Source organism: Pyrus communis, chromosome 2, assembly GCF_963583255.1.
Source record: "Pyrus communis chromosome 2, drPyrComm1.1, whole genome shotgun sequence".
NCBI classification, from domain to species: domain Eukaryota; kingdom Viridiplantae; phylum Streptophyta; class Magnoliopsida; order Rosales; family Rosaceae; genus Pyrus; species Pyrus communis.
Genome location: NC_084804.1, coordinates 9,330,738 through 9,389,397, shown reverse-complemented (window position 1 = coordinate 9,389,397; position 58,660 = coordinate 9,330,738). Strand labels below are relative to the sequence as shown.

General features: G+C 37.0%; 4 protein-coding genes and 3 pseudogenes across 4 annotated transcripts; all 7 read right to left on the bottom strand.

Moving 5' to 3' along the window:
- Positions 1-1,498: 1,498 nt before the first annotated feature.
- On the bottom strand, positions 1,499-16,421 carry LOC137725879 (G-type lectin S-receptor-like serine/threonine-protein kinase At4g27290). Its single transcript, XM_068464707.1, has 21 exons — positions 16,280-16,421; positions 15,810-16,135; positions 15,489-15,544; positions 14,971-15,052; positions 11,860-12,001; positions 11,414-11,525; positions 10,853-11,109; positions 10,106-10,265; positions 9,605-9,704; positions 9,197-9,264; positions 8,295-8,376; positions 8,090-8,134; positions 6,937-6,995; positions 6,205-6,266; positions 3,553-5,952; positions 3,134-3,289; positions 2,909-3,039; positions 2,559-2,769; positions 2,225-2,462; positions 1,957-2,107; positions 1,499-1,872 (listed from the first exon to the last, which is right to left on the bottom strand). The coding sequence occupies exons 15-21, from the start codon at positions 4,850-4,852 to the stop codon at positions 1,570-1,572; spliced, it is 2,490 nt and encodes an 829-aa protein (XP_068320808.1). The 5' UTR covers positions 4,853-5,952; positions 6,205-6,266; positions 6,937-6,995; positions 8,090-8,134; positions 8,295-8,376; positions 9,197-9,264; positions 9,605-9,704; positions 10,106-10,265; positions 10,853-11,109; positions 11,414-11,525; positions 11,860-12,001; positions 14,971-15,052; positions 15,489-15,544; positions 15,810-16,135; positions 16,280-16,421; the 3' UTR covers positions 1,499-1,569.
- Positions 16,422-17,168: 747 nt separating this feature from the next.
- Positions 17,169-20,819, bottom strand: LOC137725878 (G-type lectin S-receptor-like serine/threonine-protein kinase At4g27290; annotated as a pseudogene).
- Positions 20,820-21,832: 1,013 nt separating this feature from the next.
- LOC137725842 (G-type lectin S-receptor-like serine/threonine-protein kinase At4g27290) lies at positions 21,833-25,625 on the bottom strand. The gene is made up of 7 exons (XM_068464648.1): positions 24,147-25,625; positions 23,746-23,883; positions 23,517-23,647; positions 23,026-23,236; positions 22,685-22,922; positions 22,421-22,571; positions 21,833-22,332 (listed from the first exon to the last, which is right to left on the bottom strand). Exons 1-7 carry the CDS (start codon positions 25,438-25,440, stop codon positions 22,030-22,032), a joined length of 2,466 nt encoding a protein of 821 aa, XP_068320749.1. The 5' UTR covers positions 25,441-25,625; the 3' UTR covers positions 21,833-22,029.
- A 1,061-nt stretch (positions 25,626-26,686) lies between these two features.
- On the bottom strand, positions 26,687-29,033 carry LOC137724694 (G-type lectin S-receptor-like serine/threonine-protein kinase At4g27290; annotated as a pseudogene).
- A 5,043-nt stretch (positions 29,034-34,076) lies between these two features.
- On the bottom strand, positions 34,077-37,518 carry LOC137726237 (G-type lectin S-receptor-like serine/threonine-protein kinase At4g27290). Its single transcript, XM_068465128.1, has 7 exons — positions 36,178-37,518; positions 35,777-35,929; positions 35,549-35,679; positions 35,199-35,409; positions 34,857-35,094; positions 34,584-34,734; positions 34,077-34,499 (listed from the first exon to the last, which is right to left on the bottom strand). The coding sequence occupies exons 1-7, from the start codon at positions 37,475-37,477 to the stop codon at positions 34,197-34,199; spliced, it is 2,487 nt and encodes an 828-aa protein (XP_068321229.1). The 5' UTR covers positions 37,478-37,518; the 3' UTR covers positions 34,077-34,196.
- Positions 37,519-39,190: 1,672 nt separating this feature from the next.
- LOC137726490 (G-type lectin S-receptor-like serine/threonine-protein kinase At4g27290) lies at positions 39,191-48,257 on the bottom strand (annotated as a pseudogene).
- Positions 48,258-49,214: 957 nt separating this feature from the next.
- Positions 49,215-52,720, bottom strand: LOC137726227 (G-type lectin S-receptor-like serine/threonine-protein kinase At4g27290). Its single transcript, XM_068465118.1, has 7 exons — positions 51,344-52,720; positions 50,962-51,117; positions 50,734-50,864; positions 50,384-50,594; positions 50,054-50,291; positions 49,782-49,932; positions 49,215-49,693 (listed from the first exon to the last, which is right to left on the bottom strand). The coding sequence occupies exons 1-7, from the start codon at positions 52,638-52,640 to the stop codon at positions 49,391-49,393; spliced, it is 2,487 nt and encodes an 828-aa protein (XP_068321219.1). The 5' UTR covers positions 52,641-52,720; the 3' UTR covers positions 49,215-49,390.
- Between the last annotated feature and the right edge of the window lie 5,940 nt (positions 52,721-58,660).

Sequence of the window (58,660 nt, the reverse complement as noted above, 5' to 3'; positions counted from 1 at the left end):
AAAAAAAAAAAAAAAATTGGCCCAATAAAAAAAAAATAAAATAAAAAAATTGAACCCAACTGTAACTAACGTCAACTATCAGTTGTATTTAAAATTTTGACTTACCATTTTTGTCTGAAATAACTGACAAGAATAAATACAATGCTGTCGGATATAACCACCAAGAATAATGAAAATTCTGGCCTGACCCAAGGCTGGCTAAATTGGGCCACTCAATTGACCTTTTAGCCCTTTTTTGTTCAATGGGATCCACGAGCCATATAATTTTCAAATTATTTTCGATCATTTGAACCATTCGGTTGAAGATAAGATGCTCAAGCGACAGTTGTGGTTCCAGTGGATGGATACTCTTTTTTTACTTAGCATTTCAACGTATATTTTCTTTTTCGGTGCTTTTGGTGCGAATCTTATGTGGGAGCAGGATCTTGTCAGAGAAGGACCTCAGCCATTTAAGTTTGCTGGAATTGGTGGGGTCTCAGAATTCCTTGGGTAACTATCTGGTCTTGCTCACTTTCCACTCAATTTCTGAGCAACAGAAAGATCAAGCCAAATCAAAACCAACAACTTTCAACTAAATTGCAAAAAGAGTCAAAATTTAATTGCTATACAGAACTATCAGTTCAATCGAAAGCAATCAGAATTCGAGACCCTACCTCCTCCATTCTCTGAGAGCGAAGCCCTCCTCAGGCAACATCTCCGACAGAGCCGGCAAAATCGGATCGTCGGACCCCCCAAACCCTCCATCAAAGCCCTGGCCGTTCGATTCGGCGTAGATCGACGGAGGAGAGAAGGCCTCCGACGCCGGCTGAGTGGCGAAAGCGTCGTCTACGGCGGAGCCATGGAAGATTGGGGAATCGGTGGCGGAGTCCTTGAGCGACTCGGAGTCGACGAAGGAGTCGAATCGCTGGAAGGATAGTCGGGGGTCGAGCTTTTGTAGAAGGGGAGGTGTGTTTTGTCGAGGTTTTGAGTTGTACGTAGAGCTAACGAAGGGAGATGAGAGAGAGAGGGGTGGAGCGCCTCGGTGTTTACAGAGAAGAGAAAGAGGGAGGCCCAGGAGCTAGTAGTTGTTTCATGGAATTGAGGCTGCCGGAGTGGCGAGTTACGATGTGGACTCAGGCCTCTTGACCTCTGGGTTTTACGGAGAAGGTGAAGACGGTGAGGGTTGAGAGATATGCACAGTCTGAAAGAAAGTGAAAGAGAGGGTTATAGAGAGGCTGAGAATGGCAAGCCCGTAAATACCCCAAGACAGATTTGTAAATAAAGTGAAATTCAACACTGTTCATTTAAACAGTGCAATTTCAATCCTTACTTTAGACTACAGTAATATTGAATCGAATCCATTTTTCACATAAATTATATAAAGTTATGAACTACAACTCAAATCCAAAGAAAACATAAATAAGAACATTAGAGGCTTGGAATCTCTCATATTTGTGTTCAAATTCTAAGAAGATATATGCACCAAAACAAAATTACGACATATAATTTATTTCTTGCTTTGAAGAAGTTGTACGAAAATCAGGAGATAAAATAATGAGGGATAGGTTTGCATAAATCATTTCCAATATATTATCGAGCCTCGAGTAGTGAAATAGTGACTTCATTAGCTGAGCATGCTTTAGGAGAATGAGCAGCTTCGAGTTCAGTCAGATCCCTTTCACTGTAAAAACCAGGTTTTAGAGGTGAAGGCAATGCACCTTCACCACCCAACATTAGAACTACAGTTGACATGATCGGCCTGTCTTCTGGATTCCGTTGCACGCACAAAAGACCCACATGAATCGTTCTTACAACTTCATGCAAAGTGATGGAGCCCTCTATCGATGTATCAAGAAGTTCGAGAGGCCTGCTTTCCGTGTGTAGCGTCCATGCCTAAAACACAAAAACTAGTCTAAGTAGAAGTAGCAGAATCAAGCGATAAGAAGTTTTAACTCGGCATTTGATGCTTTCACTCACATGTCCAAGAAGGTTGAGGTTGTGGTCAGGATGAGAGAATCCTCTATTTTTGCTCCCACTCACCATCTCTAGCACCAAAACACCAAAGCTATAGACGTCGGACTTTATAGAGTAGAAACCATCAATTGCATATTCTGGGGACATGTAACCACTATAAACCAATGTGTCAAAAAACATTTTTATACGTAAAGAATCTAGACTTTCTGTTAGTGTTTTCGGAAATTCTTAAATAAAAAAAAGTCATACAATTGTGTTTTAGGATACTTACTATGTTCCGACCACTTTCTTCGTTTTTGCTTTTGTTTTATTTCCTCCAAAGCTTCTAGCCAGGCCAAAGTCTGAGATTTTTGGGTTAAAATCACTGCCTAATAAAACGTTACTTGCTTTGAGATCTCTATGGATAACTCTCAGTCTAGAATCTTGATGAAGATAGAGGAGCCCTCGAGCTATCCCATTAATAATTTCAAAGCGCTTCCGCCAGTCTAATAACATCCTTTTTCTTTGATCTGCAAAATATTGTAGTTCATAATTGTAAAAAAAATGCATCATGCTAGCATAAGCGGATTAATTGAACTAAATGTAAGGTTTTTGAGTGGTCAAACCAAAAATAAAGAAGTCTAAGCTCTTGTTAGGCATGAACTCGTAGATCAGTATCATCTCGTCTTCTTGAATGCAGCATCCAAGAAGCTTCACTAGATTCCTGTGCTGAAGTTTGGCAATATGTGTAACTTCATTCTTGAACTCGTCGAGTCCTTGTCTAGAACTTTTTGAAAGCCTTTTCACTGCTATTTCTTGTCCGTCTTTCATCGTACCCTGAAATCCATCAGCGTATGTTATGACCAAGATTCATGTTTTGTAGTTTGCACACTACTTATATCCATCATTCCATATTATGACCAGAACTACATGTATTTATGCAACTTGGAAACAGTTAAGGACTATCTAGTTTTACCTTAAATACAGATCCGAAACCACCTTCACCAAGTTTGTTTTTAAGTGAAAAGTTACTGGTTGCAGAAACTACAGTCATCAAGTCAAATAATGGTAATTCCAGATCCTCCTTTTGGCTGCATACCAGTTTTCCTGCAAAGACATAGTGACGGGTGAAAAAAATTCCATATACAACTGAACTATGTAGTTTGGAAACAAGAGGGGCAGAATAGTACGACCAACTTACCACCTCTTTGGTGCTGCTTCTTCCAAACATAAAACAGCACGGCAAGGCCGAGGATCAGCAGTCCGGTAGACAACACAGTAGTGCTTATTATGATTCTCATTTTCTTTGCATTGGATTCAGAGTATTTAGCGTTGATCTTTGTATCGTCTTCATAATCTACGAATGATATTTTTGAAGACATAAAATCTATGAGTCGGAGAGTAATAAATAAATCAATAAAAACTGTATACTGTCTATCATCCGGCTAATAGTTTCTAGTTTGTGAGACAATTCTAAAAGAAGATATTGCTAATTGTGTCAAAATTCAAAGTTAAAACTGTTAGAATTAGTACAATGTTTCACTTCGTTATGTCTTGACTTTGTTTCGAGCATATGATTATGACTAAATGCATAGTCACCAACAAGTGTTTTTTACATACCTTGTTCTGCTGCGGCCATTCGTATATAAATATCTTGCTGGGTTTCAGCAAAGGATCTTATATCAATTAGATCACCGTACCACAGCAAGCACCCAGTTCCTCCATCCCGGATATCCAAATTTGTATAAGCCGTGCAGGAGCAGTTCTTCATGCACACCTTCTCACATTCCTTGAGGTTCATACTTCTGTTAAACCAGGATTGTTCTGTGCTAGGCAATTTCAACCCCGAGTACTTTTGGAACACGTCTCCAGTGCAATTTAGAGAAGTTTTTCTCACACAACCATTAGACCAATCTACCAAATCCCATTCTTTCGGAAACTTTGGTGTAAATCCTTTCAAACAGCTACAAGCCGGGGACTTTTCAATGCTACATGCACCATATACACCACAGAATGCATAGTTCTCACAGTTATCAATTTGGGCTGTTTGGTAAAGAACCCAACCTTCGGTTCTATCAATCCATATGTAGCGCTGCACAAATCCATCTGAAGTTAACACCAACCTCGAAAAGATTGAGCTGTTGTGAAGCTTGTAACTGTAGTACATTTCATCAGGCTCAGAAACAAGACCGAATGTGAATATAGGGTTTGGATTTAACTGAGGGTTTCCACTGAACCGGACTCCAGTCCATGGTCCAGAACGAAATTTAATGACCGAACCTTCCCTCACAAATAATTCTGCATATCCTTTGGGACCAAGTTGAGATGTATAATCGCCTTGAGAAGGATCCTGAGGACTTTTCCACGATCTAAGATGGCTATTTAAGCCTGTAACTGTGTTCCTACCAATCTTCATACCTGGTAAGCATGTATCGCCAGGGTAATCAAAACTTTGCCACAGAAAGTTCTCAGAGTCATCATCACTCCCATCTATCATGACAAGATTACCCGAATCCAAAAGACGTGCCACTGGATTCTGTGCAGTTCTTGATGTGTTGGAGGACCAAACTGTGCTCATGTTGTGGTTGAGGACAAGAATTCCGGGGTTGGTGACCTTCAGAACGCCGGACAAATCAGCGAGGGGCTTGTCTCTGTTGGCAACCCATACAATGGTTGTAACAGATATGTGCTTGTACCATATCCCCACGTACCGTCTATTAGAAGCATCAGGACTGCAAAATCCTAGCTCAAACGTACCGCCGGTTGAAACTACAGTCTCACCGTCTCTAATGGACTGAAATGTGCTCGTGGCGTCATCAGCTATGGAGAATACTGCTGCGAAGATGAGCAGCAAAGAAGAGTAGAAGAAGAGCAAGCACATCTTAGTTGAAGCTTTCAATGGATTTTTCATTAAATTCATGGGAATACAAATTGTCCCTCTACGCCCTTCTTACATGTATGATTTCGCATTTTTTCTGTCATTTTTTACTTCAATATTGTTGAATAATTGGGCACATGGGAAGACAAATTACCAAGCTGCAACGGAAGACTAACTGTTCTCCAGCATGAAAATGAGGAAATTATCGGAAGTAGCCATCGGACTCGGTCCAAGAATGACATTGTCTTAGCAAAATATATAAACTAACATATAGTAGCATTATTGTTGGAAAAATTAGACGAAGAGAGGAGCCCCCACATTTGACTTGAATACACAAATGCCAAAAACAGAGTATCAAATAAAAGCATCTTAGATGGGAGAGAATATGCCTTGTAACCGGTTGTGTGTCCCTTTGTATATATCTTTCTCTCTCTTTGCGTGAAGTTTTTTTATAGCAAAGTCAATATTTTTCAGAATGATTCCAGGGATGTTACTGCCTTTTTTATATGCCATTGTGTCTGCTGTTCCCTGCCGAATTTCTTTGTAGAAATTTTGCTTTCTCGAAGTCTCTCTGTTTCTCTTATTTGTTTTTGCTTTTGCTTTGGGTTGTTCTTGGTTGTTGATTGTGGTTGTTTTTTGCAACCTTGTTTCCATTGCTGTCAGTTGCCTCAGTTGCTTTCATGTTGTTGGTTGTTTTTTGGCTAAGTTGTACCAAAACAAAATGTTCAATCCTGTATTGTAGTAAACATTAGAACGTACAGTAAAGCTGTCGAATCTGAATCACAATAGCTCAAATGTATAATCTAATCCAATTGAAATCTATAAACGATAACTATTTAATCTCTCTAATTCAAACTTCAAACTCGAGTACTGTAAAAGTGACTTCATTAGCTGAAAATGCTCTAGCCTTGTTTGCACAAGGATCGACTTTGAGGTCCTCTAGATCCCTTTCGCTAAAAAGAACAGGTTTTTGAGGTTGAGACAATGCACTTTCACCACTCAACATCAGAATTGCAGCCGGATTTCGCTGCACGCATAAGAGGCACATGGATCAACCGCAAAAAGTCATGTGGATTACTGAAGTTTCCTACTGATGTATCGAGCAGTTCAATGGACTTGCCTTTTGTGTGTAAACTTCATGCCTAAAAACAACCACCAATCGTATTGAATAAATAGAAGTATAAAAAATCGAGTAAATATAAACAATAATGCTAGACGAACCACATTTTAGATTTTTAAGCGGAATTGAATCCATTTTTTACATGAGTTATCATCACCAGATGTTAATAGAGAAGTCACTGTCACACCTTGTATATCATTAGCTAATGTAGTCAGAATATAGTCCCTCTAGCATAATTCAACGAAAAATTATCAACTTGACAGCTAGCACTTACATGTCCTAGCAGGTTGAGGTTGTGGCTTGGATGAGAAAATCCTTTGTTTCTCTTCTCATTCACTATCTCGAGCACCATAACACCAAAGCTATAGATGTCAGATTTTATCTAGTTGAACCCATTGACAACATATTATGGGGACATGTAATGTAACCAGTGCAAAGCAATGTATCAAGAACTATATTTTGCAAGCAAAGCAAGTAAATGTGTTCCTACCTGTTAGGATGCCAGATGGCATCATCTTGTGCTGACAGTTAGAGTTGAGTATTAGTATAAATAGTACATTGTAAGAGAGGAAAGGCAGTTAATGAAATATTGATTGTTTGTATTGTTGTTCTATTATCCCATCTCTGTGCAATTGTGGAAGACGTAAAGTAGGGTTCTAACATTGGTATCAGAACCCTACTCAAGCCCAAGGGAAGAGCTCAAATCCTACCACAGTAGTACACCATTTGATAATCAATAAATTTAACAAAAATGAATTCAACTCACTCCAAGGTAAGCAAACTTATTAATCATTTTGTCATAGTAATTGAACTTGAAATTCCCCTCTAACGTGATCAACCCTTTTTTATCCACAGTTAAAGACCCTAAAAATGTAAACCCCTAATCCATACCTTAAATTTACACCCTTACACCCCCATTTTCCTAGACTTTCTCAGGAACAAAACAAAACATATAACACTCAAAATCCAAATCAAACAAACTAAAATAACCAAAGGGGAGACTGACCTCATGCTCTCTAATGACACTGCAATAATTTGAGACAACCAGAGTGATCCAAGTCCTTACTGTGTTCATGAAAAATTATAATTAATAAAATCACTCAAATCATATACAGCATATAATAAACTATGTCATCTGATAATCAATGAATTTAACAAAATTTAAAATGAATTCGAGTCACTCCAAACAGTGATATTTTATATATATACATTTACAACAACAAAAAATTCAGTTTTTGGCAACTGCGATCAAAATAAAAACACAAAACAGGAATTTAAGTACCCACACACAAAAACATCGCATAAAGATCATTAAAAAAACCCACCCAAAACAACAGAAGAGAAAACAAATATGAAAAAAAACACTCTACAAATTTAACAGTTTTAATTCAGAAGAAACGATATTAGTTAAATAACCTAGAATGTAAAATTAATACAGAATAACAGAAAAAAACACATTCTTAGTTCTCTTTTGCAGGCAAGAAGACAGAAACTGTTTAAAACAAATAAAGTTTAAGAGTTTAAAAATTTAACTCAGAAGAAACCATATTAGTTGAGTCAACCTAGAATGTAAAACTAATACAGAATAACAGAGAAAAACACATTCCCAATTCTTTTACGGGCAAGAAGACAGACACCGTTGAAAAAAAAAAAGTCAAACTTCACTCTGTATCAATTAATCAATAGTCTTAAAGTATGAAAAAAAATTGATTTCAAAGCCTTCCTTAGGAACTTAACAACGTATCAACACAGACATTATGATAGCGGTGATGGTATCCATGAAACCCCAAGCTGCAAGCAAATACTGCCTTTGGAAATCTTCAATATAAATGGTTTTGCAAATCAGCCACTAATGAAACATCTAATTTCAAACAAATAATAAAAACTTTCTTTAACTGACACATTATCCTTGTTCTTTCCTCCCATTTACTTCCCAACCTCCCTATTAACCCCTCCATTTTGAAACTCCTCCTAAATTCTTCCTATTCTGTACAAAACCTGCCAAATCATTCCCTCACTTCTCAAAACCCATATAATCACTTAAAATGCACAAAATTACAAGTAAATCAATATTACATTACACAAAATGACATTCAAACCCACAATGCACTAAAACCAAAGGTGAATTCAACACCCTCAATAAGTGGAAGCATTCGTACCTCAAATCAATTTGCAGCTTAATTTTCTTGCTGAAAACCCTTGACCTACAAAACCAAATTACATTTATCCACAAAAAGGAATTAATGTAAGAAAGCAAACACAACACAGAAAAAATGGCCATTCAAGTCAGCTCTATTTAGATTATAATAACTCTCAATTTAAGAAAGCAAATGCAATACAGAAAGCAAATATAATCCAAATTACCTTGAACACCGTCATCATATTTTTACTCCGTTAGGTATACACGTCCTTTTCTTTCTAGATAAACTTTATTTCTTTGAAGTTTCTGCAAGGTACATTCCAATTTAACCCCTTAAATGTTTGTATAAAACTTAGGGTTATCAGGGTAGTTCTACTCTAATTTAATACATTATATTCTCGCCTGCTCGCAAGTCAACTAAGTCAACTATTCAACCTTCACATATTGTTTAATAGCTGCCAAATGGACCAAGTCTTTGTAGAAAAATCACTGTATGGAAAGGGCTTAAATCCTTCAATTATGGATATACTAATGTAAAATCCTTAGTTCTAGACCAATTTTGTTCTTAGTTTTTGTCTTCTAAAAGTTGAAAAATGTTAAAAAAAATCTCCTCTTTTTTCTTTTGATACAAACGACATTTTTTTTTTTTTTTTTTGTATTAATATAAATTTGTTTGCACCAAGAGATGGGGTGGGAACATATCTTGAAAGATGGCCACACCCACATTTGCAGCTGAAGAACACTTTAATATAAGTTTAAATTGGTTCTATTATAGGTTTAATTTGGGTCTGTTCCACCACTTAAAATTTGCAATACTAATTTTGAACAACGAGTAAGAAAATTCTACCCAGAGACAGTAAAATAGTAAATCAACTTAATTTCTGTAAAAAAAAAACCTTGTGCAAAAATTTCATGAAATTTTGGTAAAAAAGGAAAAGAAAAGGGTTAAGACAATCAAGACTAATGGAAATTTTGATATTGTTTTAACATTAACTCAGGTTGATTTTGTTCACCAGTATTAATAAAACAAATGACTTTAACTTGGGCAAGCAAACAATTAAATTAGACGTAAGCCAAGTAACTTAGAAGTTAACCATATGAAAAAAGCAATGACAATCAAACTAACCTCTTCTTTTCATATAACGTATAATCTGTTCTCTATTTTGCCTTTGTGAAGAATGCACTTTTCATTCCCTACACACAAAATAGCATACATTGAAAATGCTCAGTAACGTTATAAAAACTACAAATACACAGTACTGTATATGTATCATATACCATATTGTATACGTATTTGGACATAAGGTATAAAGATTTACTAACATAATTAAGCTTAAATTTAACAAAAGTAATTACAAATTGAAATCAAACGATATTATAGTTGTTCAAAAAAATTCTGACTAAATTTTACGAATAGTATTATAAACTGTTAAAAAAATAACACCATTGAAAAACTCACTACTCAAATCTGTAATTCTATTAAAAACACATCACTAAAAATTAACTCCAAGGAAAGGGGATTAACAAATTATACCTTTTTAAGAGTTGGAATTGTTTTATCTATATCTTGAGCTGGACCCGTTGGATTTGAATCCTCAGTTGACTTAGAAGGAGGACAGGCATGAAAAGAAGTCCTAAGGTTCAACATATGGTAAAAATTACACTGGATCATATTTTTTAGAGATAGAGAGAGTTCTACTTTTCAACAGCGGAGAGAAAAAATTCAATCTTGGGCATAAAAAGAAAAAATAGAAGCTTCATAGCACAATAATTAACCACAATCCTCTGTTTTTCTAAGTGCAAATAGAAAAAAGGAATCAAAATATTCAACACAAAATCTTCACATTAGCCCAAGAACTATATTATTTCCAGAGCTTTCCAATTTCCCAGCACAGAACAACAAACATAAAAGCATTACAAATATATAATTGCAAAAAAAAAAAAAATAACAATTCCAAGAAACTAAATGCAAAGTTAGCCAGATCTGCACAGTAACACAAACCCATTACTTGAAATTAAGAGCATTGCGGCTCACCCTGAAAACACCCATTTTGCGATGAGGAAGAGAGACACTGCTGCTCTGGCTGCTGAGTGCTGCTGGCTCCAAAGCAGTTTGTCTTCCAGAACTTTATAAGAGCAAGTCCAACCCTTCAAAGCCACTGCAAATCGCCATGGATTTACATCATTCTGCTTGCCTAAAAAAAGCAAACAAAAAAAGAAAAAAATGGGAATTATAAAATTCAAATGACCCTTGATGAACATAACCCAGAAATTTTCCTTGTATTCCATAAATGCAATAAAACAAAAGTCAGTGTCTCCATTTTCCAAACAACGAACCAAGCAAGCAACAAACTTCAAAAACCCTAATTCGAACCAATTTAGAACTATAACCAAGTAAACCACTTAATCAACAATACACACTAATTTTCTCAAAAACCCAACAAATTTAAAGGATACCCAGATGATAAATCCCAGTAAAATCCCAAATTTGAAAACCAGAAGAAGAAGAAAAAAAAAAAAAAAAGGCAAAGAGGCTTATCTTTCTTCACTAATAGGACACTAACAGAAAAACCCTAATTCATATTATTCAGATTACAAATACACAGGGACCAAATAGCTAATAATGCTGGATAATTTGTCCCCAATCCAACACAAAAATTGTTCTGGTTATACATACGATACCAGCCTAAAATATCAACCAATTCCAAATTAAAATGGAAAATGAAAGGGAGCAACATAAATTGAATACAATTTGGGAAAAATTTGGGGGAAATTATCTCACCTGGAGCTCCAAATCTCCAAGAGGTCCCAATCCGAGCAGGCTCCAAATTGGGTTGCTGAAGATGGTGATCAAGGAAGGGTTTTGGAGGTGGGTTTGATCAGATCAAAGCCGAAGCCATTTGGTTTGGGGGGAGAGGAACACAGAGCCACTGAGAGAGAGAGAGAGAGCGAGAGAGAGAGAGAGAGAGCGAGAGAGAGAGAGAGAGAGAGAGAGCATGCGTTGTCCTTTTCTTCTATCCAGCCACTGGATCGCAGTTCCTTCACAAAAATTATATGCATGTGTTAGTTTTTCAAGTTCTAGTTTTGCAATCACCTAATCGATCATAAAACTATTCGCAAATATGACAAACATAAACAATTAAGTCAGCGACATGATATGCCATCCCTTTCATATTGCACTTATATAAAGAAAAAAGAAATGAAGCAAAATAAAATTATACTATAATCCAATTATATGAAGGCCAAACTCTTGAGTTGGGGCTGGTGGCCGTTGACCACATCATCGCCTCCATTTGAGAGAAAAGGGTTTGTTTGGCTCTTTTGTCCAATTATTTGCACTAACCATATATAAATGAAGGACAACACCTATGTTGCTCCCTTCTTGTGATCCAAATTTGAAGACGGCCGATGGGGAGGGGCAGTTTTAAGTGTCATCCTCCTTGTTTCTCGTATCCCTGCATTGTCAACCAAAAAAACATCAAACCAAGTGCAAACAATCCAATTTAATGCTCACAAAATTTGATCCAAACAAAGTCACAGGTCAGCAATCACCTAATTGATCATAACACCATTCGCAAATAAGAAAAACATAAACAATTAAGTCAGCAACATGATATGCCATCCCTTTCATACAAACACAGATTGCAATTCATATATGCCACATTATTTACAAACAAGTACAAATCAAGAAACAATTAAATCATCATCATGAATTACAGTGTAATATCAACACCATCAGTTAGAAGAGACAGAGCCACATGGCAATAAACATATAGCGAGTAAACATACAGAGAGGAACTGCTTCAGATCCTTCCCAAAAGCAATCTTCCGCAGGATAACAAAAGAGCAGTTGATCTCTGATCTAATTGCAGACGCAATCTGCAGAACCGACTTCTATGGAATTTGAACTTGTGAAATGTGGGGTGGAGACCTGAAAGTAACAAATTGGTGTTAAGTGAATAATTCCAAACATATGAAATTTAGATCATCACACCCAAACGCAAACAGAAGAATTAAATAAAGAATTGAAGGCATATGCAATCTAATTAGACAAATAAGTGAACTTTCCCATGCCAAAATCCGAAAGGCCAACAGAAATCTCTCATTACAGGACGTAATACATAACTTAAAAGACAAAACTTAAAGGACAAAACTTAAAACTAATAAAAATTAGGTGAACCAATTGAAGAGAACATAACCCTTGTAACCAAGCCAGAAAAGATGCTTTTAAGTCCCAGAAAAAAAATTATTAGGAGTTTTTAAAAAACCATCATTTCAATTATTTTCTAGTCTTACATTTGGGAATAAACAGAAAATATAACTAAAAATGCCAACTTTCTCAAAAAAACTACAACTACTTTAACAAATTTCCATCACTCAACACTGAAAAATGAGAATCACGAAGCAATGAAGAACGGAACACACTAGAATTGAAACATTAAAAACAACATGTACCCATTTCAAAGACCAAAAATCCTGCAAGGACAAAAAAAATCCGAGAAAATCAGTACATCAGTACTCCCTGCAAAACCCCAAAATCAGAAAATTAGAAAAAGAACCCAAATCAGTGGCATGGTCCTCGTTTCTCCATTAATCAGTAGGTAAAGACCTAATGAAAAAGAACCCAAAACAGACGACTTAAATTATGGAAAGTGCTTATAAAGCTCATGAATAACTTTCAGAGCCTGCATAGAAATGGCATAGTGATAGCGCAGATAATAACAGACAATAAAACTAGGCACAGTATAACCTAAATCCGATATGTTGCATTCCACATATACACACATCGATATGTCTACATATACACAGATGACCCACAGATATTAATACCATGCGGAGGTGTGCACACGCACAAACATAAAATATACATGCATAGTTAATTTTAGACAATAATACCTCAGAACATAAGTTGCAATTTGGGACTATTTGGTTGACTCAAAAAAATTGATGGGTTAGAAAAACCACAAAAAAAATAGGGAAAATTAGAATGCCCTACATCTTTTCTATAGTTGTTAGATTAAACATTCATCCCTTTTAAAGATTTGATTAAGGTGTTTTGATCAATTGCCAGCTCAATAATTTTCTTTTTATTTAATTTCCATGTCATTAATTTAAATGCATTTATATAGAGGCATAAGGTAGCTTAGCAACTAATTGCCTATAATATAGGAATTTAATTTCGAATCCCCTTCTACGCATTAAATGATATTTTTTTAATAAAATAAAATAAAAAAATTAATTAACTAATTCCTCATTTCCTTATTATCAGTATTTAAAAAAAAAAACTCTTTCTATTAAAAATGTCTCAATAAAAAGTCTTCAATACATTTTTTTTTTCACGTATAGATATATAAAAAATATACTTAAAACTTATGATACATTTAAGAACAAAAGTATCGACTTTTGGCACATTTATATTTCAAATGTACCGAGAAACCAAATGTACCAAAATTCAAATGTACCATAAAACCAAATGTACCTATTGTTATGTAACCCTTTTGGTACGTTTAGATTTCAAATGTACAGAGAAACCAAATGTACCATAAAACCAAATGTGCCCATTGTCAGGTAACCCTTTTCGTACGTTTAGATTCCAAATGTACCAAAAGACCAAATGAACAACAAATCCCAAATGTACCACAAAACCAAATGTCTCTATTAGATAACCCTTTTTGGTACATTTACATTCCAAATGTACCAAGAAATACAAAAAATCAAATCCACTATAAAACCAAATGAGTCCATATTATAGGTAACTAGACGTAGCTATATAATCAAACAAATCTTTATTATGTGTTGGGTCTTCTAAATAATAAAATATGACAATTTTTTTTTATAAATATTCAACTATATTCACAAAAAAAGTAAAAATGATAACAAACAATAAAAAAAATGCATAGAGATGGATAATAAATGCATAAATATAGGGATAATAGGAAAAGAAAAAAAAAGAAAACGAAATGTCCAGGAGAAGTCATGAAAAACTAAAATTCTAAACAAAATTGAACTTATGTGAAAAACTGAAATTAACAACCAAAATTTTAGGAAAATGTTTGATCAAATTTTCAAAAGAAGTGTATATTTAATCTAAAAAGCTAAAAAACAAAGCGCCTATATCAAAATGCCCCAAAAAAATACAAAGACGGATGTTTTTATGTCGTTCATTTCTTAGGTCGACAAAACACACACACCTGTGTTTTAATGCTCCTCCAATACTCAATGAGAAGGCACCAGGCAAAAAGAAGCTTCCAAAGAGAACAATCTATAAAGCAGACCACAAAAATTAGACAAAACCCACAAACTAAACAGTAGAAAAACCTCTAAAATAAAATAAAATAAAAAAACTAAACTGAAAATACTCTATTGCTTCCTCAATTCTAGTGTAAACCCCCAAAATAAACAGCAAATACTCTAGAAATCGTAAAATGAACTGCAAACCCATCAATCATTTCCCAAAACCACAGAACCAAGAGTAAAAAAGGGAGTGCGGGAGAGAGAAGCAGCCAAAATACAGAGAAGATGGCAAGAGAGAGAGAGAGAAGTGAATTCTTTTGGTGCCTCTGGTTCTTGCCTTTGTTCTTTGTTTTTCATTTCTTTATAGGTAACTTGCACAAGTCCAAAGGCAATTAAACATGATTAGTAAAGCACCATAATAAAGCATGAGAGATATCTATTTTAATTAAATCCGTTGTGGGCTCGCTGTGATTGTACATCATCATCATAAATAATGCACGCTTGAACCCCATTTTAGTTTCGTGCCTATCGTAATTAAATCATGGATGGTCAAGAAGCATAGGACTGAGAAATCAGAGCCTAATTTCCAATATCAAAAGACTACGAATTATTCAACTTAAACGCTAATTTCGTTAACGAAGATTAAAATAGGCGCGAAATCCATACAATTTATACATTGCCATTGATTCAAGTTCTGGTAGGTATCCATGGAAACTATCCGTTGCCGCTCTCTCAGTTCCCATATTTTCTGTATACTCCATTAAACAATATAAACTTTTGATGCTCTTTCATCTGAAGCTAAAACAGATTACCAATAATAACAAAGAGGTATAAATAATAGAAATCAAATTTTTGCCGACTTTAGAGAATCTCTGCAAACTTTAGCCTAACATTATGTGATTGCCTCACTTCTTCAGTAACTCAGAGGAGGTGAATTACTCAAAGTATGGAGGACTTCTGCTAACATATTTCAAGCACTTGTAACATTAAATGTAATCACAGGTTGACATTTTTTTTTTTTTTTTTTTTTTTGGTAAAGAATTGTTGCAAGGAGTTCGACCCTTTGTCTTCTTATTTCTGTAAGGATTTATAGGTACATATAAAATCCATATTATATACAGCTCATAGATGAGAGTACTTCAAACACCAAATATTTATTCATGATTGGAGATAAGAAAGCTTACCGAGAGGCGATCGCCTTTGTGATGTTTACTTTTGTGCTTATCCTTTGTCTTCTTTTCTGAGGCAAAATATGTCAATGTGATAAGTAATTTCCCATAAAGAATCTCATCCTCAATAGACTATAAAAAAACTACAATGGTTAGTCAAATAATGTACTTTCATGTAGTTAATCTCCTAGGTTTGTGTTTACTTTTTCAATATCAAAACAACTCGATGAAAGTTTTCCCATACTCTACAAACACCAAATATGCCCGATAAACCACTAACAATGCCATTACTCTAATTCGACTGCAGAGTGAGAGTTAAGATAAGAAGATACTCACAGGCCAAAACGGATGACATCACCAACACGTAAATCCAAAAGCCACAACCAAATTTAATTTTGTTTTTACTTTGAATTTTTTTCTTGAATCTGTTTGGATGCTGAGAACGTGTGGGATGGGATTATTAATTACCGGTAGGGAAAGATGACAATTTCTCCCATTTGGATTTGCAGGTGAAGGAATCATAGCCGAGGGATTGCAGTCCGTCGGTGACCATCTTCCTCAAATCGTCTTTTTGTTTGAGATTCTTGTTTGCTTCGACGATCCTTGCCGTATCGGCCAGGAGGTTTCTCTCCGAGACGCTCACGCATGGAATCAGACTCTGACTAAACAATAATTAAGTAAACAATCAATCATCCATATTCATATTCATATTTTGTGTTTGGTTGCCAAGAAACCGTGAGAAAATGCAAAAACAATTTACTAATCAAAAAGTGCAATCAAAGCAACGTTTATTTATAATTTTGTACCTTAAGAATATCGGAGGCGTAGCCACCGAACGAACCGGAGGAGATTGAATCACCGAAAACTCCACCGAATATATCGAGCTCGTCGTCGGAGCTGTCATTGCTGTTGCTGTGAAAGCAATTGCAGCGGTTCCGTTCACATTTCGGCGGAGGCTGCTTCTCGTTGCTTTCTTCGATGAAATTATGAACCATCTTCGCCAAGCAGACCGAACTCCGCTCGAACTCAGGCCGCGGCGCCGACGATCACTTCATCCTTGCTGATATTGAGGCCGCCGGAGTGGCGAGTTGTGATGGGGAATCAAGCCTCTCGGCCGCTGGGTTTTACGGAGAAGGTGAAGACGGTGAGGGTTGAGAGAGATGCAGAGTCTGAAAGAGACTGAAAGACAGAGACGATCGAAGCAAAACGCACGATGATAGACGCGTGTGCTTGGTTCAGAATGGCAAGCCCGTAAATACCCAATGACAGATTTGTCTCCCTCTCCCTCTCTCTATCTCTAACCCGATTACCAATCCGTCCCAAACCCTGCGGACAAAATTGTGGGCATATTTATCAACAAAATAGTGGCAGAGTTGTAAATAGAATGAAATTCAGTGCAAAACACTGTTTATTTGAACAGTGCCAATTTCGAACCTTACTTTAGTCTAAAGTAAAGTAATGTGGAATCGAATCCATTTTTTACATGATTTATATAGAGTTCTGAACTACACCTCAAATCCAAAGAAAACATAAATAAGAACATTAGAGGCTTGGAATCTCTCATATTTGTGTTCAATTCTAAGAAGATATATGCATCAACACGAAATTCAAGTTACAACATACAATTTATTTTTTGCCTTGAAGAAGTTGTATGAAATAACGAGGGATAAGTGTGTGGAAATCATTTCCAATATTTTATCGAGCCTTCAGTAGGGAAATAGTTATTTCATTAGCCGAGCATGCTTTAAACAGCTTCAAGTTCAATCAAATCCCTTTCACTGTAAAAACCAGGCTTTAGAGGTGGAGGCAATGCACCTTCACCTCCCAACATTAGAACTGCAGCTGACATGCTTGCCCAGTCTTCTGGATTCCACTGCACACACAAAAGACCCGCATGAATCGTTTGTACAACTTTATGCAAAGGGATGTGAGTCGTCTACCAATGTATCAAAAAGTTCGAGAGGCCTACCTTCCGTGTGTAGAATCCATGCCTAAAACACGAAAACTAGTCTACTTAGTAGAAGTAGCAGAATCAAGCGATAAAAAGTTTTAACTTGGCATTTGACGTTGTCACACTCGCATGTCCACGAAGGTTGAGTTTGTGGTTTGGATGAGAGAATCCTCTATTTTTGCTCCCACTCACTATCTCTAGCACCAAAACACCAAAGCTATAGATGTCAGACTTTATAGAGTAGAAACCATCAATTGCATATTGTGGGGACATGTAGCCACTGCAAACCAATGTGTCAAAAAATGTTTTTATATGCAAAGAATCTAGACTTTCTGTTAGTGTTTTCAAAAATTCTTCAAAAAAAAAAAGTCATACAACTGTGTTTTAGGATACTTGCTATGTTCCGACCACTTTCTTCATTTCTGCTTTCATTTCATTTCATCCAAAGCTTCTAGCCATGCCAAAGTCTCAGATTTTCAGGTTAAATTCACTGCCTAATAAAATGTTACTTGCTTTGAGATCTCTATGGATAACTATGAGTCTAGAATCTTGATGAAGATAGAGGATCCCTTGAGCTATTCCATTAATAATTTCAAAGCACTTCGGCCAATCTAATAACATGCTTTTTCTTCGATCTGCAGCATATCATAGTTTAGTTCACAATTGTCAAAAAATACATCACGCAAGCATGAGTGGACTAATCGAACTAAATGTATGGTTTTTGGGTGGTCAAACCAAAAATAAAGAAGTCTAAGCTCTTGTTAGGCATGAACTGGTAGATCAGTATCATCTCGTCTTCTTGAATGCAGTATCCAAGAAGCTTCACTAGATTCCTATGCTGAAGTTTGGCAATATGTGTAACTTCATTCTTGAACTCGTTGAGTCCTTGTCTAGAACTTTTTGAAAGCCTTTTCACTGCGATTTCTTGTCCATCTTTCATTATACCCTGAAATCCATCAGCATATATTACGACCAAAATTCGTACTTTGTAGTTTGCACGCTACTTGTATCCATCATTCCACATTCTGACCAGAACTACATGTATCTATGCAGCTTGGAAATTGTGAAGGACTGTCAGGTTTTACCTTAAAGACAGTTCCGAAACCGCCTTCTGCCCGCATTCACTCACTATAAGAGCAGGGGCTCATCAAGCGCCTTCTTCAACTATATATAACTTGACTTACTATCTATAATACTATTTTTCAGAGTCGAGCACACTTCGTGACCTCCTAAAAGCAGTTACTTCATACCGATCATGCTACTATTGGCGTTGTCACAACCATCGATCAACTACTTGATGCTCCAATAGTATCGTATGATGTCCGCATTACCGACAAAGACCTGCTTCTTGCGAAGTTTGGTATCATGTGGAAGATCTATGATATGGTTGGTGATCATCGAAGGTAAGCTCCGCCGCATTCTCATTCTAAAGTAAGGCCAAGGACTCTTTATTCCCCCATTCCGAAGCCACCTTCCCCAACTTTATTGTGGTTTGAAAAATCATTGGTAGCACAAGTTACAGTACCCAAGTCAAATAATGGTAACTCCAGATCTTCCTTTGGTCCGACCTCAGTTTTCCTGCTAAGCACATAGTGAAGTAAATCGTGTACCATGGAACTGAACTTCGAAAACGGAGGGCTAGATGAGTAGAAAATGTAAGATGGGGGCTAGGCCCAGGATTAGTAGTCCAGCAGACAACACGGTACTGGTTACCACGATTCTCATTTTCTTCACTTTAGATTTTGCATTGTCTGCTTGAAGTGGTAACGAAGTATTTGAAAGCAGAAAATTAATAAGGAATTACAAAGAAGAATAAACACCAACGATGATTCCATACTTGGTTTGGATGCAGCCAATTTTATGTATATATCTTGCCCATTTCCATTGAAAGTTCTTGAATCAAACAGATCACCATACCACATCAAGCACCCACTTCCTCCTGCCCTGATATCCAAATTTGCAAAAGCTGTGCAGGATCAGTTTTCGCTGCACATCATCTCACATTCATTGAGGTTCATACTTGTGTTATGCCAGGATTTTTCTGTGCTCGGCAGTTTCGTCCCAGAGTACTTCAGAAAGTTGTCTCCACTGCAATTCAGTGGAGTCATTCTCATACAGGCATATGTTGCACGCCGGGGGGCCCCTTTTTGTTGAAAATTTGGTCTAAATCCTGCCAAGCAACCACATAGCGGGGGGTTGTCAATATTACATGCACCATTTGGCCCACATATTCCATAGCTGTCACACGTATCAGCCGGTGTTCCTAGTAAAACTTCCCAAACTTGGGATCTATTAATCCAGTTGTAGCTCTTCACACTCCCATCTTGTGTCAACACCAGCCTTGGAAGAATTGAGCTGTTGTGAAGCTTATAACCATAATAGATTTCATCCCGATCAAACACGTAAGTGTCATATATGTTCGTACTGTTTGGATTCAAATCAGGCATCCCACTGAATCGGATTCCATTCCATGGTCCAGTACGAAGTTTCATAACCGAACCCTGCATCAGAACTAATTCATGATATCCATCAGTAACAAGTTGGTAAGAGTAACTTCCTTGAGAAGGATCCTGGGGACTTTTCCATGATGTAAGTTGCCAATAAAAGCCTGTTACCTTGTTCCTACCAAGCTGCATACCAGGAAGGAGCGTATCACCCGGGTAATCAAAACTCTGCCACAGAAAATTCTCCGGGACAACGTTGTGATCATTACCATCTATCACAACAAGATTTCCCGAATCCAAAAGCCGTGCCACTGGATTCTGTGTAGGTATTGATGTGTTGGAGGACCAAACTGTGTTGTTCTGGTCGACAAGGACAAGAATCCCAGGGTTGGTGACTTTCAGAACACTGGATGAAGCAGAGAGAGGAAAGTCCCGGTTTGCTACCCAAACAACTGTCATATCCGGTATCTTCTTGTACCATATCCCCACGTAGCGTTTATTTGAAGCACCGGGACTGAAAAAACCAAGCTCAAAGGTCTCACCATCTGCAATTGACTGAAATGTGGTTGCATTGTTGACTTGTGCTGCGGAAAATGTTGCAGCGGTAGTGACGAGGAGGAAGAGCAGCAAAAGATGCAAGCACATCTCAATTGGGATTTTTCTTTGCCTTGGTGGGATCTGAAATGTGGTATAAACGTATGATATGTCAACAGAGAAGTAATCTACTGAAACGAGAGAGAAGTCAAAGAAACCAGAGGAATCGAAGAGAGAAGAAGAAGCTGCATAACTGCTTCTTTCATTCAATAATTGGGTCATGATTACGTATCCTTTAGACTATTTATATGAATACAACAGCATAACTAACTCAAGAAACTCCCAATGATACAACGACACCTGGCCACTCTTTGCACTTGACACATGCACAGCCTAAGCATTCTTTACACTCTGTCATTCTCCCTCAAGCTTATGCTGGGAACAACTGAGCATAAGATTGGAACAATGAACACTAAACTGAAGAGAACACAATTCTTTTGTGAAAATGTCTGCATACAGATCTGCAGAAGCTACAAAATGTAACAAAACAGTGCCTTGTTGAACTCTTTTATGCACAAAATAACAATCAGTTTCAATATGCTTGGCCTTGGAGTACAATACAGGATCGATTGCTAATGCCATGGCAGAAATGTTATCACAGTGAAGTAAAGAAGTATCAGAACTTACAATGTGTAAGTCCTTGAGTAGCTGCTGAATCCAAACAATTTTTGGAGTAGTAGTAGCGATAGCTATGTATTCTGCTTATCTGGAAGACTGACTAAAAATGTGTTGTTTCTTATAACTCCAAAAAATACGCTTGGAGCCAAAAAATACTATAAAACCAGTAATTGAACATCTATCATTAGGATCACTAGCCCAATCGACGATACACGTCCCTTAGAATGTTTCGAAAATGTTCCGAATTTCCAATCGACAAAAATTTGTTCTAGCCACATACTGATGAACAATGCTCGGCTACCGTTTCTCCATTGATTTTTCATTTTTTGGGCATAAATATGAACAATGCTCAACCACTCAAGAATGAGGAGGAATTCCTCCCATAGTTCGTAATGCTTTTATCAATTCCTACCATTTCGTTTTTATATAGTTCAATGATTAAACAATATCGTATTTTATTCGGTTTTTTTTTTTTTGTGCAAAAATTATCTTTATAAAGTGATTTATAATATAAACGGTTTTGATCATAATTACAAAGTTTTGTGAATCGGCACAAAGAGTGTAGCTATGTGACAATGACTTATATAACAGGCATTTCGTTTTTACTCATGATTTATTTTTGCATTCCTTTTATGAATTCTCCCGTTTGCTGAAAAAATGAAGGAAAATTTGATCCATATACTTGTTTACTTTTTTTCAAAGTTTAAAACCTTTTTGTTGCTGTAGTACTGTATGAAGTTATCAACCATACCTCAAATCCAAAGAAAACATAAATAAAAACAGTAAAGGCTTGGAATCTCTCATATTTGTGTTCAATTCTAAGAATTTATATGCACCAACACGAAATATAAATTATGACATATAATTTATTTCTTGCCTTGAAGAAGTTGTAGTAAAATCAAGGGACAAAACCACGAGGGATAGGTGTGCAGAAATCATTTCCCGTATTTTATCGAGCCTCAAGTACTGAAATAGTGACTTCATTAGCCGAGCATGCTTTAGAAGAATGACCGGCTTCGAGTTCAGTCAGATCCCTTTCACTGTAAAAACCAGGTTTTAGAGGTTGAGGCAATGCACCTTCACCACTCAACATTAGAACTGTAGCTGACATGCTTGGCCTGTCCTCAGGATTCCGCTGCACGCACAAAAGACCCACATGAATTGTTCTTACAACTTCAAGCAGAGTGATGGAGCCCTCTACTGATGTATCAAGCAGTTCGAGAGGCTTGCCTTCTGTGTGTAGCATCCATGCCTAAAACACGAAAACTAGTTACTTAGTAGAAGTAGCAGAGTCGAGTGATAAGAATTTTTAACTTGACATTTAATGCTATCACGCTCACATGTCCAAGAAGGTTCAATTTGTGGTCTGGATGAGAGAATCCTCTATTTCTGCTCCCACTCACTATCTCTAGCACCAGAACACCAAAGCTATAGATGTCGGACTTTATAGAGTAGAAACCATCAATTGCATATTCTGGGGACATGTAACCGCTGCAAACCAATGTGTCAAATAAACGTTTTTATACGCAAAGAATCTTGACTTTCTATTAATGTTTTCGACAATTCTTAAAAAACAGTCATACAATTGTTTTTAGGATACTTACTATGTTCCAACCACTTTCTTCGTCTCTGCTTTCGTTTCATTTCCTCCAAAGCTTCTAGCCAGGCCAAAGTCTGAGATTTTCGGGTTAAATTCACTGCCTAATAAAATGTTACTTGCTTTGAGATCTCTATGAATAACTCTCAATCTAGAATCTTGATGAAGATAGAGGAGCCCTCGAGCTATCCCATTAATAATTTCAAAGCGCTTCGGCCAGTCTAATAACATCCTTCTTCTTTGCTCTGCAAAATATCATAATTCACAATTGTCAAAAAATACATCGTGCTAGGCTGCTAGCATAAGCGAACTAGTCGAACTAAATGCAAGGTTTTTGAGTGGTCAAACTGAATATAAAAAAGTCTAAGCTCTTGTTAGGCATGAACTCGTAGATTAGTATCATCTCGTCTTCTTGAATGCAGCATCCAAGAAGCTTCACTAGATTCCTGTGCTGAAGTTTGGCAATATGTGTAACTTCATTCTTGAACTCGTCGAGTCCTTGTCTAGAACTTTTTGAAAGCCTTTTCACTGCGATTTCTTGTCCATCTTCCATCGTACCCTGAAATCCATCAGCGTATGTTATGACCAAAATTCATGCTTTGTAGTTTGCATACTACTTGTATCCATCATTTCATATTCTGACCAGAAGTACATATATCTATACAACAACAAAACTATGAAGGACTATCTGGTTTTACCTTAAAGACAGATTCGAAACCGCCTTCACAAAGTTTGTTTTCAATTGAAAAGTTACTGGTGGCAGAAACTATAGTCATATTCTGACTAGAAGTACATATATCTATACAACTTCAAAACTATGAAGGACTATCTGGTTTTACCTTAAAGACAGATCCGAAACCGCCTTCACCAAGTTTGTTTTCAATTGAAAAGTTATTGGTTGCAGAAACTATAGTCATCAAGTCAAATAACGGTAATTCCAGATCCTCCGTTTGGCTGTGTCCCAGTTTTCCTGCAAAGACGCAGTGACGGGTGAAAAAAAAAAACTCCCTATACTACTGAACTATGTAGTTTGGAAAGCAAAGGGGCAGAATAGTATGGCCAACTTACCAACTTTTTGGTGCTGCTTCTTCCAAACAAAAAACAGCAGGGCAAGGCCCAGGATCAGCAGTCCGGTAGACAACACAGTAGTGCTTATTATGATTCTCATTTTCTTCGCAGCGTTGATCTTTGCATCGTCTTCATAATCTACGAATGATATTTTTGAAGACAAAAAATCTATGAGTCGGAAAGCAATAAACGAAAAAATAAAAACTTTATAATTTCTATCATCCAACTAATAGTTGCTAGTTTGTGAGACAATTCTAAAAGAAGATATTGCTTATTGTGTCAAAATTCAAAGTTAGAACTGTTATAATTAGTACAATGTTTCACTTCGTTATGTCTTGACTTTGTTTCGAGCATATGATTATGACTGAATGCAAAGTCACCAACAGGTGTTTCTTACATACCTAGTTCTGCTGCGGCCATTCTTATATAAATATCTTGCCCGTTTTCAGAATAGTATCTTATATCAATCAGATTGTCGTACCACAGCAAGCACCCAGTTCCTCCATCCCGGATATCCAAATTTGTATAAGCCGTGCAGGAGCATTTCTTCATGCACACCATCTTACATTCCTTGAGGTTCATACTTCTGTTAAACCAGGATTGTTCTGTGCTGGGCAATTTCAACCCCGAGTACTTTTGGAACACGTCTCCGGTGCAATTTAGAGAAGTCTTTCTCACACAACCATTAGACCAAACTGCCAAATCCCATTCTTTCGGAAACTTTGGTGTAAATCCTTTCAAACAGCTACAAACCGGGGACTTTTCAATGTTACATTCACCATGTACACCACAGAATGCATAGTTGTCACAGTTATCAAGTTGGGCTGTTTGAACCCAACCTTTGGTTCTATCAATCCATGTGTAGCGCTTAACAATTCCAGCTGAAGTTAACACCAACCTCGAAAAGATTGAGCTGTCGTGAATCTTGTAACTGTAGTACATTTCATCAGGCTCAGAAACAAGACCGTATGTGAATATAGGGTTTGGATTTGACTGAGGGTTTCCACTGAACCGGATTCCATTCCATGGTCCAGACCGAAGTTTAATGACCGAACCTTCCCTCACAAATAATTCTGCATATCCTTTGGGACCAAGTTGAGATGTACAATCGCCTTGAGAAGGATCCTGAGGACTTTTCCACGATCTAAGATGCCAATTGAAGCCTGTAACTGTGTTCCTACCAATCTTCATACCTGGTAAGAATGTATCGCCAGGGTAATCAAAACTTTGCCACAGAAAGTTCTCAGAGTGATCATCACTCCTATCTATCACGACAAGATTACCCGAATCCAAAAGACGTGCCACTGGATTCTGTGCAGTTCTCGATGTGTTGGAGGCCCAAACTGTGCTCATGTTGTGGTTGAGGACAAGAATTCCGGGGTTGGTGACCTTCAGGACGCCGGACAAATCAGTGAGGGGTTTGTCTCTGTTGGCAACCCATACAATGGTTGTAACAGATATCTTCTTGTACCATATCCCCACGTACCGTCTATTAGAAGCATCAGGACTGTAAAATCCTAGCTCAAACGTTCCGCCAGTTGAAACTACAGTCTCACCGTCTCTAATGGATTGAAATGTACTTGTGGCGTCATCAGCTATGGAGAATACTGCTGCGAAGATGAGCAGCAAAGAAGAGTAGAAGAGAAGCAAGCACATCTTAGTTGAAGCCTTCAATGGACTTTTCATTAAATTCATGGGAAGACAAATTGTCCATATGCGCCCTTCTTACATGTATGATTTCGCATTGTTCTGTCATTTTGGACTGCAAAATTGTTGAATAATTGGCACAAGGGAAGACAACGGACTCGGTCCAAGAATGATATTGTCTTAGCTTCACATTTTCCTATGACAATTAAGTTGTTTCATACAGTAGCAAAATATCAAAATTAATATGTGGTCATCCAATTCCCTCAGCTCAAAGGAAACATACAATTAAGGCTTTACCTGCTCTGGTTGCCATTACTCTTTGCCATTACTGGTGGAAAAATTAGACGAAGAGAGGAACCCCACGTTTGACTTGAATACACTGTTTGAGCAATATTAGAAAATATGAAAATAACATAATAAATCCAATGATAATAATCATAAAGAAAATCATAACATCAATAGTATACAAGATTATATAAGCAACTAGAGAGAAAGTTAGAAAAATTGACAAACTTGGAGATTGAGGTTTGCATAAATGCAATGTCCTAAAAACAGAATTTCGCTCCTACTCTTGTGCTTATAATTCGGTAAGCGTCCGTCTCCCAGGATTTAATAATCTATAATCCAAAGTCAAAGCACTTCAATCTTTGAACTCTAACGAACTCAATATATTTCGTACTCTCAAAACACAACTCAGAATTAAACAAGAAAGAAAGAACATAGAATACAGGGGAATACACTTTGTTCAATACGTTATAATGAACTCTCTATCTCATACTAATTTTACACGGCTGTGATTATGGATTATAAAGAACCCATGTGACTTCTAGGAATGGATGAAGTGGCTGTTCATAAAGTGATGCCATCTTTTCATCTATTTCATACATCATTACAAAAGTCATGCCTTCTGCATAATGGTGCCGCTGCACTATTTGGTTGTATTAAGAGGATTTAGATCCTCTTCGATTTCGAGGATCAATGCATTGTAATCATTTACAAAAAATTGTAAGGCCATAACGTTTTTTATATTTTTATTGCATGAAAAATATATAAAAAATAAAAAATAAAAAATTGTGACCGCACAATCTTTAATAAACGATTATCATACATTGATTCTCGGGATCCTCAGTGAGAGGATCCGGAGAGGATCTAAATCCTTATTAAGAACCTAACTAAATGCACTTTTGTGTTCATAATGTGTCAAATAAACATTTTTATATGCAAAGAATCTAGACTTTATATTAATGTTTTCGAAAATTCTTAAAAAAGAGTCATACAATTGTTTTTAGGATACTTACAATGTTCCAACCACTTTCTTCGTCTCTGCTTTTGTTTCATTTCCTCCAAAGCTTCTAGCCAGGCCAAAGTCTGAGATTTTCGGGTTAAATTCACTTCCTAATAAAATGTTACTTGCTTTGAGATCTCTATGAATAACTCTCAATCTAGAATCTTGATGAATCTAGAATCTTGATGAAGATAGAGGAGCCCTCGAGCTATCCCATTAATAATTTCAAAGCGCTTCGGCCAGTCTAATAACATCCTTCTTCTTTGATCTGCAAAATATCATAATTCACAATTGTCAAAAAATACATTGTGCTAGGCTGCTAGCATAAGCGGACTAATCGAACTAAATGCAAGGTTTTTGAGTGGTCAAACCGAAAATAAAGAAGTCTAAGCTCTTGTTGGGCATGAACTCGTAGATCAGTATCATCTCGTCTTCTTGAATGCAGCATCCAAGAAGCTTCACTAGATTCCTATGCTGAAGTTTGGCAATATGTGTAACTTCATTCTTGAACTCGTCGAGTCCTTGTCTAGAACTTTTTGAAAGCCTTTTCACTGCGATTTCTTGTCCATCTTCCATCGTACCCTGAAATCCATCAGCGTATGTTATGACCAAAATTCATGCTTTGTAGTTTGCACACTACTTGTATCCATCATTTCGTATTCTGACCAGAAGTACATATATCTGTACAACAACAAAACTATGAAGGACTATCTGGTTTTACCTTAAAGACAGATCCGAAATCGCCTTCACCAAGTTTGTTTTCAATTGAAAAGTTACTGGTGGCAGAAACTATAGTCATAAAGTCAAATAATGGTAATTCCAGATCCTCCTTTTGGCTGTGTCCCAGTTTTCCTGCAAAGACGCAGTGACGGGTGAAAAAAAACCTCCCTATACTACTGAACTATGTAGTTTGGAAAGCAAAGGGGCAGAATAGTATGGCCAACTTACCAACTTTTTGGTGCTGCTTCTTCCGAACAAAAAAGCAGTAGGGCAAGGCCCAGGATCAGCAGTCCGGTAGACAACACAGTAGTGCTTATTATGATTCTCATTTTCTTCGCATTGGATTCAGAGTATTTAGGGTTGATCTTTGCATCGTCTTCATAATCTACGAATGATATTTTTGAAGACAAAAAATCTATGAGTCGGAAAGCAATAAACAAAAAAATAAAAACTGCATAATTTCTATCATCCAACTAATAGTTGCTAGTTTGTGAGACAATTCTAAAAGAAGATATTGCATATTGTGTCAAAATTCAAAGTTATAACTGTTATAATTAGTACAATGTTTCACTTCGTTATGTCTTGACTTTGTTTCGAGCATATGATTATGACTGAATGCAAAGTCACCAACAGATGTTTCTTACATACCTAGTTCTGTTGCGGCCATTCTTATATAAATATCTTGCCCGTTTTCAGAAAAGTATCTTATATCAATCAGATCGCCGTACCACAGCAAGCACCCAGTTCCTCCATCCCGGATATCCAAATTTGTATAAGCCGTGCAGGAGCAGTTCTTCATGCACGCCATCTCACATTCCTTGAGGTTCATACTTCTGTTAAGCCAAGATTGTTCTGTGCTAGGCAATTTCAACCCCGAGTACTTTTGGAACATGTCTCCGGTGCAATTTAGAGAAGTCTTTCTCACACAACCATTAGACCAATCTACCAAATCCCATTCTTTCGGAAACTTTGGTGTAAATCCTTTCAAACAGCTACAAACCGGGGACTTTTCAATGTTACATGCACCATATACACCACATAGTGCATACTTGTCACAGTCTCATCGTCTCTAATGGACTGAAATGTACTAGTGGCGTCATCAGCTGTGGAGAATACTGCTGCGACAATGAGCAGCAAAGAAGAGAAGAAAAGAAGTAAGCACATCTTAGCTGAAGCTTTCGACGGATTTTTCATAAACTTCATGGGAAAGCACTGAATATGGAAGGTTTCAATCGTCCGTCTATATACTTTCTACACCTTATTGATACCTTTTCCTGACCAATCATTTTCAAGTTCCTTCAATATTGTTGAATAGTCGGGTGCGTGGGAAGACAAATTGTTCTCCAAAGTGTGAAACTGAGAAAGTTGTCTTCAATCCGAAGTAGACTTCGCACTCAGTTATGAATGATGTTGTCGTAGCCGGATATCTCACTATGACAACCAAGATATTTTCACCTAGTATAAAATATCCGAATTAAAATGTGGTCATCCAGTTCCCTCGGCTCAAAGGAAACCTTAATTGTCTGATTGGTGTACTCTTTCGCATTAATTCAAGATTAATCCCACGCTTTAAAGTATCAATAAGAGCGTTTTCAGTGGGAAATAATACTTCCCTGTAACTGGTTGTAAATCTCATTGTGTCTATCTCCCTAATTACGTTAATTTCATTTCAAAGTCAATTTTTTACACATGTAATGGATTAATTTGATACCCTGTCATTTTCTTTAGTTTATACTAGAAATTATTGCCCACACGTTGTTGCGGATTAAAAATCATAAAAAGCATGATATTTGAAGGATAAAAAAGATTGTGTCAAAAAGATTAATACAACTCATTACTATATTTAATTGATACTCCAATAAAAATCGAAGAAGTTTTGGCTATCTATGTACATAAAAATAAATTTATTGACTAAGTCAAGGATATCCCAAAGGCTTCCTAGGACCAAAGACTAATCCCCCCGGCGCATGTGAAATGCTCCAACCGTGCATTGCAGCACAGTGCCGGGCCACTTTGACAGCTTCGGGGTTCGAACCTAGGCTGGGGAGTATGTACAAAAAATATTAAGTGTGAAACTGAGAGAGTTGTCTTCGGATTCAGTTAAGAATGATGTTGTCGTAGCCGGATATTTCACTATGACAACTAAGATTGTTCATCTAGTAGAAAATATCCGAATTAATGTGGTCATCCAGTTCCATTTCCCACGGCTCAAAGGAAACTTAAATGTCTGATTGGTGTACTCTTTTGCAGTAGTCTTGTATTCGATATCGTTTTCTTTCCTTTTCAATTCTTGTAATTCAAGATTAATCCCACTCTAAAAAGTATCAATAAGAGCGTCTTCGGTGGGCAATAATATTCCTTGTAATTGATTATATACTCATTGTGTCTATCTCCCTAATCTCGTTAATTTTTTTTCATTTCAAAGTCAACATGTTACACATGTAATGGATTAATTTGGCACCCTGTCATTTTCATTAGTTTATATTTTGGCGGGACTTGTTCAGAATGATTCCAGAAACGACAGACTTCTATTTTTTTATGCCGTTGTATCTACCATTCCCTGCGGATTTTCTTCGTCAAAGTTCATGTTTTTCCAGGTAACGGCGAAGTTTTGCTTTCTCGGAATATCCCTGATTCTTGGTTGCTGATTTTGGTTGTGTTTTGCAGCTTTGTTTGCTTTGTCATTTGCCATATTACCTTTCATGTTGGTGTTTAATTAAGTTGTACCGAAAAGAAAAAAACCAATAGTTCATCCCATACTGCGGTAAACATTAGAAAATACAGTGAACAATCTGTTCAATCCAAATCACAGTAATTTAAATGTATTATCTAATCAAATTGAATTCCTTTCCAATCGAGTCACCGCTGATATCAGAACAAAGCATATGTAAAGCAAGAAAATGTATAAGCAGGATTACTCGAGAAATATCTGATCAACTTAACTCACTTCAGATTTCGACAAAATATTTAACATTCCATAGTGTAGTTTCAACTTCCACTTTCCCATGAGAGCTTGCATACTGGATTTACCTTTTGCAATTTAAATTACATGACTCAAAATACAACCCAAATAGAACACAAATGGCCCATAGAAAAAAAATGCGAAAAACTTACCAATCACTATTCACAGTTTTAGTCAAAGAACTCAAATTTCAGAGATACAAAACAGAGAAGCTTGTATAAATCATTTATAAAGGTTACCTCCTTTTGGTTGAAAAACTGAAGGGTGACGCCAATTCTTCTTCTGCTTCCACCTCCTTATGGAACTTTAACCGCTAGTCATATTTGTACATGAACCTGAAATCAGCACCCAGTCAGTACCTTTGGCAAGCTCATGGGGGTATTACAACATGTATGGGAAGATTATTGCAACTCTAATAAACGAAGAAGCATTCATTTGAGGATGTTGATGAGGGAGAGAAGAAGAAGAAAAGAAGAGCTAGTTGAGGAACAGAAGAATTTTGGTGCTCTGTTCGGTTTGGAGGTATGGTCTTAAGAATTTACAAACTGCCTATATGATTCGCTTGTTTCAGTGTCTTCATTATCTCTAATTCTTTTTTACCACCTCTTCTTTCATGAAGGCATAATCGTCAGATTATTTTCTAACATAAAATATACACCCATGAGTAGTTTAAAGCATAACTGTACTGAATCAAGCAGTTGAAATAAACTTCAGTTTTGTTCGAGCAGAATTCAAAACCTAAAACCAGATATTAGAAAAGCTTATTAACATCTCAACCAACAACCTTTAGCTCTTATTCAAACATTGTGGAATCAGTTTCAACAATGAAACCCGCTACAAAAGAGAAAATTTTGATTAAAATGGGTGACATTACATCTAACTGAAGAAACTAAAACAAAAGTATAGCAAATTATATACCTTATACTGTCAAGCAACCAAGTTGTTCCACCAACGACCCAAAATTCTGAAGGAAAAAAAAGAGGGTAAATCTATTAGCAATTCAGAGCCCTTAAAATTATCAAAAAACTGGGATAACAGTAAAGAAATTAGCAAAAAACCAAACCCACCAATCATTGATGACCTTCATATGAAAAGCAATCTCCCATACCGCAGCCTCTTACGCCTATCCAAAAAATATAGACCTATAATATTCATTCCCCTAGGCACCAAAACCACCATAGTTGCCTCATCCCCCAAGCCGCAGAGCTATTCTCGAAATCCCACTATACCATTTTCCTAGCCGCCCCCAACTCCACTCTTCAATTCATCCTATCTGCCACCCAGCTCTGTATATATATTCTATAGTTCAGTAATAGGAATGAGCTTATCGTAGTGCGTAACTACGCTAATGATTCATAATCAAACAAAATTAAAGATGAAAAGTCTTGGTACCTGTAGGCAAAGGCTAAATCCACCAATCTCTTCCTAATCAAAGTATAATAGCTGCAAAAAGAGGTGGTTCATGGTGAACCCCTGAGTGAGAAAGAAAATGTTTAATCAAAGAGACTTGAAACTCATAACCACATAAATAACAATCTTATTATTATCATCGATGGAAGTAATATCCTTTATTATGTTTTTAGACACAAATCATAAGACTATATTTCTAGTTTCATTTCACCAGTAATTTATACCCTGCCCCCTTCCAGTTTAAACTTTATAGGATGCTTTTCTTTAACCCTAGTTCTTGTCAATCAGTGAAGAGTAATAACACATACAGACATTAAAGTTGAAACCTTTTCCAAGTAGATGCCACACATACAAAAAGATATTAAGCTTAAAGACCTTAATATCCAGCTTTGGATAATTGGCAAGTATCTGCTAACCTTCCCTTATATGCTACAAATTCTGACCTTAATGGAATTTGATTAGAATTATTCAGAGCACAAAAATACCCGTAAACACAAACGAAATTCTTTGAGCCGCACGATATATCATGGAGTATTAATCAGTCAGATAACCACAATCAAGGCAACAATAATAAAAACAAAAGCAAAAATTCCATGCTTTAAGTAGAAAAAATTCACATCTGTTGTAACGAATCGACATTAGAATCAAGCAACCAAGTTATGAAATACGAATTTAAAATGTAACTATTTACTGTGTCTATAATGAATCTATGAAATCAAATAGTTAAACCCTAAAAAGCACCACTGCAAATAGCATAAGAAAATCGAAATTAACCCCAAAGAAATTGGCAGAGAAGATTATGAAAAGGGAATACCTTTCGGCCCTTTGCGCTATTGGAAAAAAACCCAACAGAGCCAAGGCCTCCAACTCAAGACTGTTGTGGGATTTTGAAGAGAGAGAGAAAATATCAGAAGAAATAAAGAGAGAAAATACCAAAAGAAATAAAGCAAGAGAGGGCCGGGAACCATAAGGGGGAAGAAGAAGAAGTAGCAGCAGAAGCAGCAAAAACGAAGCAGAGGAAGAAGAAATAAGGGGAAAAAAAGGACGATTGAAATTAATGCATCAACCGACGATTGGATCGAGAGTTATGGAAGAAATATGTATTTTACCGACATGTAGATAAGCTCGGATCTTTGAAGCGAAACGAAGACGATGAGTGGGTTGCGGCGGAAGCCGAGTTCACTCAGAGCGGATTCGTCGTCGCCCTCCTCCCCAACCTACGAAGCGCTCAAACGTCATAGCGGATGGATGGTTACAGAGAGAGTCGGGACAGAAAAAGAGGGAAAGATTTCAACAATTAAGATGACAAAAGTATCCTCCAAACTTTTAATCCGGGCCGTCCGATCTTAACCCTAGATGGGCATTCCCATCATTTGAACACCCAAAGGGCCGATCTCATCAACAATTGAGGTAAGCCCAGCAAACACAGCCCAAAACGAACTAACCCAGCCGCCTTCACTTAGTGGCAACCTTGTAAATAAATTGAAATGTCGATCAAAACACTGTTCATGTGAATAGTGCCAATTTCCCTCCTACTTTAGGCTAAAGTAATTCTGCTTATGTGGAAGACCGACTAAAAATGTGTTGTTTCTTATAACTCCAAAAATACGCTTGGAGCCAAGAAATACTATAAAACCAGTAATTGAACATTTATCATTAGGATCACCAGCCCAATCGACGATACACGTCCCTTAGAACGTTTTGAAAATGTTCCAAATTTCCAATCGACAAAAATTTGTTCTAGCCGCATACTGATGAACAATGCTCGGCTTTGAACGTTTCTCCATTGATTTTTCTTTTTTTGGGCATAAATATGAATAATGCTCAACCACTCAAGAATGAGGAGGAATTCCTCCGATAGTTCGTAATACTTTTATCAATTCCTACCATTTCATTTTTATATAGTTCAATGATTAAACAATGTCATATTTTATTGGGTTTTTTTTTTTGTGCAAAACTTATCTTTAGAAAGTGATTTATAATATAAACGGTTCTAATCATAATTACAAAGTTTTGTAAATCGGCACAAAGAGTGTAGCTATGTGACAATGACTTATATAACAGGCATTTCGTTTTTACTCATGATTTATTTTTGCATTCCTTTTATGAATTCTCCCGTTTGCTGAAAAAAAAAAAAGGAAAATTTGATCCATATACTTGTTTACTTTTTTTTCAAAGTTTAAAACCTTTTTGTTGCTGCGCAGTACTGTATGAAGTTATCAACTATACCTCAAATCCAAAGAAAACATAAATAAAAACAGTAAAGTCTTGGAATCTCTCATATTTGTGTTCAATTCTAAGAATTTATATGCACCAACACGAAATATAAATTACGACATATAATTTATTTCTTGCCTTCAAGAAGTTGTAGTAAAATCAAGGGATAAAACCACGAGGGATAGGTTTGCAGAAATCATTTCCCGTATTTTATCGAGCCTCAAGTACTGAAATAGTGACTTCATTAGCCGAGCATGCTTTAGAAGAATGACCGGGTTCGAGTTCAGTCAGATCCCTTTCACTGTAAAAACCAGGTTTTAGAGGTGGGGGCAATGCACCTTCACTACCCAACATTAGAACTGTAGCTGACATGCTCGGCCTGTCTTCTGGATTCCGCTGCACACACAAAAGACCCACATGAATCGTTCTTACAACTTCATGCAGAGTAACAGAGTCCTTTATCGATGCATCAAGTAGTTCGAGAGGCCTGCCTTCTGTGTGTAGCATCCATGCCTAAAACACACGAAAACTACTCTACTTAGCAGAAGTAGCAGAGTCGAGAATTTTTAACTTAACATTTGATGCTGTCACACTCACATGTCCAAGAAGGTTGAGATTGTGGTCTGGATGAGAGAATCCTCTATTTTTGCTCCCACTCACTATCTCTAGCACCATAACACCAAAGCTATAGACGTCGGACTTTATAGAGTAGAAATCATCAATTGCATATTCTGGGGACATGTAACCGCTGCAAACCAACGTGTTAAAAAACATTTTTATATGCAAAGAATCTAGACTTTTCTGGTTTCTATTAGTGTTTTTGAAAATTCGTTAAAAAAGAGTCATACAATTGTGTTTTAGGATACTTACTATGTTCCGACCACTTTCTTCGTTTTTGCTTTCGTTTCACTTCCTCCAAAGCTTCTAGCCAAGCCAAAGTCTGAGATTTTCGGGTTAAATTCACTACTTAATAAAATGTTACTTGCTTTGAGATCTCTATGAATAACTCTCAATCTAGAATCCTGATGAAGATAGAGGAGCCCTCGAGCTATCCCATTAATAATTTCAAAGCACTTCGGCCAGTCTAATAACATCCTTCTTCTTTGATCTGCAAAATATCATCATTCACAATTGTCAAAAAAAAACATTGTGCTAGGCTGCTAGCATAAGCGGACTAATCAAACTAAATGCAAGGTTTTTGAGTGGTCAAACCGAAAATAAAGAAGTCTAAGCTCTTGTTAGGCATGAACTCGTAGATCAATATCATCTCGTCTTCTTGAATGCAGCATCCAAGAAGCTTCACTAGATTCCTGTGCTGAAGTTTGGCAATATGTGTAACTTCATTCTTGAACTCGTCGAGTCCTTGTCTAGAACTTTGTGAAAGCCTTTTCACTGCGATTTCTTGTCCATCTTCCATCGTACCCTGAAATCCATCAGCGTATGTTATGACCAAAATTCATACTTTGTAGTTTGCACACTACTTGTATCCATCATTCCATATTCTAACCAGAAGTACATGTATCTATACAACTTTGAAACTATGAAGGACTATCTGGTTTTACCTTGAAGACAGATCCGAAACCTCCTTCACCAAGTTTGTTTTCAATTGAAAAGCTACTGGTTGCAGAAACTATTGTCATCAAGTCAAATAACGGTAATTCCATATCCTCCTTTTGGCTGCGTCCCAGTTTTCCTGCAAAGACGCAGTGATGAGTGAAAGAAATTCCCTATATAACTGAACTATGTAGTTTGGAAAGCAGAGGGGCACAATAGTACGACCAACTTAATACCTTTTTGGTGCTGCTTCTTCCAAACATAAAACAGCAGGGCAATGCCTAGGATCAGCAGTCCGGTAGACAACACAGTAGTGCTTATTATGATTCTCATTTTCTTTGCATTGGATTCAGAGTATTTAGCGTTGATCTTTTTATCATCTTCATGATCTACGAATGATATTTTTGAAGACAGAAAATCTATGAGTCGGAGACTAATAAACAAATAAATAAAAACTGTATAATGTCTATCATCCAACTAATAGTTTCTAGTTTGTGAGACAATTCTAAAAGAAGATATTGCTAATTGTGTCAAAATTCAAAGTTAAAACTGTTAGAATTAGTACAATGTTTCACTTCGTTTTGAGCATATGATTATGACTAAATGCATAGTCACCAACAAGTGTTTTTTTACATACCTTGTTCTGCTGCGGCCATTCTTATATAAATATCTTGCCCGTTTTCAGCAAAGTATCTTATATCAATTAGATCACCGTACCACAGCAAGCACCCACTTCCTCCATCCCGGATATCCAAATTTGTATAAGCCGTGCAAGAGCAGTTCTTCATGCACACCATCTCACATTCCTTGAGCTTCATACTTTCGTTATGCCAGGATTGTTCTGTGCTAGGCAATTTCACCCCCGAGTACTTTTGGAACACGTCTCCAGTGCAATTTAGAGGTGTCCTTCTCACACAGCCATGAGACCAATCCACCAAATCCCATTCTTTCGGAAACTTTGGTGTAAATCCTTTCAAACAGCTACAAACCGGGGACCGTTGAATGTTACAAGCACCATATACACCACATAATGCATAGTTCTCACAGTTATCAATTTGGGCTGTTAGGTAAAGATCCCAACCTTGGGTTCTATCAATCCATGTGTAGCGCCGCACAAGTCCATCTGAGGTTAACAGTACCCTCGAAAGGATTGAGCTGTTGCGAAGGTTGTAACTGTAGTACATTTCATCAGGCTCAGAAACAAGACCGTATGTGTATATAGGGTTTGGATTTAAGTGAGGCTCTCCACTGAACCGGACTCCATTCCATGGTCCAGTCCGAAATGTTATGACCGAACCTTCCCTCAAAAATTTTTCCGCATATCCTTTGGGACCAAATTGATATGTATAATTGCCTTGAGAAGGATCCTGAGGACTTTTCCATGATCTAAGATGCCAATTGAAGCCTGTAACTGTGTTCCTACCAAGTTTCATACCTGGTAAGAATGTGTCGCCAGGGTAATCAAAACTTTGCCACAGAAAGTTCTCAGGGTCATCATCACTCCTATCTATCACGACAAGATTACCCGAATCCAAAAGACGTGCCACTGGATCCTGTGCAGTTCTCGATGTGTTGGAGGACCAAACTGTGCTCATGTTGTGGTTGAGGACAAGAATTCCGGGGTTGGTGACCTTTAAAACGCCGGACAAATCAGCGAGGGGCTTGTCTCTGTTGGCAACCCATACAATGGTTGTAACAGATATCTGCTTGTACCATATCGCCACGTACCATCTATTGGAAGCATCAGGACTGTAAAATCCTAGCTCAAACGTACCGCCAGTTGAAACTACAGTCTCACCCTCTCTAATGGACTGAAATGTACTCGTGGCATCATCAGCTGTGGAGAATACTGCTGCGACGATGAGCAGCAAAGAAGAGTAGAAAAGAAGCAAGCACATCTTAGCTGAAGCTTTCGACGGATTTTTCATAAACTTCATGGGAAAGCACTGAATATTGAAGGTTTCAATCGTCCGGCTATATACTTTCTACATGTGTGATTTGAATGTTTGTCTGTCATTTGAACACCTTATTGAAATAACATTGATACCTTTTCCTGCAAGCAACCAATCATTTTCAAGTTCCTTCAATATTGTTGAATAGTCGGGTGCGTGGGAAGACAAATTGTTCTCCAAAGTGTGAAACTGAGAAAGTTGTCTTGAATCCGAAGTAGACTTCGCATTCAGTTAAGAATGATGTTGTCGTAGCCGGATGTCTCACTATGACAACTAAGATATGTTCATCTAGTATAAAATATCCAAATTAATATGTGGTCATCCAGTTCCCTCGGCTCAATGGAAACCTTAATTGTCTGATTGGTGTACTCTTTCGCATTAATTCAAGATTAATCCCACGCTTTAAAGTATCAATAAGAGCGTCTTCAGTGGGAAATAATATTCTTTGTAACTGGTTTGTAAATTTCATTGTGTCTATCTCCCTAATTACGTTAATTTCATTTCAAAGTCAATTTGTTACACATGTAATGGATTAATTTGATACCCTGTCATTTTCTTTAGTTTATACTAGAAATTATTACCCACACGTTGTTGCGGATTAAAAATCGTAAAAAGCATGATATTTGAAGGATAAAAAAGATTGTGTCAAAAAAATTAATACAACTCATTACTATATTTAATTGATACTCCAATAAAAATCGTAGAAGTTTTGGCTATCTATGTACATAAAAATAAATTTATTGACTAAGTCAAGGATATCCCAAAGGCTTCCTAGGCCCAAGGACTAATCCCTCCGGCGCATGTGAAATGCTCCAACCGTGCATTGCAGCACAGTGCCGGGCCACTTTGACAGCTTCGGGGTTCGAACCTAGGCTGGGGAGTATGTACAAAAAATATTAAGTGTGAAACTGAGAGAGTTGTCTTCGGATTCAGTTAAGAATGATGTTGTCGTAGCCGGATATTTCACTATGACAACTAAGATTGTTCATCTAGTAGAAAATATCCGAATTAATGTGGTCATCCAGTTCCATTTCCCACGGCTCAAAGGAAACTTAAATGTCTGATTGGTGTACTCTTTTGCAGTAGTCTTGTATTCGATATCGTTTTCTTTCCTTTTCAATTCTTGTAATTCAAGATTAATCCCACGCTAGAAAGTATCAATAAGAGCGTCTTCGGTGGGCAATAATATTCCTTGTAACTGGTTATATACTCATTGTGTCTATCTCCCTAATCTCGTTAATTTTTTTCATTTCAAAGTCAATATGTTACACATGTAATGGATTAATTTGGCACCCTGTCATTTTCATTAGTTTATATTTTGGCGGGACTTGTTCAGAATGATTCCAGAAACGACTGACTTCTATTTTTTTATGCCGTTGTATCTACCATTCCCTGCGGATTTTCTTCGTCAAAGTTCATGTTTTTCCAGGTAACGGCGAAGTTTTGCTTTCTCGGAATATCCCTGATTCTTGGTTGCTGATTTTGGTTGTGTTTTGCAGCTTTGTTTGCTTTGTCGTTTGCCATATTACCTTTCATGTTGGTGTTTAATTAAGTTGTACCGAAAAGAAAAAAACCAATAGTTCATCCCATACTGCGGTAAACATTAGAAAATACAGTGAACAATCTGTTCAATCCAAATCACAGTAATTTAAATGTATTATCTAATCAAATTGAATTCCTTTCCAATTGAGTCACCGCTGATATCAGAGCAAAGCATATGTCAAGCAAGAAAATGTATAAGCAGGATTACTCGAGAAATATCGGATCAACTTAACTCACTGCAATAGACAACAGATCAAGTTATGATGAAATAAACAGCAACATGAAATATGAACTATCGAGCCTCGAGTAGGGTAAAAGTGTCCTCATTAGCTGAAAAAACTGTAACCTTGTTTGCACAAGGATCGACTTTGTTGTCATCTAGATCCCTTTCACTGTAAAAACCAGGTTTTCCGGTTCAGGCAATGCACTTTCACCACTCAACATCAGAACTGCAGCTGGCATGCTTGGCCTATCTGCCGGATTTCGCTGCACACATAAAAGACCCACATGGATCGACCGCAAAACTTCATGTGCATTACTGGAGTCTCCTACTGATGTATCAAGCATTTCAATGGACTTGCCTTCTGTGTATAAATTCCATGCCTAAAAGATCACAACCACCAATCGTACTGAATAAATAGAAGTATAAAGAATCAAGTAAATACAAATAATAATGCTAGACAAACCACATTTTATATCTTAAGTGGAATTGAATCCATTTTTTACATGAATTGTCGTCACCAGTTGTTAATAGAGAAGTCACTGTCACATTTTGTACTTCATTAGCTGATGCAGTCAGAATATAGTCCCTCTAGTATTATTCGATGAAAAATGATCAACTTGACAGCTGACACTTACATGTCCTAGCAGGTTAAGGCTGTTGTCTGGATAAGAAAATCCTCTGTTTCTTTTCCCTTCACTATCTCAAGCACCATAACACCAAAGCTATACATGTCAGATTTTATCGAGTAGAACCCATCGATCGCATATTCTAGGGACATGTAACCACTGCAAAGCAATGTGTCAAAACCTACATTTTACAAGCAAGGTATATGGAATGTCTGATTGTACTTTTACATTACTTACCATGTTCCAACCACTTTATTTGTCGCTGCTGTAGTTTCATTTCCTCCAAAACTTCTTGCCAGGCCAAAGTCTGAAATTTTAGGGTTAAATTCACCGTCTAATAGAATGTTGCCGGCTTTGAGATCTCAATGAATTACTCTCAGTCTAGAATCTTGATGAAGATAGAGGAGCCCCCGAGCAATCCCATTAATAATGTCAAAACGCTTAGGCCAATCTAGTAAGATGCTTTTTCTTTGATCTGCAAAATAGTACACAATAGTAACATATCACAATAAAACAGTCTAATACTTTCCCTTCCATTACACAGCCAATTGACAAAGGATCATAGGAAGTTTACAAATGGGAAACAAACCGAAAATAAAGAAGTCTAAGCATTTGTTAGGCATGAACTCGTAGATCAGCATCATCTCATCTTCTTGAATGCAGCATCCTAGAAGCCTCACTAGATTCCAGTGCTGAAGTTTGGCAATATGTGTAACCTCATTCTTTAACTGGTTGAGTCCTTGCCCCGAATGTTTCGATAGCCTTTTCACAGCTATTTCTTGTCCATCCATCAGTGTACCCTGAAATTCATCAGCACGTATCATGATCAAAATTCATACTACTAGTTAACTGTATCTGTTACTCCTCCTAAAGTGACTTGCTCAAATGTCAAGCTAATTGTTGTGTGGACTGTGATTTCACCTTATAGACAGATCCAAAGCCACCTTCCCCAACTTTATTGTGGTTTGAAAAATCATTGGTAGCACAAATCACAGTGCCCAAGTCAAATAATGGTAACTCCAGATCTTCCTTTTGGTCCGATCTCAGTTTTCCTGCGATGCACATAGTGAAGCAAATCGTGTACCATGGAACTGAACTTAGAAAACAGAGGGGTAGAAGAGTAGAAACTCAAATAGCTTACCATCTAGTTGGTGCTTCTTCTTCTGAAAACGTAAGAGGAGGGCTAGGCCCAGGATTAGCAGTCCAGCAGACAACACAGTACTGGTTACTACGATTCTCGTTTTCTTCCCAAACTTGGGCTCTATTAATCCAGTTGTAGCTCCTCACACTCCCGTCTTGTGTCAACACGGGAAATGCCCAATTCTCAAATAAAATTACTTAAAGTTCTGCAAAATGAAGACTACATGCTACAGCATCGACCGGAAACACTCGTCCAAACACTAAACCAACCTTGCAACCATATTTCTTCCAAGTATATTGTCCAAACGGGGTAGTCTTTGCTCATACAGAAGATTGAAAATCCTTAAACACACTCGATGCAGCGACGAACGATTACTGTCTCCATTAAGATTTATCCAAATGTTAAAATGTTGGGTTTGTTTCAAAAATTGCATTACTTTTCTCCGCAATTTTCAAACAAACAAATCATAAGTGACAAGAGCCCATAAGACCAATTGGCAACAATTTGCAATCCAGATTTTTAGCTTCATTTATTGTTACCCATCAACTAACTCAATTCAAAACGTGGAAAAAAACTGGAACAATTTGTTTCCTTTACTTCCATCTAATAAATATAGAAATGGTTCAAGAACACGGGCAATGCCCAATTCTCAAAACAAACAGAGAGAGAGAGAGAGAGAGAGAGAGAGAGAGAACTGACCTTGATTGGTAGAAAATGTTGCAGAAGCCAGCCAACCCAGAAGAAAGTTAAATTCAAGGGAAGATTAGGGCTTTACAAAAGGGAGAGGAGAGGAACACACAACACAGTGCCTTTTGTTTTATACGGTTACACCTTAATGGGGGATTTTACTTGCGGCAACCAAAACTTGGCGATGAGATGAAAATTTTGGATTTCGAAGTGACGGAACGCAGAAGTTGTCGAAAGCCATATCACCTACTCCAGAAATTTTTCGTTAATGGCTCATCATTTATTTTCATATAAGTGGTATGAAATTTTATTTATAAGTTATTAATTTTTTAACATATTGAGTCTACGTGTCGTGGAGGTCGAGTAATTAATAAGCTAATTAGGTTGTATGCGGGGTGTGCCAACTCGTCGACCGAGTTCGGCCGGGGAGTAAAGTGTGTTGATGTTGCGTTGAGTGCATTACTGACTTCTTGATCTTGCGACTGCAGCTTTAGAAGGAACACATCTCGGCTTTCGGATTCTAGAGCCTGAAGACAAGGCTACTAGTCTTGCGAAGTTCACGGATTGTCGGCGCCGGGTTCGGTCACGGTGATTATATTCGTAAGAGTATATGCACGCCGAATTGGCGCCAAACTATACAGACACAAGTACTCAAATGAGATGTATGTCTTGATGGTAAATGTGATTTGGCCGTCAGAATGGTGAACTCTAAAACTTACTTGTGAATACCCAATCATAAAACAACTTGACGTTCAATGTGTCGAGCCTGGTAATCTGTAACACCTCACTTCGCCGAGAAAGCTAATGAGATGACCTCTGTCAATAAGGACTCAAAAATCCTTCTTGACCAAGACTTGGATAGGTAACCCGTTGGCCTCGACGCAGTGCTGTTTATCCAAACTGAAGGTGCTCCTCGGTCAGCTGATTCTACGGCAACAATGTTGTTTATCCAAACTGAAGATGTTTGCTGGTTGCCTTCACAGTACTGTTTATCCATACTGAATATGTGTTGGAGGACAAAGAAAATAAAAATCTCAAGGTTGTTGAGAAGTTTCGTGCAGAGCAGAGTTTGCGCATGGCAGTTTGTGTGTTGAATTGGAGATATCTTTTTCCGTTGTCATTGCCTCTGTATTTATAACGCTGCTCTCGCTAATAGTACAAGTCATAAATTTTTGAATCTCCTGATGTGTCACGACTACTAGAAAATAATCTCTTAGTCTTCTGATGTATCACGACTACCAAGTAGTAATCCCTGAGTCTCCTTACGCCACCAATCTTTAATATTTAAATACACCACATCTAACCAAATAGTAATGGCTTTATCCCATTATCACATGAGCAATGGTCAAAAAATTACCACGTCATTATCTTCTGCTAATTTGTCCTTCCTATCATGTCCATAGGCTGAAGCCTACTCCTTTTTTTTTTTTATCTATATAATCATCACAATCACATCACATCACTATCTCACAATTTCACCTTCATTCCATGCATAGATTAATTGCATGAAATTAATCCAGTAGTAGATACACTATCATATGCGGAATATCTCCAATTAATTTGAATTGTAGGTTAGGGATATTATTTGCATCACGTTTATCTAGTTTAAGAAGAAGCCAAGATAATTCATATTAAAAGATAATTATTATGATCAAAACCATAATATTATCCTTTAACAATAACAAAATTATTTTTACTTTTCTATCTGACGGTTGGAAACTATGCTCACTCAATGGCCTTGATTGCACGGGCCGATGGTGTAAATTTGGGTCCAAACACACACATATCCCACCATTTATATAGTGACACGTGGTATATCACCTGTGTGCCGATTACACTGAAAAATTTCTTCTACTTGGACATGTCTTTCCGCGTCTCATACTGGAGAAATTTATGTAAGAAGTAGCTAGTGTTATTCACACGTTTATTTTTATCTTTCAAACACCTTTGTTAATATTTGGCCTTGATTTTCTCCAATTTACTCCATCCGAATAGCGAATATTGAAAGAATGTGTAAGAAGTAAAAATGAATATGTAGATAGCATTACCCTCTTTTTTTATATACAATTGTTATTTGGGATTTTCAATATGTTTTGGGGAATTCAACAAAACCGTCATAAAACTTATTTTCATAGAACTTTTGTTGTTTTGTAAAATTTTTCAGAATTCATTTAAAACATTTCGGAAATGTTCTAATTGATGAAAATTTGTTCTAGCCACATACTAAAATCAATTAGAATTTTCTCTGTTGATTTTTTTCGCCTTAAAAATGAACAATGTTTGACCACTCAAGAATGAAAATGCCTCAGAAACAGTTCTTAATACTTTTATCAATTACTACCATATGTTTTTATATAGCTCAATGACTAAACAATATCATATTTTATTTAATTATTTTTTGTTGAAAAAACATCTTTACGAATCAATTTATAATATGATAGTTCCGATCATATTCACAAACTTTTGTGAATCGGCCTAAAGAGTGTAGCTATGTGACTTATATAACATTGCCTTCCCATTGAAGAAGCTATAGGAAAATCAAGAGATAAAATAAAGATGAAAATGTGTACGAAAATCATTTACAAAATTTTATCGAGCCTCGACTAATGAAATAGTGATTTCTTTAGCTGAGCATGTCACATCCCGGCCCGGGCGGGACGACTTCCCTGGCCCGTTCCACCACCGTAGCACGATATTGTCCGCTTTGGGCTTACCATTCCCTCACGGTTTTGTTTTTGGGAACTCACGAGCAACTTCCCAGTGGGTCACCCATCATGGGATTGCTCTAGCCCTCTTCTCGCTTAACTTCAGAGTTCTTACGGAACCCGAAGCCAGTGAGCTCCCAAAAGCCCTCGTGCTAGGTAGGGATAGGAATATACATATAAAGATCATTCCCTTGGGCGATGTGGGATGTCACAATCCACCCCCCTTAGGGGCCCGACGTCCTCGTCGGCACACACGTGACCAGGGTTAGGCTCTGATACCAAATTGTCAGATCCCGGCCCGGGCGGGACGACTTCCCGGGCCCGCTCCACCACCGTAGCACGATATTTGTCCGCTTTGGGCTTACCATTCCCTCACGGTTTTGTTTTTGGGAACTCACGAGCAACTTCCCAGTGGGTCACCCATTATGGGATTGCTCTAGCCCTCTTCTTGCTTAACTTCAGAGTTCCTACGGAACTCGAAGCTAGTGAGCTCCCAAAAGGCCTCGTGCTAGGTAGGGATGAGAATATACATATAAGGATCACTCCCTTGGGCGATGTGGGATGTCACAGAGCATGCTTTAGAAGAATGACCGACTTTGAGTTCAGTCAGATCCCTTTCACTGTAAAAACCAGGTTTTAAAGATGGGGGCAACGCACATTCACTTCTCAACATTAGAACTGCAGTTGACATGCTTGGCCTATCTTCTGGATTCCGCTGCACGCACAAAAGACCCACATGAATCGTTCTTACAACTTCATGCAGAGTGACGGAGTCCTTTATCGATGCATCAAGCAGTTCGAGAGGCCTGCCTTCTGTGTGTAGCATCCATGCCTAAAACATGAAAACTACTCTACTTAGCAAAATAGCAGAGTCAAGCAATAAGAATTTTTAACTTGACATTTGATGCTGTCACACTCACATGTCCAAGAAGGTTGAGTTTATGGTCTGGATGAGAGAATCCTCTAGTTTTGCTACCACTCACTATCTCTAGCGCTAGAACACCAAAGCTATAGACGTCAGACTTTATAGAGTAGAAACCATCAATTACATATTCTGGAGACATGTAACCGCTGCAGACCAATGTGTCAAAAAACGTTTTTATACGCAAAGAATCTAGACTTTCTAGTTTCTATTAGTGTTTTTGAAAATTCGTAAAAAAAGAGTTGTACAACTGTGTTTTAGGATACTTACTATGTTCCGACCACTTTCTTTGTTTCTGCTTTCGTTTCATTTCCTCCAAAGCTTCTAGCCAAGCCAAAGTCTGAGATTTTTGGGTTAAATTCACTACCTAATAAAATGTTACTTGCTTTGAGATCTCTACGAATAACTCTCAATCTAGAATCTTGATGAAGATAGAGGAGCCCTCGAGCTATCCCATTAATAATTTCAAAGCGCTTTGGCCAGTCTAATAACATCCTTCTTCTTTGATCTGCAAAATATCATAATTCACAATCGTCAAAAAATACATCATGCTAGGCTGCTAGCATAAGCAGACTAATCGAACTAAATGCAAGGTTTTTGAGTAGTCAGACCGAAAATAAAGAAGTCTAAGCTCATGTTAGGCATGAACTCGTAGATCAGTATCATCTCGTCTTCTTGAATGCAGCATCCAAGAAGCTTCACTAGATTCCTGTGTTGAAGTTTGGCAATATGTGTAACTTCATTCTTGAATTCGTCAAGTCCTTGTCTAGAACTTTTTGAAAGCCTTTTCACTGCGATTTCTTGTCCATCTTCCATCGTACCCTGAAATCCATCAACGTATGTTATGACCAAAATTCATGCTCTGTAGTTTGCACACTACTTGTATCCATCATTCCATATTATGTCCAGAAGTACATGTATCTATACAACTTCAAAACTATGAAGGACTATCTGGTTTTACCTTGAAGACAAATCCAAAACCGCCTTCACCAAGTTTGTTTTCAATTGAAAAGTTACTGGTTGCAAAAACTATAGTCATTAAGTCAAATAAAGGTAATTCCAGATCCTCCTTTTGGCGCAGTGACGGGTGAAAAAAAATTCCCTGTACTACTGAACTATCTAGTTTGGAAAGCAGAGCGGCAGAATAGTACGGCCAACTTACCAACTTTTTGGTGCTGCTTCTTCCAAACAAAAAACAGCAGGGCAAGGCCCAGGATCAGCTGTCCGGTAGACAACACAGTAGTGCTTATTATGATTCTCATTTTCTTCGCATTGGATTCAGAGTATTTAGTGTTGATCTTTGCATCGTCTTCATGATCTACGAATGATATTTTTGAAGACAGAAAATCTATGAGTCGGAAAATAATAAACAAAAAAAATAAAAACTGTATAATTTCTATCGTCCAACTAATAGTTGCTAGTTTGTGAGACAATTCTAAAAGAAGATATTGCTTATTGTGTCAAAATTCAAAGTTATAACTGTTAGAATTTGTACAATGTTTCACTTCGTTATGTCTTGACTTTGTTCCGAGCATATGATTATGACTGAATGCAAAGTCACCAACAAGTGTTTTTTACATACCTAGTTCTGCTGCGGCCATTCTTATATAAATATCTTGCCCGTTTTCAGAAAAGTATCTTATATCAATCAGATCGCCGTACCACAGCAAGCACCCAGTTCCTCCATCCCGGATATCCAAATTTGTATAAGCTGTGCAGGAGCAGTTCTTCATGCACACCATCTCACATTCCTTGAGGTTCATACTTTTGTTATGCCAGGATTGTTCTGTGCTAGGCAATTTCACCCCCGAGTACTTTTGGAACACGTCTCCAGTGCAATTTAGAGAAGTCTTTCTCACACAGCCATGAGACCAATCCACCAAATCCCATTCTTTCGGAAACTTTGGTGTAAATCCTTTCAAACAGCTACAAACCGGGGACTTTTCAATTTTGGCTGATTCGTAAAGAACCCAACCTTTGGTTCTATCAATCCACGTGTAGCGCTGCACAAGTCCATCTGAAGTTAACACCACCATCGAAAAGATTGAGCTGTTGTGAAGCTTGTAACTGTAGTACATTTCATCAGGCTCAGAAACAAGACCGTATGTGAATATAGGGTTTGGATTTAACTGAGGGTTTCCACTGAACCGGACTCCATTCCATGGTCCAGACCGATATTTAATGACCGAACCTTCCCTCACAAATAATTCTGCATATCCTTTGGGACCAAGTTGAGATGTACAATTGCCTTGAGAAGGATCCTGAGGACTTTTCCACGATCTAAGATGCCAATTGAAGCCTGTAACTGTGTTCCTACCAATCTTCATACCTGGTAAGAATGTATCGCCAGGGTAATCAAAACTTTGCCCCAGAAAGTTCTCAGAGTGATCATCACTCCTATCTATCACGACAAGATTACCCGAATCCAAAAGACGTGCCACTGGATTCTGTGCAGTTCTCGATGTGTTGGAGGCCCAAACTGTGCTCATGTTGCGGTTGAGGACAAGAATTCCGGGCTTGGTGACCTTCAGGACGCCGGACAAATCAGTGAGGGGTTTGTCTTTGTTGGCAACCCATACAATGGTTGTAACAGATATCTTCTTGTACCATATCCCCACGTACCGTCTATTAGAAGCATCAGGACTGTAAAATCCTAGCTCAAACGTTCCGCCAGTTGAAACTACAGTCTCACCGTCTCTAATGGACTGAAATGTACTTGTGGCGTCATCAGCTATGGAGAATACTGCTGCGAAGATGAGCAGCAAAGAAGAGTAGAAGAGAAGCAAGCACATCTTAGTTGAAGCCTTCAATGGACTTTTCATTAAATTCATGGGAAGACAAATTGTCCATATGCGCCCTTCTTACATGTTTGATTTCGCATTGTTCTGTCATTTTGGACTGCAAAATTGTTGAATAATTGGCACAAGGGAAGACAACGGACCCGGTCCAAGAATGATATTGTCTTAGCTTCACATTTTCCTATGACAATTAAGTTGTTTCATACAGTAGCAAAATATCTAAATTAATATGTGGTCATCCAATTCCCTCAGCTCAAAGGAAACATACAATTAAGGCTTTACCTGCTCTGATTGGCATTACTCTTTGCCATTACTGGTGGAAAAATTAGACGAAGAGAGGAACCCCACGTTTGACTTGAATACACTGTTTGAGCAATATTAGAAAATATGAAAATAACATAATAAATCCAATGATAATAATCATAAAGAAAATCACAACATCAATAGTATACAAGATTATATAAGCAACTAGAGAGAAAGTTAGAAAATTTGACAAACTTGGAGATTGACGATACACGTCCCTTAGAACGTTTCGAAAATGTTCCAAATTTCCAATCGACGAAAATTTGTTCTAGCCACATACTGATGAACAATGCTCGGCTTTGAACGTTTCTCCATTGATTTTTCTTTTTTTGGGCATAAATATGAACAATGCTCAACCACTCAAGAATGAGGAGGAATTCCTCTCATAGTTCGTAATACTTTTATCAATTCCTACCATTTCGTTTTTATATAGTTCAATGATTAAACAATATCGTATTTTATTGGGTTTTTTTTTTTTGGGCAAAAATTATCTTTATAAAGTGAGTTATAATATAAACGGTTCTGATCATAATTACAAAGTTTTGTGAATCGGCACAAAGAGTGTAGCTATGTGACAATGACTTATATAACAGGCATTTCGTTTTTACTCATGATTTATTTTTGCATTCCTTTTATGAATTCTCCCGTTTGCTGAAAAAAAAAAGGAAAATTTGTTCCATATACTTGTTTACTTTTTTTGAAAGTTTAAAACTTTTTTGTTGCTGTAGTACTGTATGAAGTTATCAACTATACCTCAAATCCAAAGAAAACATAAATAAAAACAGTAAAGGCTTGGAATCTCTCATATTTGTGTTCAATTCTAAGAATTTATATACACCAACACGAAATATAAATTACGACATATAATTTATTTCTTGCCTTCAAGAAGTTGTAGTAAAATCAAGGGACAAAACCATGAGGGATAGGTGTGCAGAAATCATTTCCCGTATTTTATCGAGCCTCAAGTACTGAAATAGTGACTTCATTAGCCGAGCATGCTTTAGAAGAATGACCGGCTTCGAGTTCAGTCAGATCCCTTTCACTATAAAAACCAGGTTTTAGAGGTTGAGGCAATGCACCTTCACCACTCAACATTAGAACTGTAGATGACATGCTTAGCCTGTCCTCTGGATTCTGCTGCACGCACAAAAGACCCACATGAATAGTTCTTACAACTTCAAGCAGAGTGATGGACTCCTCTACCGATGAATCAAGCAGTTTGAGAGGCCTGCCTTCTGTGTGTAGCATCCATGCCTAAAACACGAAAACTAGTTACTTAGTAGAAGTAGCAGAGTCGAGTGATAAGAATTTTTAACTTGACATTTGATGCTATCACGCTCACATGTCCAAGAAGGTTGAGTTTGTGGTCTGGATGAGAGAATCCTCTATTTCTGCTCCCACTCACTATCTCTAGCACCAAAACACCAAAGCTATAAACGTCGGACTTTATAGAGTAGAAACCATCAATTGCATATTCTGGGGACATGTAACCGCTGCAAACCAATGTGTCAAATAAACATTTTTATACGCAAAGAATCTAGACTTTCTAGTTTCTATTAGTGTTTTTGAAATTCGTAAAAAAAGAGTTGTACAATTGTGTTTTAGGATACTTACTATGTTCCGACCACTTTCTTCGTTTCTGCTTTCGTTTCATTTCCTCCAAAGCTTCTAGCCAAGCCAAAGTCTGAGATTTTTGGGTTAAATTCACTGCCTAATAAAATGTTACTTGCTTTGAGATCTCTATGAATAACTCTCAATCTAGAATCTTGATGAAGATAGAGGAGCCCTCGAGCTATCCCATTAATAATTTCAAAGCGCTTCGGCCAGTCTAATAACATCCTTCTTCTTTGATCTGCAAAATATCATAATTCACAATCGTCAAAAAATACATCGCAGCATAAGCAGACTAATCGAACTAAATGCAAGGTTTTTGAGTGGTCAGACCGAAAATAAAGAAGTCTAAGCTCTTGTTAGGCATGAACTCGTAGATCAGTATTATCTCGTCTTCTTGAATGCAGCATCCAAGAAGCTTCACTAGATTCCTATGCTGAAGTTTGGCAATATGTGTAACTTCATTTTTGAACTCGTCGAGTCCTTGTCTAGAACTTTTTGAAAGCCTTTTCACTGCGATTTCTTGTCCATCTTCCATCGTACCCTGAAATCCATCAGCATATGTTATGACCAAAATTCATGCGTTGTAGTTCGCACACTACTTGTATCCATCATTCCATATTCTGTCCAGAAGTACATGTATCTATACAACTTCTTAACTATGAAGGACTATCTGGTTTTACCTTGAAGACAGCTCCGAAACCGCCTTCACCAAGTTTGTTTTCAATTGAAAAGTTATTGGTTGCAGAAACTATAGTCATCAAGTCAAATAAAGGTAATTCCATATCCTCTTTTTGGCTGTGTCCCAGTTTTCCTGCAAAGACGCAGTGACGGGTGAAAAAAAAAACTCCCTATACTACTGAACTATGTAGTTTGGAAAGCAAAGAGGCAGAATAGTATGGCCAACTTACCAACTTTTTGGTGCTGCTTCTTCCAAACAAAAAACAGCAGGGCAAGGCTCAGGATCAGCAGTCCGGTAGACAACACAGTAGTGCTTATTATGATTCTCATTTTCTTCGCATTGGATTCAGAGTATTTAGCGTTGATCTTTGCATCGTCTTCATGATCTACGAATGATATTTTTGAAGACAAAAAATCTATGAGTCGGAAAGCAATAAACGAAAAAATAAAAACTGTATAATTTCTATCATCCAACTAATAGTTGCTAGTTTGTGAGACAATTCTAAAAGAAGATATTGCTTATTGTGTCAAAATTCAAAGTTAGTCTTGACTTTGTTTCGAGCATATGATTATGACTGAATGCAAAGTCACCAACAGGTGTTTTTTACATACCTAGTTCTGCTGCGGCCATTCTTATATAAATATCTTGCCCGTTTTCAGAAAAGTATCTTATATCAATCAGATAGTCGTACCACAGCAAGCACCCAGTTCCTCCATCCCGGATATCCAAATTTGTATACGCCATGCAGGAGCAGTTCTTCATGCACACCATCTTACATTCTTTGAGGTTCATACTTCTGTTAAGCCAGGATAGTTCTGTGCTAGGCAATTTCAACCCCGAGTACTTTTGGAACGCATCTCCTGTGCAATTTAGAGAAGTCTTTCTCACACAGCCATTTGACCAATCCACCACATCCCATTCTTTTGGAAACTTTGGTGTAAATCCTTTCAAACAGCTACATACCGGGGACTTTTCAATGTTACATGAGCCATATACACCACATAACGCATAGTTGTCACAGTCAAGTTGGGCTGTTTGGTAAAGAACCCAACCTTTGGTTCTATCAATCCATGTGTAGCGCTGAACAATTCCAGCTGAAGTTAACACCAACCTCGAAAAGATTGAGCTGTTGTGAAGCTTGTAACTGTAGTACATTTCATTAGGCTCAGAAATAAGACCGTATGTGTATATAGGGTTTGGATTTAACTGAGGCGTTCCACTGAACCGGATTCCATTCCATGGTCCACTCCGAAATTTTATGACCGAACCTTCCCTCGCAAATAATTCTGCATATCCTTTGGGACCAAATTGATATGTATAATTACCTTGAGAAGGATCCTGAGGACTTTTCCATGATCTAAGATGCCAATTGAAGCCTGTAACTGTGTTCTTACCAAGTTTCATACCTGGTAAGAATGTGTCGCCAGGGTAATCAAAACTTTGCCACAGAAAGTTCTCAGGGTCATCATCACTCCTATCTGTCACGACAAGATTACCCGAATCCAAAAGACGTGCCACTGGATTTTGTGCAGTTCTCGATGTGTTGGAGGACCAAACTGTGCTCATGTTGTGGTTGAGGACAAGAATTCCGGGGCTGGTGACCTTCAGAACGCCGGAGAAATCAGTGAGGGGTGTGTCTCTGTTGGCAACCCATACAATGGTTTTAACAGAAATCTTCTTGTACCATATCCCCACATACCGTCTATTAGAAGCATCAGGACTGCAAAATCCCAGCTCAAACGTACCGCCAGTTGAAACTACAGTCTCACCGTCTCTAATGGACTGAAATGTACTTGTGGCGTCATCAGCTATGGAGAATACTGCTGCGAAGACGAGCAGCAAAGCAGAGGAGAAGAGACGCAAACACATCTTAGTTGACGCTTTCAATAGATTTTTCATTAAATTCATGGGAAGACAAATTGTCCCTCTACGCCCTTCTTACATGTATGATTTCGCATTTTTCTGTCATTTTCGACTTCAAAATTGTTGAATAAATTGTTCTCCAGTGTGGAACTGACGAAATTGTTTTCAATCGGAAGTAGACAACGGACTCGGAATGATATTGTCTTAGCCTCACATTTTCCTATGACAATTAATTTTTTTCATACAGTAGCAAAATATCTAAATTAATATGTGGTCATCCAATTCCCTCAAGAAATTTTTAATTGTGATTGGAACACAAATGATATACAACGTGTTTTAATATAAGTGATGAGAAATTTTATTTTTTAAGTTATTAACTTTTTAGTACACATATCTCACCATTTTTATAGTGACACGTGATGTACTATCCTGTGTACCGATCATATTAAAAAAAATCTCTCAATTCCCTCAACTCAAGGGAAACTTACCTGCTTTGATTCGTATTACTCTTGGCCATTATTAGTGGAAAAATTAGCAGGAACCACCCCACGTTTGACGTTTGACTTGAATACACTATTGGAGCAATATTAGAGAATATGAAAATAACACGACAATTCCAACAATAATAATCATAAAGAAAATCACAACATTAATAGTATACAAGATTATATAAACAATTAGAGAGAAAGTTAGAAACAATGACAAACTTGGAGATCGAGGCTTGCATAAATGCAATGTCACAAAATTTCGCCCCTACTCTTGTGTTTGTAGTTCGGTAGGCATCTGTCTCACAAGATTCAATAATCTATAATTCAAAGTTAAAGCACTTCAATCTTTATACTCTAGCAAACTCAATATATTTCGTACTCTCGAAACACGATTTGGAATTAAACAACAAAGAAAGAACATAGTGTACAGGGAAATACTCTTTGTCAAATACGTTCTAATTAACTCTCTATCTTAACTGATTACACGACTGTGATTATGGATTATAAAGAAGGAAGTCTTAACGAAACACTTATGGTATTGTTTACTTTTTACGTTAAGGACATTTTTACTCTAAAAAATCACTTATGGTACTATTTACTTACAATATCTTTTTGTTCTTTTGATTAAAACTCAAAAATTTTGAGCATTTTTCTTTAGTTTTCCTTATAAATAACCCAAGTGACTTTTAGAAATGGTTGAAGTCGCTATTCATAAAGTGATGCCATTTTTCATCTAAGAATAAATTGTAGCAATGATCCCTCAACTTTAATCAAATTGGAGTAATGGTTCTTCAACTAAAAATCCATTACCATTGGTCCCTCAACTTATCAAAATGTGTAGCCATAGTCATTTTCATCAATTTTGTCAAAATTTTGTCAAAATAAGTTATGTTAGAATAACCATTTATATAATTAGGGTCCCTCAACTCATCAAAGTGTGTAATTATGGTCCTTTTCGTTAACTACGTCAAAAATTTTGTCAAAACGAGTTATGTTGGAATGATCATTGCTACAATTGGGTTATAGTTAAGGGACCATTTCTCCAGTTGAATTAAAATTGAGGGACCAATGGTAATAGATTTTTAGTTGAGAGACCATAGCTGCACGTTTTGATGAGTTGAGAGACCAATGGTAATTGATTTTTAATTAAGAGACCATTGCTCCAATTGAGTTAAAGTTAAAAGACCATAATTACAATTTACTCTTCATCTATTTCATACATCATTACAAAAGTCATGTCTTTTGCGTAATGGTGCCGCTGCACTATTTGGTTTTATTAAGAAACCTAACTAAATGCACTTTTGCGTGACACATTTTTCCATTCAATCTTTGAAATTAAATATTATAATATTTAATAAATATTATAACATAAATTTCCAACATACACAAAAGCTAAAAATGAAGTATCAAATAAGATGATATCGGATGGGAGAGAGTATGCCTCGTAACCGGTTGTATGTCCCTTTTTTATAGCTAAGTCGATATGTTTCAAAATGATTCCAAACATGCTACTTGCATTTTTTTATGACATTGTCCACCGTTCCCTTTAGACTTTCTTTGTCGAAGTTTTGCTTTCTCGAAGTCTCTTTGTTTCTTCCTTGTTTATGGTTCTGCTTTGAGTTGTTCTTGGTTGCTGATTGTGGTTGTTTTTTGCAAACTAGTTTCCTTTGCTGTTAGTTGCCTCAATTGCTTTCATGTTGTTGGTTGTTTTTAAGTTAAGTTGTATCAAAACAAAATGTTCAATCCTGTATTGCAGTAAACATTAGAACGTACATTAAAGTTGTCGAATATGAATCACAGTTGTTCAAATATATAATCTAGTCCAATTGAAATTTATAAACGATAACTATTTAATCTCTCTAATTCAAACTTCAAACTCGACTACTACAAAAGTGACTTCATTAGCTGAAAATGTCCTAGCCTCGTTTGCACAAGGATTGACTTTGAGGTCCTCTAGATCCCTTTAACTATAAAAACCAGGTTTTTGAGGTTGAGGCAATGCACTTTCATCACTCAACATCAGAACCGCTGCCAGATTTCGCTGCACGCATAAAAGACACATGGATCAACAACAAAACAGCATGTGGATTACTGAAGTCTCCTACTGATTTATCGAGCAGTTCAATGGACTTTCCTTCTGTGTGTAAACTTCATGCCTAAAAGATCACAACCACCAATCGTACTGAATAAATAGAAGTATAAAGAATCGAGTAAATATAAATAATAATGCTAGACGAACCACATTTTATATTTTTAAGCAGAATCAAATCCAGTTTTTACGTGAGTTATAGTCATCAAATGTTAATAGAGAAGTCACTGTCACACACTATATATCATTAGCTAATGCAGTCAGAATATAGTCCCTCTAGCATAATTCGACGAAAAATTATCAACTTGATAGCTAACACTTACATGTCCTAGCAGGTTGAGGCTGTGGCCTGGATGAGAAAATCCTTTGTTTCTCTTCCCATTCACTATCCCAGCACCATAACACCAAAGCTATAGACGTCAGATTTTATCTAGTGGAACCCATCAACGACATTGGGGACATGTAATGTAACCAGTGCAAGGCAATGTATCAAGAACTATATTTTACAAGCAAAGCAAGTAAATGTGTTCCTACCGAGTTTTGTACCCAGTGGGAATGTGTCACCAGGGTAATCAAAACTCTGCCACATAAAATTCTCAGGGTCGGTACGATCATTACATTCCGTCACAACAAGATTTCCGAATCCGAAAGCTGCGCTGCTGGATTCGACGCAGATGTTGGTGTGTTCGAGGACCAAACGCTTGTCTTCTTAGTATCAACAAGGACAAGAATTCCAGGGAAGGTGACGTGAGTAGACCTGATGAATCAGTGAGGGGTGTGTCTCGGTTGGCAACCCATACAAATGTGATAACCGATATCTTCTTGTACCATATCCCCACGTATCGGTTTTCGGAAGAGCCGGGAATGAAAAATCCGAGCTCAAAGGTTCCACCAGTTGAGACTAAGGTCTCACCATCTGCAACGAAGTGAAATGTGCTTGTTTCGTAGTCTTCAGCTGTGGAAAATACTGCAGTGGTGATGCGAATGAGCAGCAAAAGATGCAACCACATGTTGTATCCTCAACGGATTTTCTGTTCCAATTCTTCCTGTAATATTGTTAATATTATGATCAGGAACATTGAGCTTACTTTAGATATCATCATCTCATTCATATAACTTTAAAACGATAGAAAGTGTTTTTAATGATAGTGCTTTTGGAACCAATCCTTAGTAAAAATGCGAGTGAATCATAATAAAAAACCTAAAAGTATTTCTTGCAAGAAGCACATAACTAGTTCCTGCAAGAAGCACCTAAGTGTTTTGTAACCTAAAAGTGTTTTCAATTGTTTTAAAATCACTTATAAATGAGTTCTTAACCAATCGAACTCAAAAGTATATTCAGTCATTTTAAAATCACTTACAAACAAGCCCTTAACCAATTCAAAAGGAATAATATTGGAGGTGAAGTTAATTGGACTTAATTGTTTGGAATTGGGCCGGTCATGGGCCGTTACCAGCTTCCTCACTTGGCTCTACTCCGATTAGTCCTTATGGGCTCATTAATTTTCTTTTGAACATTCACCCTTCAAGTTGATTTGTGGTTGAATCCTCCCTCGGCATGATAGGCTTAAGAGCCCAATAGGTCTGCTGGAAAGTGAGCAAACAGAAAGAAAAAACAAAAAACCAGAAATTATCACAGTACCAAACCATGAAATTAACCATAAATTATCGGTAAATTTTGTTCGTAAATCCTATTGGGATAACTTGTTCTTAATCTTACCACAGTTTATCCCTTCGAATAAAAATCAAAACAATTAAAACAATCAGGGCCGGCCCAGAGAATTTGGGAGCCCTAGGCGAACCTTCGAATTGGGGCCCTAATGTTCTATGATTCCCGATTCTTTATACATTGATATGTATAAAAGGAATTCACTAAATACATTAAAAAAAAAAAAAAAGTTCTATTTCCACATCAAATATCATTAAAATTAATATAAAAAGTAGATAAATATACAAATATTACACTTCTTATGTTTTTAGACACAAATGTACTAAATGATTGCAGTTAAGAGTCTAAGATTGAGAGTGAAGATGAATAAAACTAGATGATCAAGAGAGTAAAGAACAATAAAACTTGATTGACAAGTATAATAACTTCAACAATGCCAATTGTTTCTTTTTGTTTGTTTTTCTAAAATCAGCATCACACTAATGAATCGAATATTAAAATAATCCATTGAATAAAAAATTATTGAAAAGCAACATATAAATTCATAGTTTTGATTACCTTAAAGTACAATCTTCAAGATCATGTAATAGTTGATTTAAACATTCGATAAAAAGGAGAGTATGGAAAGTTGAAAGAAAAAAAGATTGCAAGGGGACTTGAGTGAATTGGGAGTTGGATAGATGGATTAAGAGTAAATTTGAAAAACTGACTAAAAGGCAGCTCCATGTTTCGAACTCAACACCCCAAAAAACAAGGAAGTCGAATACTTCCGCTACACTAACAAATAAATTATGATATTTTTTACTTTTTCTGTATTTATATATTAATTGCAAGATATAAAAATTTTGGGGGCTCCTCCGAAGTGAGAACCTTAGGCGTAGGGGTGGGTTTGGTTCCGTTCGGTTCGGTTTTTTGCCAAAACCGGAAACCGAACCGAAATTACTGTTCGGTTCGGTTCGGTTCGGTTTTTCTCGGTTCGGTTTCGGCCCGGTTCGGTTTTTTTTTTTTTTTTTTTTTTTTTTTCTCTCTTCCAAGTAGCTAAAAACAATTGTATGAAACCAACTTGCAGCCATTTTGTAATAAGTCCCATTTCAACATAATCGTCAAAATAAGCATTCCAAAATTTCTAATATAATCATTCAAAGACAATGAAATAATCATTCAAATTTCTAATATAATCATTCAAATTTCTAATATAATCATTCAAACATAATCGTCAAAGACAATGAAAATAAACATTCAATTCAAAGTTCAATTATAATCAAGTGTTCCAAAGTCCAAAGTTAAATAAACATCAAAGTTCAAAGCTTCCAAAAGTCCAAACTTAAAATAACATCAAAGTTCAAAGCTTCCCAAACTCTTCTTATGCCTTAATGGTATGAGAGTGATCCACCAACTTTTTCAATGATAATTTGCTTGCTAATGCTTGGGTGGCTTAGGGGGCAACATATCACCTTTTTTTGAACTTCCACTTGCCATTTCTACATACAAATAATAAAAGAAAAGATATTAATTAAAATATTATTTAAAATAATCTAACAAAATCAAATGCAATAAATAAAATTACATTTCTCAACTTCTTCACAAAACTCCATCTCCTCAATGGTTGGCTCATGATGTAATGCAACATGAATGGACCTAAGCCAATTTTGAGTACATATCAAAGCCTCCACCATTTTTGGACTTAAAGAACTACGATATGGATCAATTATCCGTCCACTTGTACTAAAGGAGGATTCCGAAGCAATGGTTGATACGGGAATAGCTAAGATCTCTCTTGCAACACGTGCCAAAATAGGGTACTTAGAAACCCCATTCA

Excerpts from the sequence above, each read along its gene's own strand:
- LOC137725879 (XM_068464707.1), bottom strand. The coding sequence starts at position 4,852 with ATGAATTTAATGAAAAATCCATTGAAAGCTTCAACTAAGATGTGCTTG. Across the intron at positions 3,040-3,133 it reads GAAGCAGCACCAAAGAGGTG|GAAAACTGGTATGCAGCCAA; the intron begins GTAAGTTGGTCG and ends ATGTCTTTGCAG. Across the intron at positions 2,770-2,908 it reads GTTTCGGATCTGTATTTAAG|GGTACGATGAAAGACGGACA; the intron begins GTAAAACTAGAT and ends GATGGATTTCAG.
- LOC137725842 (XM_068464648.1), bottom strand. The coding sequence starts at position 25,440 with ATGAATTTAATGAAAAGTCCATTGAAGGCTTCAACTAAGATGTGCTTG. Across the intron at positions 23,884-24,146 it reads AATGGCCGCAGCAGAACTAG|ATTATGAAGACGATGCAAAG; the intron begins GTATGTAAGAAA and ends TATCATTCGTAG. Across the intron at positions 22,572-22,684 it reads AAGAAAGTGGTTGGAACATA|CGGTTACATGTCCCCAGAAT; the intron begins GTAAGTATCCTA and ends ATTGGTTTGCAG.
- LOC137726237 (XM_068465128.1), bottom strand. The coding sequence starts at position 37,477 with ATGAAGTTTATGAAAAATCCGTCGAAAGCTTCAGCTAAGATGTGCTTG. Across the intron at positions 35,410-35,548 it reads GTTTCGGATCTGTCTTCAAG|GGTACGATGGAAGATGGACA; the intron begins GTAAAACCAGAT and ends GATGGATTTCAG. Across the intron at positions 34,735-34,856 it reads AAGAAAGTGGTCGGAACATA|CGGTTACATGTCCCCAGAAT; the intron begins GTAAGTATCCTA and ends GTTGGTTTGCAG.
- LOC137726227 (XM_068465118.1), bottom strand. The coding sequence starts at position 52,640 with ATGAATTTAATGAAAAATCTATTGAAAGCGTCAACTAAGATGTGTTTG. Across the intron at positions 50,865-50,961 it reads GAAGCAGCACCAAAAAGTTG|GAAAACTGGGACACAGCCAA; the intron begins GTAAGTTGGCCA and ends GCGTCTTTGCAG. Across the intron at positions 49,694-49,781 it reads AACTCAACCTTCTTGGACAT|GCATGGATGCTACACACAGA; the intron begins GTGAGCGTGATA and ends TTCGTGTTTTAG.